Here is a 72,089-nt window from a genome sequence, read left to right on the forward strand (position 1 = left end):
CGGCGTATGGGCGTTTCTAGAAGCCTTCGGCTGCCTCAAGACATATGGCACAGCACATCACAATATCGAAACCTCAAGGAACAACCTGCTAGGTCAGCAGGAGCCCGCAAAACAATTAGCGGAATGGACGGCTGCCCGGTATTTGTTTCGTGTGTGACGGCCGTCGCAAAAGTGCGTACTTTGAACGAGTTCATTGCACAACCGGCCTGGTCGTGGTCCATAGTAGCGCTTTTCGCCTAGCAACGCGTTATATTTCGCTTTTTTTTAAGCAACAGCTTTTTATTTGGGCTACATGCCTTGTCAAATGTACTACCTCGGGGTAGAAATTTGGGCAAGAATGCAAGACGACAAAAGGAGGTTACTTTTTTTTTAAGTGGTACAAACCTTGTAAAGGGTTCGTTGTTTTAATAAATGTAGTGTAGGTATTCGCCACCGTGACCTTATACCAGATTTTATATTCCCATTGAGATGCTCCAAGAAATAAATTAAAATAAATGCTGCATTAAGTCAGTCTCTCAATGTTTCTAGTTTTAGCTTTCTTTAATATAGTGTTGGATACTCACATGTCCTAAAGCTAAATATGCAAGGTGTGTTTACATATAAGCATCATATCATTAGGAATGTGATACGTGCACAACTGTATTTGAAAACACCATAAAAAAAACTATTTAAGAAGGTATTGCATATATGCGTCGAATACAAGTGCTGCACAGTTTCCACTTAAAAAGCAAGCTGGCGATTATTCTGTCCTCCGTAGTGGAGTATGGCTTTGGAGCGCCGACTTGATTTCTCACTACGGTGGTTAGGTTCACACAGGTCACCTGGCCAACCAAGCCCTCTTTAGGTAACGCCGACATGAATTCACAAAGAACCTGACCACGTCACCGGCATCGCCCAAACGGCTGCCTGAAGACATATTACGTTTGTAGGTACGGTAGCCTTTCTTCAACCGAAGCTCGCGGAATGCGTCTATAACAAAAATGACGGCTTTATCAACAGCCGGAGACGCTCGAACCAATATCAACCCTTGCCACCTTGATAGCAACAGCGGGAGCGCAATACGGCATTCACGATCCCTCGCAGACGTAGAAGTGAACACGGCAGATGAAGATCGAGTGTGAGGGACAGCCAGAACGAGCAAGCATTACTGCTATCACCGAAAGAACTGATAGCGAGCAAGCTGTCAGCTGTAGTAGCGCGGAGCAATGAAGGCTCGGCTAACGAATTGGTTTATGACGGCGTTACGTTGGCTAATGAATTTCACCTGACACTTCAACTCATGGTTACCCCAAAACATCTAGTTTTCGTCAAAATTAAAGATATTTAAAATTAGTGTGGGGTCCGCAACTTCCGATCTTGGTTGTTCGTTATATTTCGTTGTCGCTGCAGACAGCACAAAAATGAAGTTTTGTCGTGTTAAATTTTTTTATTGTCACCATGATTGACGCAAACATTCTCTGTGTACCCAAAGTGACTTTGCAACCGCAATCGCAATAAAAATAACTTAAATTTCATTTGAGTTTTCGTCTAGCAGATCCCATCTTTATTGTCATTTGAAAATCTGAATATTATTTGGCGTAAATGGCATTGGGGTATTAAGCAGCGTCGAGGAATCCCAGCAGACTCCTAAAGCAACGACGTCGTGTTTGCGAGTGAGCAGAGCGTCGTTCCGCTCCGAGTGACGGTCGCTCGGGTGTTGTCGGTCGCCGAATGACGAATCGGTCGGAACGACGCAAACGGATGCGGCGGCTTTTTCGGAGCAACCGACTTATCCTCCTGGGATGACGTGGAAGTGCGTGCGGCCTCGTGGGATCCAACCTGATTAGTTCCATTCGGAGCAGTTCCCGTGTCTCGGACCCACCTGGCCGCGTGGCATTCTCGCATTGGGGAGGAAATCCAAGCGTTGAGCCCCTTGTGGCTAAGATGAGAACTAAGCCCTGGATAGAAGAACAACATGGTCCCCGTGTCGCCTTGTCCAGGCCGACAGCCACCGACAAAACTCCTCGTACCCCTTCTCTTTCCTGTGGTAAACGAAGATGTTTTTTACGTATACTTATACTAGAGCTACATGAAGTATTTGTTTGTGTTTATGACGGAGCTCGGCTACGCTGGTATACCAGCAAGCCGCGTCATCGTTAGGCTTGTGCTCGTGTTTCGAACTGGAGCTTGGATTTCCTCCCCAATACGAGGAGGAAATCAAACTCGAGTTCCCGCCGAACGTTTACGTCACACTCGCGTCATGACGTAAAAACTCCTCTCCGCAGGATTTGTGCATGGTGAATCAAAGAGCTCTTTGCAAAACAAGCTGCGCCCCCTATAGGCTGAGCTAAGGAGCTATATCAGCTTTCTTTCATAATACAGCGATCCACGCACGCCATGTGATTTCACGTGACGCGCGTAGCTTCGCCCAAAGGGAACGTCACGTGACGAGCTCCGAGCTATCGATTGGCCCGGTGGCTCGTAGTGTACGCTGCGGTACATCGTGAGGTGAAACAGAGTATAGAAGCAAACATGTGCTGTCATGTTCTCCCCGATTTGCGTGACCCATTTCCGAACAAGCTTCCCGGCACGATTCTTCTTTGCGTAGTTTCCTTTTCTCCCTCGACGGTTTTCGTCATAACGAGGGTCCGAAGCAATCGCGTGTTGAATTCACTAAGTGCACTATGTTTTTTTTTTTTGTTTTGTTCACAACGAGGTGATGTACATTTAGTTCCTCTCAAGTTCGGCCTTGCTCCGCACTTTGTCCTCCTAATCGGCGTGCGTAAAAAAAAAGCGTTGATACAAAAACACAGAAAAAAAGAAATAACGGAAGGGCGCCTGGGTTTCCTAATATGCGGAGGCAGTGAGCAAGTGCAAGAACAATCACCAGTGAATACTGAAATCCCTGGATTATAGTGTAAAATACTGCGGAGTCTCATTTAGAACGGCGGTTTTTTTAATCATAAAACGCGGACTATTCGTGCGCTTAGGATATATTGTTTACTTGTCGAAAGGAACGGTTGTACTCTTTTACATTTTACAAAAACAGTACGCAGACTGCTTCGAACCTTATATACACTATAAAAAAATGTTAAACATATTGCTATACTTACAGCGCCAGTGCTTTGTAGATGTGAATAGCAGTCGCGAAGGTCACAGATGGCGAGCGAGTTTGCGATCAACTAAGCAAGCCCAGAGATACCAAGCTTATGTATATCAAAAAACCTAAATCCGGGCCATCCATAACGATGCAGCATTCATGTATAACCGCTATGGTTAGGTTTAAACGTTATGCATAACTATTTCGTGTTATATATAGCATCACATTTGAAGGGGTGGTACAACGATATTAAGATTAAAAGAATTTACATCCCGTAATTTTTACGTTGTTTATCGTGTCCCGGTGGATAAAAAAAAATCTCCCTGAATAAAAAATATCGCGATTCCGCTGCATAATCGCAAAAGAAAAGGTCGAGCTTTTTCCACCACCTGCAGCCGCGAGTGGCAGCCGAAGGAACTATGGCGAGAAGCTTACGTGACCTCGCTCGGCTCAAAGCTGCAGCAGAACGCCCGCTAATGCCAGTAGAGAGAGGGAGAGGAAGCCTCCTCCGAGAGAGCACGCGGAAACCTACACGGCACTCGAAGTACGTAACTATACTCGGCGACAACTTTTCTTGGCAATGCAGTGGAAGGTACGTCCCGCGTCCCCTCTCCCATTTTGAGTGTACGCAGGCTCTCCTCCTCCCCCATTTCCGGGGAGAGGAGGAGAGCCTGCGTACACTCAAAATGGGAGAGGGGACGCGGGCCTGTACCTTCCACTGCATTGCCAAGAAAAGTTGTCGCCGAGTATAGGAGTGTGACCAGGTGTGGACCCTGAAAACTGGGAGTGAGCTGAAGGGTGCCGGAAACGCAAATATTTCCCTTTTTCTTTTTTTATACAACAACTAGGACACGCAAGCGAAATTGGTTTTCTGTTCCTTACTTCAGAAGTGTCAGAGGGCAACTTCTACAAAATTTTGACAGAAGTCCGACAATCGGTGCACCCTCCTTTAAATCATTGAATGCTTCTAAGGCGAACCCTGCCCCATTGATCAAAAATTCCGAGTTAATGCCAAACGAAATGCGAATGCGTGGCCCGCGCCGCTCAAATGTATTTTCAAGGACGATGATGCCCTGTCGTCTTCCTTGCGGTTGTCTTAGAAGTCGTCCTAGACATCTAGGACGACCTCACTAGTCACAGTACTTGAAACAGAAAGCGTGGTCGGCGTCGTCGGCGTTGTTCCCGAAAGACGGCCAAAAAATACACCATCAAGCGTCATCACTGTGATGTCACCAAGCGTCATCATACGTCATCAGCGTGATGTCGCCGCCGTGGAGGCGTGTGCAAAAGGTGCGCTATGGACTGCATCTGTGCTCGTTGTGTGCTTTGCGCGATGGACTGTGAGGTGACTCCATCTACATCTGCGGCAAATACGCTACAGCCTTCTTAAAGGGAAGCTAAAGCGGTTTTAGATATGGGAAAAAACTAGGGGCTTTTTTTAGTTTCTATCCAATGCTAGGGTCGCTTCGAAAAACTGGTTATCCAAGCAGGATAAGCTGGTCAATCAAACACCACACGCTGGCAAGTAGTTTAGGTAGATTTCATCACCCCTCATTGGCAGGGACGTTCTTACATAGGCTGCACTAAAAACAGAATACCGTGAAACGTTTTTCGGGGTTTCGAGTTCTGAATTTTGTGAACTGAATATTTTCTAATGTGATAAAAGTATGCTGGTACATATACAAACAATAATGAGGCAGTATGTGACTTTACTACAAAATAGAAAAAAATGCGGAGTTTTTCTTTTTTTCTAAATATGCGACAATATTTTTTTTTGTCTTTTCACCTTATTCCGTCTGCGTGGGCACTATAGTCAGTTTACTGTACTTTTATTAAACTGTGCAACGAGAATAAACAAATAGTATGTAGAGTTTTATTTTGCATTCTTGTTTTCCAACAATCTAAAAACCCACAAAAACAAGTGGTTAGATAGCCATTCACTGTTACTTATCTCGTTCCAGTGGACGCCCAGCGCAATGTTTAATGCACCATAAAAAAACGTAACACTTTCTTGTTGGAATCTCTTTTAACTTCCTGCTCCTCCAAAAAGAACAGAATAAGGAAGGAGTGGTTGTAAACGTGCATTAAGGACCCGTATTCTAGAGCCAGGTAAACAAAATCCGAAACGGTAAAAAAACAGTGAATAACTGAGGCTGCGCGTTGTAAACTAACTGAACCAGAATCGAGTTACTTCAACACCGTAGAAGGGGGCATTCTTGCGGATGTAGTGAACGTTTGTGTAGTCTCATAATTCCGTTAAATATATACGGCTCATATATTTTTATATCTCTCAGTATGCTTAGCCGCCTTTCCCGTGTTATATTTGAGTGGTCAATACTGCAACAGCAAACGAGTCTTTTTCTTGCTTATAACTGGTGCAACTTTTATTCTATGGTGAAGGAGAAGATAGCCATTCCGGTGATAACAACTCTCGAACTCCCGTAGAAAGAGTGCATATGACGCCTTGCAAAATTGCTCGAAAATTCAGAATGGGTATAGCTAATTGTTATTGGTTATTTATTTGGTTATTTAGCAGTCGAAGCTAGACGGCCCTTAAATTTGATAAAGAAAGGTTTAATAAATGGCGCTATGCTTGCGGTACACTTTTCTTATAACTTCGAGTCTTGACAGTGGCGTAGCTACCCTTTCTTTAAAGGGCGCTCCGGCAAAATATTTTATATTCACCGATTTGCCTCAGAACTAAATTAACAGAATATTAGGGACATCTAGACGACTAGCCCAAATGACAATATAGAATATTTGGTTTTCATGAAGTTATTGAGGTTTTAAATTTGTTATCAGAAGCGGCGCGTTTCTAGTGGCAACTCTAAAACCATAACGTTAGATGTTTTAATGTGGGTCAATATGGGGGCAGTATAGCTGATTTCCAGTGTTTTACAAGAAGGTCGATGATGTGAAATAAATACAAGAAAAAAAAAACACAGGCAAAATAGTGTGTTTATTAGGCTGATTTGTAAGCTATGATTGTGATATCCGTCTACTGGAGAGCGGACAGTATTTGCATGTTTGTTTGGAATCTCGTTCATTTGCCGTTTTCACAATGCCTTTTTTGAAGTCATAAATAGTAAATAGGTCGCAGGAAAAAGTAAAACGAGGGGCATTCCGAGTACGGTGTGTGCTTAGCTTGGGTAGCTTTGGCAAAACTGCCGAAGTTCCACGTGGATATGATCTAGTTGGTAAGGCGAAGGGGTGAACTGAGTCTAATAGCAAAGAAACTTCACCTTCGAGGAGTAACTTCAATATGTAACATTATTCGTATATGTCGAGGATTAAGTTCCTTTGCCAATACATGCCATCGCAATAAAAAATAAGGTAGATTTTCTTCGATACCCCTTCCACAAGGTAAATATTTCAGTAATTCCCAAGGAATTACATTATCTGATCGCACCAGCGAGCACGCACCACACCTGGCGCAGTGCGCTGCACGCGCCAGGTGTGGTGCGCGTGCATCGCAGGTAGCAGTTGGCGCGAGAGACAGGTACATGTGCCATTCACTTCTCCTTATCGCTGCAGATTTAGGTACATGTGCCGCCCTCCATTTCTTATCACGCCAATGCGCGGGCCGCCGTACAAAGCGCGCTGTAAATGTACCGCAGTCTTCGTAATTCCTAACAAGAGGAAGGCGTCGACTAGAGGAGATAGCTGAATAGAAGTGGCAGATTATAACCGCTTTCGAGCTAGCCAAGATGTGCCAGAGAAGAGTGAAGAACGTTTGAGTAGGAATATAAAAGAAAGGCGCGTTCGCTATGCTAAGACGGAAGGTTGTTTGCGGAAGCGGGAATGTGACAGCTTTTAACACGACAAAAGAAATGCATATCGACGTAGTCTGCAACGGAGCACAGCGGAAACACAGCACCGTTTTTTAGCGGTTGGCGTTCATTCTGAAACTAAGAATGCAACCGCCTCAGGAAGTTTTTATTTTTTTATGTAGCTAGAATTTGTTTTTTGTTGCTTAAGCCACTTTTTATGAAGACATTGCACTTGCAATCAACTTTTGGTTTTCAGATTTTAATGAAAGTTCAGCGTCATCGAAAGTGGTGCTTTTCAAAATATGTCTTTGTTGACGCTTACCTGCGCCTGCGCACTGTTTCTCTTAACCCAGAGGAAACTTGCTGTCTCTAAGTGCGAAAGCAGAAGCTAGCAACGCGAGCTTTTTTATTTGAAACTTGCGACTTACACTGAAACTTCCACGGAGAATCTGCGTCTTCCGATATTTTTTTCTCGCTACTTATACCGACATTTCAGCTCAAAAGACACGAACAATGATCGCTTCACTGCCTATAATGACATGTTATGTATATATATAGCTCTCTTTCCCTTTCCCTAACTTTAAAGCAATCAATTCAATAATCACCTTCTCCCCTCTTCGTTCACAATATTACTACGGCTGCACTTGTCAATCTTCGCTCATTCCCATTATATGTACGGTGCAGCCTGCCCCTATGGGGAGGTGTGGTTCCCTAGATGTCTTGAAAGACGTTCTCTTTCCGACATTTGCAGGCCGAGATGACGTGCCACGGCACTGCCGCATGTCGGAAATAGCGCGGCCCTCAAATCAGCAACGGTTGTCGTCTACCAAGTTAACCGAATTTGAAACTAAACAATACAAAGAGAGCTGGTCAGAAATTGAGTCCGCCGAAACCAGGTGGCCGGGATGGTCTAATCGGTTAAGGCGTCGCCCCGGACAGACGAAGGTTGCGGGTTCGATCCCCGCACCTGACTCAATATTTCGCCAGCTCACTTTCTCTTTCTCTTTCCCTAACTTTAAAGCAATGAATTAAATAATCATCTTCTCCATTCTTCGTTCACAATATTGCTACGGCTGCACTCGTCAATGTTTGCTCATTCCCATTATATATATAGGGTTTTTCAGAGAACGCAAGCCAATTCGCTCCCGCGAAAACTACGCATTGCAACAAAAAAAAAAAAAGGCCTCTGGAGTTTTGGTCCTGGGTCAGGGGCCCGTTTAAGAAAATTATCAAGTCCGGCATAATTAAGTTGTTAATTATTTTTGTGTAGTTAAATATTTAATAATGTGTTAAAGGGCATGGTTTAAATTTTTAAAAAAAATTCTCAGCATCATAAAAAAAAAGATTAAATCAACAAATTGCAGAACGATGGATAGCACGGGAACCATTTTACGGCTTTCTGAAAAAAGTGCACAAAATCGACAGGTCTTTTTAATTTTCGGTTTGCTATCAGAGAGCATCTCAGCCCCGGCGGCACCGCGCCCCGTGGAGAAATAGTGCAACCAACCTCTGCTGCGCTGTCATCGGGCGACGCAGCAGAGGCTGGTTGCACCAATAGTGACAGATGGGCCAGTTGGTACATGACTAATTTTCACAAAATGCGCCGCAAGACAAGGACAGAGTAAGTGACACAACACTATCTCTTAAATATATATATATATATATATATATATATATATATATATATATATATATATATATATATATATATATATTTATATATATATATATATATATATAGAGAGAGAGAGAGAGAGAGAGAGAGATAGAACACGGGCACTTCACACCATCGTACGCGGTCTCCGAGCGAACATGTATAAACGAATATGTGCAGATGAATGAACCGTACTTAATCCAATGAATCAAAGAATCAAAGTTTCCTAATTGATATGCACGTCAGACCAATCCATTTCATATATAAGTGACTCGTGATTTAACCGGCGGTTCTGAGCTTTTGCCTTCAGTCCATTGTTGGGCGAGGCGAAGTGCATTGCACACAAAACAATGAGGAGCACAAACAGCTGATTGCCTGGGTTTCCTCTTTTAGAGCGCAGCTCTTAGGCGCCCGTTTCCGGCTTGAGCGGCGTCGGCGTCGCCGTCACCGTCGGCGTAACCAAGGTCACCCCAAGGTCACGTGACCACAGGACAAGTGACCCCCAAGATCACGTGACCCCTCTCAAGGTCACCCAAGGTCACGTGACCCCTCCCAAGGTCACCCCAAGGTCACGTGACCCCTCCCAAGGTCACGTGACCTCCCACGTCACATGACCCCCAGGTCACGTGACCCCCCGGTCGCGTGACCTCCCAGGCTATGTGACCCCGGTCACGTGAACCCCAAGGTCACGTGAGCTCCCAGGTCACGTGGCCCCCTCCCCGAGGTCACGTGACCGCCCCTCATCCCCCCAGGTCACGTGACCCCCTCCCCCCGAGGTCAGGTGACCCCCCCGGAGCATATTAAAGAATGAGGGGAGGAGGAGGGAAAGGAGGAGGAGGAGGAGGGGTCTACCCTCCCCTCAGTACCTTTCCCGCCTCGTCGTCAAGAGCTGCGCTCCCATTCGGCGTTACAGGGAGTTTTAAACGGCTTTCACTTTTTTCTCTGAAAATTGGAGCTGTCATCGAAGCAACTGCTATGTAAAATGACATTTTGTGGAGCAGTCATTAAAGTCATTTTGGTGTTCATCGAAACCCTGTCGAGTAAAATGTAAAAAAAGCGGCAGTGTCATGATCGTGTTAAATGTGCAATGTGCGAGTGTTGCGATTTACGATATTTGTTGTCACTTCAGCTTCTCACTTGTTCAGTTGTTGTAGTTGATATATAGTTTTTATCAAATGGTCGCTTTGCCTGTTTTCGTGAAGTGGCCTGAAAGAGGGACTTCAACGTTCAGGGGTAAAGGTTTGTGTTATGGGAAATCAAACGTGGTACTGGGGCCCCGTCTTCCCGTTGTACTGTGTAGGATGTCAGTGAATCGAGTAGTGGGTAATTCTTTGTGGAGTCGGGACCACTCCTCCAGTGGTGTGAGTCTTTCCTTTCGAAGAGATTAAGTTGCTGTTTCTTCAGCAATTTCAGGCCTGTACAACCCCAGATGAAGGGGCTTAGTGTGGCTGTGATGTTCCTGGTGTAGGCATTGCACATGCATGGTGCCCTCAATGTCGACAGGTCCCTAACTCGCTTGCTTGATCGGTGTGAATGAACATAATATTCATTTATATTTTATGTTTAGAGCAAGAATAGACTCGGCTTGTGCTGTAAACTTGTTTAATTTTCAGCACGCTACCTTAAGCTTGTATAAAGGTCCAATTATTGACCCCTTCCGCAGTTTACAAGACTTCGTGTGTAACAATAGTTGTGCCTATGTGATGAGGAGTGTTATCAAGCATTCACTTGTGTTTTTATTGAATGCCTTTCGGTGCTCTGAGCTCCGTATTTCATCACTGATTTAATAAAAATGATCGCTGTACTCCTGCATTCAGCACCACTTCTGCAATTCTTCGTGGCCTGTGTGAGTGCACGCAATATAGTCTCAGTCAGCGAAAGATGATATCAGAATGAAAAAAAAAAAACAACAGCGCAAACAAAACGACGGACCAGTAGAAGAGTATGCACACAGAAAATGCACTTTATCAGTCTCTGCCTGGACCACTTGAATCTGTGTAAAGTAAGTGTAAGAATGCTGCAGTTGATTACGTCCTTACAAATGCTTTGTATCAGGTGTGGCCAGACAAAGTACTGAAGAGCTGGGGGATTTGGGGTAAAGGGTGCTGGCTAAAGATACGATGGAGATTCCCATCTTTGATGCAAACAGGTGTCTGCCGCGCACCTGGGTTCTCGACTATCGTCGGGTTAGCATATGGCTCCAGCAAACGACACATCACTCATCTGTAAGCATATCCAGGCATATCTAGGATCATGCGAGCCCGGGGGTTGCTTTTGCTGCTCAGCAATTGAGTCGCAGTTTGTGTAATCAGACGACCGGTGGACTAACGCCAGTGGCCCGTGGTCTGGTCTCCTCGCCGCACGCAAGGCTGGAGGCGCTTGCACGCGTCGGGCGTCGACTTCGGTTCAAAGGCATGAACGCTAGCGGTCATCAGAGGAACGGCCGTGGGCAGCGTACGCGCGGCTCCGAGGTCTCGCGGTGCGTCCAGCTTATGGCATGCACAAAAAACGTATGATAGAATAGTAACGAAAATGTTTACGCACAAGCCCGTGTAGCATTATCAACTTGGTGAAATCAGACGACCGATGGACATAAGCGCGGCATCATCTGATAGACAGCTCGAGGAATGCGAGTGAATATTTGTACGGACAGATTATTATTACTGCTCTTCTATCAAACATAGTGCGCCGTTCACCGTCCGTGTTTGATAGAAGAGCAGTAATAAAAGTCTGACAGTGCACAGATAGGATCGGCATGCATTCTCCAAATAGTTACTTTTTCTCTGTTGCCAACAGTAAGTAGCAATGTTCTAATTCCGCGAAATGTGTTCTCTCCACCTAAGTCGCGGCCCCACACAGATCCCAAGAAGCCTGAAGGTTTACCCGACCCCATTAGGAAAGTTCTTAACAGGCTTTCAGACATTTCAAGGCATTGTAAAGGGCACTTCAGACATTTCAGGCGAGCATCTGGCGGGGCCAGCGAATCCACCAGAAATTATCGGCGCCCCCTTCAAACAACTCAGGAATTCCTGAAGTCCCTTTCACACCCTTTAAAAACTTTTTGAAGGCCCCCTCAGGACGATTTTCAACAGGAATCTTTAGGTACGTGGATGAATTCCTGATCTTGTGCAGCATAAACAGCGAGAATTAAGAAAGCGAGTGTAGAAGCACGGCATAGGAAGTTTCCAAGAATGTTGCCCCGACTTGGTCTTCACTCACAAACTACCTGTTGACAAGTCCATCAAGTTCCTAGACCTCGCCCTTGAGTTTAAAGAAGGACATGTGTGCTGTAGGTACGAATGCGCTCGAGCAAAGGTTTTCTTCCATTTACATCTGGCTACTCGAAAACCTTCAAATGAACTGGTGCCACCACGGCTCTCGTATGTGCACTTAGCAAGTCATGCATCATCAAGCTGATGGAAGTTTTTAAGAATTGATCACACCGACTGCTGGTCTCTGGGTAGCAGTTGTACTCTTAGGAGTCGTGTCTGAAACCATGTGCAGAACATTGTCCCGAAAATCACGAAACACTGAGCGACAAAAGCAGACATAACGGAATAACATCGCGGTAGTACCTTACATCCATGGTGTCACCCCCCGACTCAGAAAGATTGCCTCGCTCAGGATGTCCAGGTCGCGTGCTTGGCACCAACAAAGCGAACACCTTGTTCTGCGAAATAAATAATGCCAAGAACAATCCGACAACTTGCGAAATCCGCGCACAGGACGCAATACGCCACGTGCCAAACTGGTGTTTTGTGCCAGATCCTAGTGTCCTGCAGGAATTAAGACATCGGGCAATCGGGCTGCTGCATTAACGACCGAGTCAGACAGCACGCACCGTCGGTGAAGGGCAAAGCGGCTTAGCATCTTTCAGCTGATTGCCGCACGTACGGGTGCAGTCCAAAATTTAAAATATTTAATTTTTTAAAAGATACAAAAATGCCTTTGTGGGCGAGATTCTAGAGGCCATGGCCATTTAGAGAAGCGCTGATAGATTTTTAAGCATGCATTCCATCATGACCATCAAATAAAAAAAAAACAGTTTTTGCGATGTCGGTCGTCCCTGTGAGGGGAAATAAAAGGGATGAGGTGTTAATGTTGTTAGGTGGGGTGGGGTAAAAGGCAAATTGTGTTATGGGCCATAACTTCATTCAATTTATTTACAATGTTTTATCCGCAGAATAAAATAAAGGAGGGAAACCAATTTTTGTTTAAGCCTATGAAGAATAAGTGTAAAGTCGCAGTTGATAGTCAGCGGTGTGCGTTTGTTTCTTCTTTCTGTGTTTCTTTCTCTGACGTTCTAGTAGACTTTTTTCTTGCATGACTGTACCAACCAGTTCAGCCTCAGCCTGATATTTTTTGTATGCTCCAATATTCCTGTGTGATAACGCACGTGATGCAGTTCGCACAACTTGAACCCAGGCGCACTTTATAGCCCCTAGATCGAGGAAGAACAAGGGCCTCGTTATGTAACTCACTGTTTGGGTTAAAAAGATTGTCTCTTTTTTTCTTTTTTTGTCGCAGCCGCAGCCAAGCTGGAAATCGGTTTAAGTTAAAACAATGCCCGGGCACTCGCAACTATCGAAACACGGAGCTACATTACGAGACTGCGTCTGTTCTCGGTTCCTAAATGCGTGGCTTAAAATAATAGCCCTTCCAAATGGGAACAGCTAATAAAACGTCTATTGGCCGATTTTTCAGAATCTCATTTTGTCAACCTCTATAAGTGCCCGTGAAAGCAAAAATACATAAACAAGGAAATTCTAGTTATCCACACATAGAAAAACAAAATGCAAACCAAAACACGCCAGGGAGAATAAACTGCACAGAGAGCAGGTTCCGAGGTCCACTTCTGATTGGCGTCACCATCCAAGCTTAATGCGGCTGCCAAGCCAACACTGGAGTAAAGACAACTTGTTTTCATTCCAGCAATACTCCACCGACCTCAGGGTCACGCGACCCAGCTCCCTACGAGAGCTAGCACGCGGAAAGCTCAGTCACGTGTTGCACGTTTAGAGGCCCGGTTGTCCGGCGAGTCAGGTAGCTTCGCGTTCACTGTCTGCATGCGTACGGGACCGAAGGCAGGGCAATCCGATCAAGAAACCAAATCACGCATCCCTCGCTCCTTTTTTTTCTCTTCTTCGGCGGTGGGAACGCGGGCAGTCCATCCTCGCGCGGCGCGTCGACCGGACTCCGCGGCACCGGAAGAATTGAGCCTCTGGGAAACACAACCGGCGGCACGGACACGGACAGACTGATGAACGAGGACGATAGCGGTCGCGCTGGGCCCGGCAATCGTAGCCAAGAGCCTCTCGCGCTTCTCGCTCTCTGTCCTTTCGGAATCCCTGGGAACGCCATCGAGTCTGGCCGTGCAGGCTCCATACGAAGGCGGGCGCGCGTAGTACGTGCCTCTCGGCAGCTGTAGACCTCACCGGCTGGTGGCGACGCCTGGAGTTTACGATGGCGACAACGGGATGCTCGAGGTTGATGGAGAATATTTGAAAGGACAAAACGGAAGGATGAGTAACCGTTCAATGGGAAGTGGATGCAAGATCGAAGTCTACAAAAACCTATTACATTATTATTTTTCCTCGATAATAATATATTATACAGTTTTAGAGGATCTATTACGCAGCTATGTTCTTTTTATTTCGCGGTTTTATCAAAGTTCGGACGACAGAATTTTAGCTTATAATATTTTGTGTTTTTATATGTTCGTCTATAAAAAAGAAAAAAAAAAACTTACGTGCGAAAATACTTGTTCAAAGGGAGGACATCTTGAGACGGGCTCGTAGACTTTACTAACAGAGCGTAGCTGTCTGCAGTTATTTAGTCATTGGTCGAACTGTGCACTAAGTACATGGCTCGTTACTTTCTCTCAAATAAATCTACCCACTTGTAAGTCATTTTTGTTGGCCTTACAATTCAAAATATTTGAACAGATGGCACATTTGACACTTTAAGTTACAGCATGAGGCACAAAAGCGGCAGAAATTGCTGAAAGCAAAGCTAAACACAAAGTTCATTTTGGTTGTCCTGATAATTTTGTGTTCGTAAAATTAAAAACAAGCTAACTATGTTCACGTGTTGAGTAACGAGAGTTGCAATACTGTCTACATTCGTGAATACCAGTCCTCGGGTGGCCTTACGCTTCATCTAAATACTGCCACAGTGTAAAAATGAATAATCGGTGAGGACAGTATTAGCGCTGAACAAGTGGCTCCAAAAAAAAAGAGACGAAATAATGCGCGTTAGTCCGTCAAAATGTAACTAAATGAAGTAACGTCTTTCGATTCTTACGAAAGATTGCAGTGAAGTAGATAATGCACATGGATATAATTACCGAGTTATAGGAAACCACGCCTTACGTATAATTGCCACTGGAGAAATTGAACGCGAGTGCTTGGCTCATAAAAAGGGGCAGGCAGCAAACCGCCTATTAAAAAAATCGATAATTGGGCTTCCTCTAATGTCACCTTGAGATGCTATCAATTATCAATAAATATGGCATTGCTATCTAGAGAGTGGAATTCCGTCGATTCTATTCGCAGCGTTTTTTCAGCAGATCTTTTTACTGTATTTTTTAATGTAGGCATTTTGGAAGTACATAAATTGAGTCAGAATGATTTCACTGCTTTTTTTATTCACAGGCCGATGTTGGGCGGGTTCATTTTCTAAAACACAGATACAGATTTTTTTTTTTAATTAGGGTATTTACTTTTTTTGGTGGTCAGGATGTGAAAAAAATATTCATTAGCTATTAAAACTGTGAGCAACTTTATTTCTCATGATTTTTTTTTCTGCGATTATAAAAAAGACAAGAAACAAATACCCAGTTTTACATTAAGTCTGACCACAGACAACTCTACCATTTCATGATGCCAATCAAATAGCGCTAAAGGTGTATCCTCATGGTGGAATTCCGTCGATCCCACAACTTTGGTCCCACAACTTTGGTCTTTTGTGTTTCATCTTTATATAGGCCTAAACATTAACCGGCTAGACAAAGAATATACAGTGAACAAGGCGTGATCATGATTGCTTCATTCTGTTCGCAAATAATTGAGCCGGTAATAGCAAAGGAACAAACACGACAACTGCGGTGACGAGTCAATTTCGGGGCTACTTGATTGACCCCAGGGGATCGTTGCTTTGACTGCGCTCGGACTTAATACGAAACATAGCATAATAAAATGAACCCTTACGAAATGCATACATAATTAAACAAGGTACTTATATTTACAGCAAGTGTTACTGCCGGATGTTTTTATCTCAATTAAGGTATGGTTTTTACCCTCAGAAAACATATATACTTTGGGAGAATACTTGAGCTGAAATATGGCGCCAGTGGCCAGTTCCTGGCGTTATTTTTTGTTTTTTTTTTTGTTTTCAAGTTCTGGAGACGGCCGAGGCGAAAGCCTGCGTTTCTCCCACTTGCGACGCCATCTTTGACCACTCGCAGTTTGTTCACTTCTCGAATTTGAGCAGTAGGGCTCTTGCGTGACACTCAAAACCAATTTCATTACGCGTTTGTAAAATTAAAGGAAAACAAACGCTTTAATTTAAAATAATAAAATAAACCAAAACGTATCCTATATATCGCAATGACATTGAGATCGCCGGGTAGCTCAAATCTGGTTATTTCAATGATTGCAAATTTAATAATATATTTGTAGATTACAATCCGCTGCATACATTTGAATGAACGAATGATTCGGAAATCTAGCGAATTCAGGATCGAAGCATTTCTTTATTCAGATGCAAGTAACGTCTCTCATTTTAGGCATATTACATTGAATTTTTATAAAAAAACTAAATTTGGGATTTTTGTTTTGTAGAGGTCATTAAAATATCTAAATTAGGTCTCACACGCACACAAAAAACAATTCTTGTAATACTTTGCCAAAAGTCGTCAATTGGACACAGTTACATTTTTTTAATTTAATTTTAAATATTTTTTTTTCATTTCTTAAGCATAATATATTTGTTTCAGAGTGTTATGAAAGAGTTCTAGCGCAGGTGGCAGGCGACAGGTGGCAGAAACTACGATGTGTCCACTTGACGTTTGACAGAGCTTGGCAAGGATTTAAGTCTGACGGACTTGAGATATCTAATGACCTGGGCATCGACGTAAAGCTGAAAATAAGCTCTTACTTTTGAATTTAAACTTAGTATTAAATGCACAAAATACAATATTGCGTACATTGGAATGAACGAATTATTCAAAACTTTAAAAAAATTCGGGAACGTTGTTCTACGAAACCCTCATTTTCATTTGCTTCGTATTTATAAATAGCAAGGTATGATTGTTGTTGGACTAGATGTTCTGAGAAAATGCAGTATTTTGTTTGAATGACCGCAGTTATAGCTTGAAACTTGGAACTTCGCTGCGACTGCTTCCTCGCATAGGGGCTATTCTGGCCAACGTTGAGGCGTGGAATGACCAATTACCTAATATTGATAATTTACTTAGAAGGTTAAAAATAGTGAAATTGTGCGTCTAGGGAGTAAACGTTATTTAATTCACCAAAAATGTTTGCCATTTAACAACGCGCATCCGACAAAATTCAATATTTAATTGCGGTCCCATAAACAAATACAATATATTATATATTTATTCCTTAAATAAAACCCTACTATACCTTGCTAATATTAAAAATAAAGAAAATAAATATGTAAATTTAGAAAATTTATTTCGAATTTGTTGGACTTTTTAAACATTCGTTTATTCAAATATATGTAACAGAAATTAATTTGTTCATGTCACATGAAATGTGTGTTTATTAAAGGGAGTTATCTTTAATCTCTCGGATAATATCAAGTTTATAATATATTTTAAATAGGTCACTCGAAGCCTGCCTTCGTCACTGACTGCGTCGATCCGATCTGCCTACAGGATATTCGGAACCTCCAAAGTGATTCGGCAAGATATGTTTATTTGTTTCCTTGCAAAACTTTGGGCTTTTGTTTAAGTTATTTAAATATAAAAATGACTCTAAACCGTTCAGCATAATGAAAATGATTTCGACTACCATGAAAATGTCCTTGCGCTTTCTTTTCAGAAGTGAGTAAATAGCGAGCGGTCAAACATGCGATCCCCGACAGGTGGAAGCAAAGATTAAGTTTTTGCCTCGGCCGCTTCAATAGCCAATACCTTGAAAACAAAAATGTTACAGGATATCTGCTTTCAACCCTTTATTTCAAGAATGCTGCCAAAAGGTAGACTATTTTTATTGGAAAAAAACTATAAATTCGGCCCCAAAACTGTGTTTAATTTCAGATGAAAACAAAGACTATATTTATTTATTTTCGTTTAAAACTCACTAAAAAAAAAAAAAAAAAAAAAAAAGCTTAACTTGAAGTTCAAAAGACCGGCTCGCACCTCATCAAAACCGAGATGACACTGTTAGCTAAAAAGGTATATCAGTAGGCTAGCATGTAGATTGTGCGGCACTGCGTAATCATTTGTTGGTCGAAAATAGGTATACAAGGAATAGTTTTACTGATAAAAATATCTCAAACAGTTTGTTTTTCGATTTGACGGACTGTATTTCTATCAGTTGTTCGTAGACGAATGAGCTTTCACGAACTTATTAAACCCACTTAAGAAATTTGTCGGTGAGCCTTTCTCCGGATTAGTCAAAGGGCTGGTTGGTGAGCTTTTCTCCGCACCCGCCTGTCTTGCGGTGACTTTTTCTCCGGTGAGCCTTTCGCCAATGAGCCTTTCGCCGGTGAGCTTTTCTGCGGTGAGGTTTTTTCCACCGTTTGCCATGAAGAGGTTTTTGAGATCGCCTAACTTTGGCGATAACTCACACTGCGGGCTCTAAGCATCCTAGAAATTTTCCTATTAAAACAGCAATCAAGGACCAAAAACACCGAGGCCATCTCAGGCGATGAGAGAAGCATTTCCCGAAACCTGGACCAGTGTCAGCCAATAGCAAGCGAAAGATCCTCTCGTCTCCGACCGGTGAACTCGCAAAACGATATCTCGAATGCGCGCGGCTCGTCGCCCGGACAGCACGGACACCCGGACGCCCGGACTTCCGCGAGTCCGGGGGGCTAAGTGACCGGCCTCTCCCCCCTCCCCCCCCCTCCTCTAAAATTTCCCGTTTTGCTGGCACCTCCTCTCCCCCTCCCTCACCGAGGACAACTTGACAAAGGCGCCCGCCTCTCCCACACCAAACCCAAAAAATAATCCTGGCTACGGCACTGGACTGGGTGCATATCGGCGGCTGTCGTTCTCGCACCAATTACAAAATTTCGATTCCGGTGTCGTAGCGGGGCCCAACAGGTTATAATCACGACTGAAAGTAAACATGTCGCCGTCCTTTAGATGCGGGGTGTATATTTGAAATTGCTAAGCCTCCTGATAAAGGGAAATTAAACAAAAACGCGAAAGCAGTGGATGTGCGTTCTCGTGTTTGCCTCTGTATTCCCAAAAATTAACAAAAAAAAACGGCCATGTCTGCGGCGTAGTAAATATGATGTCTCTTCCTTTAGCTCGTGGCCGACTGAACGAGTAAATTAATGGTTCGAATCCCAGACTAATTTCCCCAATTCTTTTTTTTTAATTCGTTCTTTTGTTTTAAAAGTTCTGCTCAAGGTGTAGCACTATTTTATTCAATTAATATTTTTTTTTTAAATATATAACATCTTTGTTAGTATTTTATAAGGAGGATTCTATGTCGTACAGGGCATGGTTATCCTAATAATTCTACCTCCTACCATTGGGTAGGAGGTAGCCATGTGGTTGCAAAAAGGTTAAAAGTCTTTGGTTGCTTTCGAAAAAGCGCGTTTTTTGGGGGGGTTTAGTTCGAGCGACACTTCTCTTATTAACTATGCCGCTTTCCCTGGCTCTGCGTAACAGTGCGTATATTATAATGTACATAGCTTGAAAAATGCAAATGTCTCCTTTTGCACTATTTCGCGTATTTATCCGTACTTAGCTGTGATTTGTTTACTGTTTTATAATCTAATTAAGGCCTTTAAATATTGGCACAGGTTTCTGCGATCAACGCTGTACCGGATTTAACCAATGTTGGACAAGTCAGGCGTCAGGAGGGTGGAACAGGCGAACCGAAATTCTAGCTTCTAATGAAGACGGCACCGTCAGATGTATCTTTGATTCACCCGCATTCACAACGCCACATTGATGGCACTATCGCAACTTCTTAGTAACCTGTATACCACATTTTACTCATTGTTACTTTAGATGCGGCCCCACAGGATTTCCCGCTATGAGCGAGTCGACTTTTTTATGAACACCAGCTTTCCTGAGTGAGATTAAATACTATCACCTTCCCAAAACTACCACCCATTTCTCCCCCTCCCCCCCAACCACCCTTTTACTGGTAGGGAGAGGTCAGTAGGGAGTTTTAGTACACCGTTTCCACAGCCCGCTACGGACCCACATAGCGCTCCTTAGTCCACCACAAGACCTTGAACTGTGACTAAAAGGTTGGCGGCTCGCATGCCCAGCTGCTTTGTTTTCTTTACGAATATCGTAGCGGAGGAGAAAAACGATCTACTAGAACTCCCTAGTATATGACAATTCAATGCCATTCTATTCTTACGACGCCCAAATGAATATCAAAAGGAATACGAATATTAACACGTTATAGGATTTTCCTGAGGACATGTCAGAATTGACTATAACCAACGTTGTCTTGGTGCGCTTGATACAGCTCACACGGAAAGAATACAAACACTGAAAATATACGAGTGACAGGCAGACACAGTTCTTTCAACGAGCAACTACAGTTAAACTATGCCAATTACACTATGATGAACCACTTTGGTCACAGAGAAAATTAAGTAAAGACGGAAATACTAAAAGATACTTGAAAAAGATAAAAGTAAAGATAGCTGAGTTTAACTTCCTGAAAAGGAAGAAGTATAAAAAAACTTGGAGGAGATGTTTTCTATGACAACTTAAGCGCTAGGAAATCCATCCCTGATGTCGATAATGACCCCGAGGGCTCGGAAACATTTTCTGTGGCAGTTTTAATCTTAAATGCTTCGATTATCTCTCGCCCATACTTGTCCTTGTGTGAGCCTAGCACGGTAGTGTTTTCATAGCTAGGAGAGCAAACTCGGCAGGTGCGGGCATGAAAACAATTATATGGTAGGAGTCGGATGACGCCTTGTTGACTTCAAGAAAGTGCTCCCTAAGGCGAACGTTGAGGCATCGTCCCGTCTGGCCGATGTATTGGCTGCCACAACTGAGCGGAATAAAATAAATTGGCTTCTCTTGGCATTTCACGTATTTGTTGATGTGTTTTGATGGTGCATTCTGGTGGACAACTTTCGTTATTTACCCTTTGGCACATTTGTTTTAGCTTCATTCGACATGTGAACATTACCTTCGTGTCGAAGCGGGCAACGAGAGTCTTCAGGCGATGGGCAGTATTATGCACGTATGGAATACAACCCGGAAGTGTGTGGCTGGGTCCTTTGTTGTTAGATGATCGACGGTTAGGGCCTGTAATGAGATGCTAAAGGGTAGTACGGAGGAGTTCCGCTGGATAGCCGGCTTACAGAAGACGGTCATGCTGACGTTGGACGCTTGCTGATGAGAGGTGGGGGCAGGATTTTGAACGAGAAGAGGCAAACAGGGTGTACCTTGAGGATGAAGATGAAGCCTGAAATCCAGATACTGTAGTCCCTCTTCTGTTGGCTCTTCACTCGTAAACCTAAGACCCGACGAGCAGGAATTGAATGCTTCACAAATGGCCCGCGAGGAGGTGAAGGTCGCATGAATAACAATCGTCTACGTATCGATACACGCGGAATTCGGGGGTGAAAATATCCAGTGGGGGCTTGACTGATCGGTCTACGTACATGAGAAACACTTCACTGAGTATTGAGGCTAGGCAGCAGCCTATATAAACACCCTACTTTTGTCTTAATATTTCTCCGTTGTATTCAACGAGAGTTGACTGAAGGTATAAGGCAAGGAGATCTGTGAACTTCTTAACGGAAATCCCTGAGGTATTTTGAAACTTACAGAGACCGTGTTTATGGCTCGCATCAGACACAGAATTCAAGAGAATCCGGGGATGTAGACTGTAGTAAAGCTCTTCTATGTGTAAAGAAAATATGGAGAGTGGCTAGGTGGTGGAGTGTAGGGAGGTACGGTGCGAGATAAGATTTGTGGAGTTTGAAATCCTACAGGGCTGGAGGAGCGGCACCGTGGAGAGATATTTTTACAAGAATAAGGCCAAAGGTTTCTGCCAGCAACCTCTTTAAGATACAATGCTTCTGAGCGGCAGGCCTTCCTTATGTGTAAAGGCAAAAAGACTGTGCACTTTGATGAACCTGCCCACTCTCAAGAAAACGCTCGGATCACCTGCAAAACAATATTTTTCCGCATTTTCCGCAGGTAAGGCAGATAAGGAAGGCGTGCCTCTCAGGATCGGTGCCGAGTGGGCGAGCGCAGACCAGCTCGGAGCACGTGAAGCGAAAGCTCGCGCTGCAGAACCCAGGAATCCTAGGTTCAATCCCCACCCCTGCTCGTTTCTATCTGGATGAGCATCGCACCGCCCAGAGCCGTATATGTAGAGAGTTTGGTCAATGGGAGGCGCGGGCAGAGCCAGGGCGTGCGGCAGACTTGGAAAGAGGGCTTGGCATGCTCTCTTGACCAACCAGAAGCCGAAAAGAATCCCCTAGCGGTGGTAGCGAGAAACAATTCTGAGCCGATCGATCATCGAAGGTCTATGTTCGTATATGGTTTAAATAAGTGCGTAAGAGTGAAGTGTAGTAACTCTTTATGGTTGGAAATAGGGTTCACGTGTTGTTTTATCATGATCATGCAGAAAGATGTAGGAAACGAATGCGCCGCTCAACTCTGTTTTGCGCGGACAGAGTGTGACCGCTCGGACGGCAGATTCCCGGCCCTCGGCGTTTGGCGTACAGATTATGTCGATCGTTCCGCTAGTCGCACTCTTCCACCATCATTTCTGATGAGCGTGATTAAAACATCACGTGTACCATATTTTCAGCCATCGAGAGTTACTCCAATGCAGTTATCAGGTTTGTTTCTCGCGACCACCGCCAGGGCATTATTTCCGGCTTCTGATTGGTCACATTCGAATTTCTGAAGACGCCCTGGAACACGCCCAGCCCGCTTTCGGCCAATGGCGCCGCTTCATTTGTCTCCTATACTTCCCAACAAATGGCCAAACTCTCTACATATACGGCTCTGGCACCGCCGTGCGGTCGTGTACCACTACTGCGTAGTGCATGTTAAGGACCTCAGGCTAGCGGTTGTACTGCACCGGCTAAATTGCTCATCTGCAGCGAGTGACTCATCGCAACTTTGAAATGGCTGGACAACTACACGCTGTACAAATATCCACACAACCCCAATTATTATTGTGCGACGTCGGAATTTTCGAGCGACGAATATTAAAGCTGTTGATGACATTTAATTTCATAAACTGATATCAGATCATCCAAAGGCCAATAACAGTTGTTCGTGTACAGCACTGCTGTTTTCTTTCTTCTGTCAAAAATGTTTATGAAAATATCCCTGTAGCTAGGTTATTAGAGTTGCAGAATTGTTTTGTTTGGGCCTCTATACAAGATAATCAGATGGGTTACAATAAGTGAAATATTGCTTGCTAATACAAGTGCAGCTACTTGTATCAGGAACCTTTACAGAAAAATAAATGGAGAAACGTAACATTCTCCTATTCATGCAGTTGCTGGTTGCTTAAATATTACTAAGCTGTGAGTGATGTTTGCATTAAAATAGTCAATGAAATTTTATGTCTTGTTACCCTCTGTAAATTACTATCTCAATCCTGTTAGCACTCAGCTCTGCTTGCGTTTCGTGCCGCCAACTTGTATGTACATAGACTTTTAACTCCATTTTTCAAATTATATTGAAGCTGTATGAGAAAGGTAGTGCTATGCAGAGGGATACTTGTCATATCTATAAATCATATTGAAAGCTTCTCCTTGGGGTAGATGTGGAAGCTGATGTTTGGGTCGGTCGCGTAACTGCGGCATTGCGGCACCAAACAGTACTTTACCATTGCTCCCTGAGCTCGACAGCTGCCGAAGCCGATCCACGGGTGTACTGATCAGGCTTCAAACACAGAAAAAATGAGAAAGTACCGAGCGAAGGGTTTTCGAATACTCCGACCAAAGCCAGGTGGAATAGCTAAGACGTAGGATGGGGGATCACGTGAACCCCCATCCTACGTCACGTTCCAGCGATAGCAGCGCTCCAATCGGTCCCGCTCGGGGCTAATACTGAATGACAGGGATTTTTTAGGGGAGCAAGCAACAAACTGGCTCGTTTTTCTTTTTCGTGGATTTGTTTTGTTTTAAGTTTTAAAACACGCGCGGTTTTCTCCGCATACGGTCACATATGTTACAACATTCCATAATTATTTCGAGTGAATGGAACTTGAACATCACAGCCGAAGGCGAAAAAATGTGGGTATTTTTTCTGGACATCAAGCTCTACACACAAAGCTGAGATTCGGTCGTTCTAACAACGGCACACTGAGGATTGATTTCATAAGCAATTGTTTTCTTCTTCAAAATAATAATCATGAGTAAATACAAGTCGGAATTATCGCAGTAAGATAGGGAAGCATGTAAAATGAGTTACATTTTTGGACAATATTGTGATTTATAAAAAAAGAACACGGCCTTATCATTTCTTGCGCATCGTATATCTGTTCGTACTAGAGTTGATTTCTAGAGAAACCTCTGCCTCGTTGAAGCAACTAAGAACAGTAAGAAACGAACTTTCATAAAAAGTGAATCGATTAACGATATCTTTTATGCATCTTCAAGCCTCCCAAAAATTGGTACGTCTCCAAACTTGTATTTAGTTTGTGAACAGGTGTAAACTGGACAGCTGACAAATACTATGAGTATCAGCAAAGAGAGCAAGAGAGGCAGAGACTGAGTGGCAAAATCAAAGTTTGCATCACGTAAAAGAGTGCAAATAGCAATATTAGCAAATTATGCCGTTTATCAAAAGACAGAAGATATTACAATATTTTTTATTCTCTCCTGTTCCTGTTTGTCCGCAGTTTGGGAAATGGAATGCCCAGACTGCCTCTGCAGCTCTTGCATAATTGTCCGAGGCTGCTTCAGAATGGGCGAAGGACAGCGACCATCACGAGAAAACCAGGAGTTAGGACCGTGTACTAGCGCAAGTTTTGAGGCTGCTTGGCAATTTTGGCGTCTGGCGTCGCCAGGCCTATGTAAAAAAGTTGTGAAACAGCGGCCAGCTCAACGTCATCACCAAGCAGGAAATCATGGCGAAATGTGTGCTTGAATCTGTTCGAGATCTGTACTCGAATCCAGCTGGCATTTCCTAGATGGGAGGCAAGTGGGAATACGAAAAAATTATTCGTCACTGCTGGTGTAGATTTTCCTATGTAACTTGAAATAAAACAAAGAGTACGGTTCTCCCTGATTCGTTGTATGGCGCCCACTTCAAACTGTCGCATGCGCCACCAAACCCAGGTTCGACAGAACTGCTGCTTGTAAACCCACTGATGTTTTTGCATGTCGTAATGCGGCTTTCTGGATGCCCGTAAAGAGTGAATGGGCTTATTTTCATATGCCTGTTTTGACATGGTGGGGCGTCTCGTGTAGCGAATTTTTGTCAAATTTGCCGATAGCAGGTACTCCGCTCAGGATTGCACGGACAAATCTTTCTCATAGAGGTGCCACCAAGAATGAGTATTGTGAGGCCGACAGATCTTTATAAATATTTCCTAATTAATCAATGAAACAAACAATCATAATGACCCAATAGATTGCCCCAACACCCAAATGCAGTGTTTGCAACGAGATACGGCTCGCGTGCTTCTTGTTTCTGGCCAGTAATATAGCCCGTGAAACATGACAAAATTCACCGCGAAGACACCCCGCCCCATTCTAAACTCAATTTAAAATGTTCCGGAATTGCTTTCCAAGCCGAAAAAAAAAAAAAAAAAAAAAAAAAAAAAAACGGAAGACGTATGCTTCATTATTTATATTTGTCAAATTAAAAATCCCACATGTTTCATACTTGGTGTCTTTTTTAAACGACTACATATTTCTCTAAGAAAAAAAAGAACAACTTAAAATTACGCACTTGCTGTATGTGCAGGTGAGTTATACCGCCAGGCTGAAACTATAACTTTGTCTCACGTTACAATGGACTGGAGGTCAAAGCTACGGGCCACAAGATCTAATAACGAGCCACTATTTTCGTTACGTGGGCACCACTATCTGCGTTTACGACTAACTGTAGTTATGAACCCCAACTGCAGTTACCGGGAATCACAGTTCGCTGTTGTTACACGCAAGGTCTGTTCTCAGTTAGCTTGAAGAAGGTGATTACGCGGTTGTCGCGCCAGAGAATATACTCACAAATTATGCGACTGAAGTTTAAAAAAAAATATCATATTACACTTCTGGTTGTTTAGGAAAGTTTTCGAACACGTTTCTTCAGCTCTATAGGTTAATTTATAATTAGACTTTCAATGATGGGAGTATAGTCGACTGGGTTAAACTGCGTAGCCGACAAAGTACCGCATAAACTGGAATATAGCTCGAACCGGACTATAGGTCAACCCCCTAATTTACAAGTTGCAAAAATCGGAAAAAAAATTTTATGGCAATAAAATGCAACCTTACCTTGGTAAGAAGGACGTGAAGGACGAGACAACGCGGCACATTTATTGAATCGCTTTGCACGCAATAAAACAGGAAGTGCCTGAGCGTTACTACTCAGATTCGAGAACCCTCGTCCAACGAAGAGTTCACTAACGCAATTGAAAGGGACGATGCCGTTATTTTGAATTGCGCCCTCAGTCCGGAGGCACGAGCGACCTCGACGGCTTTCGTACGGATGCACTCCGACATCACAGGTAGCGATCTGACGCGCAGATCCCGAATAAACTTTGTCCCCTTTGTTTCCGATTCAGGTATACACCGCAGTCCTTCCACGAAATGAAGTTTTCTTCACCTTGCTGCACACCGCCAGTTTTTGTCTCTGGCCCCGCCAGTAGCGTCTTCTACGCCCGCTGATTAACACTCCGGGACCGGCACCGGTAGAATAAACCAAGGGGCACAAGTGAAAGTGAACCGTGACCATCGCATTGGACCATCGTGACAAGTGGAAGAGTGCTAGGCGATGACAAAGAGAAACACGATGGCGCCTTCAGCCACCCAGTGTTGCGAGGTTATTTTTGTTGTTCCGACAGTGACCATCCCAAGCAGCACAGAGTTGGCCAGTCATCGGCCAATGGCTGGCCATGGTCCTTGGCCAAGTGGCCAGACAGTGGCCAGAGACTGGCCGGTGACTGGCCTTTATCTGGCCATTGGCCAATGGCCACTGGCCATCAGCCATCGGCCAAGCATTGGCCAATGAATGGCCACTCTCTGGCCACTGGCCAAAAGACCATCGCCAGACATTGGCCATTGCTTGGCCAAAATCCGCGCTGCTTGGGATTATATAAGGCGAGGGTCAACTTTTTCTGGCCCATTTTCAAAACTAAATTCGACCTATATTCCGCTTTATACTGTAGTCATTATAATCCATTGCTTCTTTATGGCTGCCTGCTTTTCTCGCTGACTGTTTCCGCGCTTGTTCCTGCTCTGCCCTTTTTGTCGAACCCTCGCGTTTCCTCGCCGCAATTTTGTCCACTAAGGAGCTGAGGGTTGTGAAGGTGTGTATCTGCAGGTTCTGAGATGCAGTTTATAATGGCTCCGGGCACTCCCAGCAATGTTGTGTTGGATGATCAGGACGACGAGTGTAATTTATGGGCCATGTTCACCGCCCATCATGCATCTATTCATCAGCGACGTATACATCAGCAGAGTATACTTGCGGACGCCGATCAACTAGTCGCAGAGCGGTAACACGCTGAAAGAACGCGCTGGAAGGCGGCGCCCTGGGTCATCAGCTCCTACCGTCGCACGCTGACGAGCCGGGCGCCGCCATTTTGTCAGTTATCGAGCCAAACTGAGATTGACAAGATCAGCTTACGCAAGCCGCGGTTAACGGATAACCGCAGTTTCATCGGCCGTGTAACTGGGTACAGTGTTGAAGACATAGCGCTCTTCGATTTGGGAACTGAGATGCACTTCACAGCTTAGCTTGGATTGTGATTGAACTGGTGGCCCGCAGCTTTGGGTCCACCGTGTGACGAGTCAAGAATGAATGCAACGAAAAACCGACTAATTAGCTGAACTTCATTAACCTTTATTATAATTAAGGCATAAATTTTATTAGAAAGTTGTTGTGCTTAACCGAAAACCACCATATCAACCATTTTTTTTAAAAGATGTAAATCGCGTATACTATTTTACGGCGCCCAGAAGATCCCTCATATTTCTGGGAGTGAAAATGGAGTTCCGATTTCATATCGCCTCCATCTCCGCACGGCACAGCCCCACGCAGCCAGAGAGATAAATCACGCGCATCGCCGTGAAACCACAGAGATCTGCGAGAAGCGCGGAGATCTGCGAGAAGCGCGGGCGCGTCCAAATTAGGAGTTTTTTTCAGGACGCCGCAAACTGCCCTTTACATCTCTTTAAAAATGAATGAAATTTACAAAATACACACTTCACTGACTACCTTTCTGAACCGAACGACAGTTATCGGTATTCTCACAACATCAAGAATCGCCCTGTATACCCATGCAAAAAAACAGCTAATTGAACTCGTTGGGAAGAGCAGGTGACAAGCTGGCTCAAAACAGCTCATCGGCTGGTTTTGTTCCTTGTGCGGGAGGTCCCCTGCTGACACGAATTAAGCTCTGAACAATCTTTTCGAATCATTCAAATTTTCACTGTACGAACCCCAAAATGGCACAAAGCGGAACAGGCAGGTTGTTAAAAAGAAGGGGAAAAAAAAAAGTCGGAAAATTATACGAAGAGGAAACGAGAGGTGATCTCTTTTTCTCACACTGTGGCGAGAAGGGAAGTGGGGGTCGGGTTCCTTCTCTGTGCTTGCGGCCCGGCCTTTAGCCTCTAGTAAACGTTACTAACACACAGGAATGAGCGTATGTGCTCCTACTTGTGTAACGTATCGTACCATGCGATTGGTTGCTGTAGCGAACATTGAGCGGAACAACGTCGTCTCGCGGAAATTGAGGATGATATTCGTATATCTGCTGCGCCGTGTTATCGAAGTAGCGGTAGTCACCATGGCGTTTTTCCCACAATTGAATTTTTTTAACGCTCACCAAACCCTGTTGGCACCATTATTCGTCCTTCATTCCATTCCAGAATTGTTGCATCTAAGATGACACTACGCTAAGACACTACAGTGTGCTAGTGGAGCATGTTCGGTGCCCACGTGGTCAGGCCTTAATGTTTCCACTGCCGTTTTCTTCTCGTACATTGGACGCATTTTCCACAGCTCATTGCGATTATCCATCACACACGCACAGCCTCGTTGGAGATAACCAAGGTCACTACCGAGGTCTCGAGCCTGGTTAACTGCACGGGAGAATAGAATGGCGGCTTGAAAAGCGCTGCGACTTGTGGCGGCTTGCGTATACTCTCATTCATCTTTCTTTGGTAACTTCTGTTTTTAGTGCATTAGTGTGCCTTGGAAATACATTTAAAAATTTTTTTTTCGATATAATTACTCGTGTGCTGGTCCCACTGCTTACAAATAGTGCAAAATAATTTCAAGACATGTTCCAAAACCAGTCACCGCAACATGCACGCTTTGTATGCCACCTGGGTTCCCTCGTGGCATAGGAACCACGGATGTAGTCGCGACTCGTTTTAGACATGTCTTGAGATTTTGTTTTGTATGATATATTAGCATTATTATCCCGGTGTCACAAGGTTCTTTGTGGTTAATAATCGACAAGATACAATGTCCCTCGTTTTTCATAAAAGCTTGTATTTACAAAAAAAAAATCAAATAGTTCATATGCTTATACAAAAAAAAAGGAAAACTTAGTTAAAGAAATGAAAGAAGGAAAACGCAACAGTCACCATGTCTTTGAGTCACCATGCGCAGCAGCGGGTGTTGTGTCTGGGGCTGTCGTTGTCGGCCGACGGTTGTGGCAGGCAGTCAGGAGCGGGTGCGGTTGGCTTCCGTCGGCGGTCCCAAGAGTCACCGCAACCAGTGCTCGCGCAGTAGGAAGCCGGGCAGCGTAGGTTTCTACGCGCTGCCCTCGCTGGAACAGGCTGCTGGTCAGCAGTAGGAGGCCGCCGATTGCCCTGGTCGATGGTGTCGTTTCACCCTCTCCCCGTTCTCTTCGGCCAGTCCTTTTCACGCTCTCCGAGCACGCCCTCCAAAATCCCTCTTCTTCGTCATCTTCCTTTCTCCCTCTCGGCCAATCCATGGGTTGACTTGCACTTCTTTTCCACATTAAGCCACATCATCACAAGAAGCCCCCCTTTAAGTTTTTTTTTTAAGTACCAAAGGATCTCACATACACACACAAAAAAAACCCAAGACCATGATGATGTGCGCAAATTCATTGCAGCCTACTAAGATAGTCCGCCCCCACATTCTCACTGCCTTTAATGTACTCCACGCGAAACGAGTACTCTTGCAGCATCAGACTCCAGCGTAACACTCGGCTGTTAAGTTGTTTCGCCTTATTTAGATATTATAGGGGATGGTGGTCCGTCTGAACAACAAAATGCGTTCCATACAAATACACATGGAACTTCTCTATTCCCCAGACCAATGCCAGACATTCTCGTTCTATCGTCGAGAATCTTGACTATCTAGGCAACAGTCGTCTGCTAGCATAACCCAAAGGGTGCAAGACTCCCTCCTGCTCTTGCATCAGCACCGCGCCAATGCAGCTCTCGGAGGCGTCAGTTCTCAAAATAAATTCCTTCGAGAGGTCCGGTACCCGAAGAATCGGTGCTGCAGTCAGGGCGTCCTTTAACTTAGTGAACACCTTTTCTCTCTCAGAAGACAACTCGACGTGGTTTTTCTCCCGTTTCCTCGTTAGTTCGATTAACGGCCCGGCTAACTCCGCGTAGTTGGGGATGAATTGGCGGTAGTATCCTGTTAAGCCAAGAAAGGCCCTAACCTGCTCCTTACTCTGGGGCCGTTTCGCGTCCTTTATCTTTTCCGACGTTTCCAAACGAGGCTTTATCTCTCTGTTACCCAGTTCATGACCCAGAAATGTTATTTTCCTCATACCGACTTCGCACTTCTTGGGTTTTACAGTAATACCAGCTTGTCGCATTCTCTCAAAAACCTGCTTTAACGTCTCCATATGTTCTTCCCATGTGTCGGTTGCTACGAGCACATCGTCGATGTAGTGTTGAACACTTGGAATGTCCGAAAGAAGCTTCCTCATTAATCGAGTAAAGACGGCTGATGCGGTCTTAATTCCGAAAGGCATAAACCTAAACTGGTACAACCCGGACTCTGTTGAGAAGGCTGTCTTCGCCTTAGAGTCGTCTGATAACGGAATTTGCCAGTAACCTTTGGCCAAGTCTAGCTTGGAAAAAAAAAACTTTCGTTCCCACCTCAGCCAGTATCCCATCAATCCGAGGAATCGGTTCGGCATCTTGTGGCAAGAGACTGTTAAGGCGACGGAAGTCGATGCACACGCGAACACTACCATCGGCTTTTCTCACCAAAACAAGAGGAGAGCTGTAGGAGGAATTAGACCTCTCAATCACTCCGAGTTTCAACGTCTCTTGAACCTCCGCCTCGATTACCTCCCTCATTGCGAAGGGAATCGGGTACTTCGGTGTTTTCACTGCAGTTGACGACACTAGATCTAAACGACATTCCAACAAGTTCGTCTTACCGGGTAGGTCAGATAACACCCCGTCGAACTCGTGGAGGAGTTTGTCTATCTCGGCGGCCTGGTCATCATTCAACAAGTCTGATCGAATAACATCTTCCGGTCCCTGGGTCCTCTTCACGCTCATGCATGGAAGTTCCTTCTCCGTAACACTGTCCTCGATTGCTACGAAAGAATTCACTTGCATTTTACTAGTTGAATCTACGACTCGTTCTTCGTACCGCTTCAGCATATTAATATGAAACAGCTTTCGAGCGTGACCCATATCGAGTACATAGTCCACTTCGTTCTTCCTTTCCAACACCGGAAAAGGACCCTTCCACTGCATTAACAATTTATTTTTGCTAGTGGGCAAAAGTATCAAGGCTCGGTCTCCAATCTTTAATTGACGGCCTCTTGCCTTCGTATTGAAATATTTTTTCTGCTTGCGTTGAGACTCCTGTAGTTTTTGGTGCGCTAACTCGGTCGTTTGTTCTAGCCGATCCCTCAATTCGAACACATATCTATATGTTGTTTTCAGATCTGAACTAATCTGGTCCCCGACCCATATTTCCTTTAACACAGAGAGCGGTCCTCTTACGTTGCGTCCATAAATCAGTTCGAAAGGGGAAAACCCCAAACTTGCCTGGGGAACTTCGCGGTACGCAAAGAGGAGCGGGGCTAAATATTTATCCCACGAGCGGGGTTTATCTGAGCACATCCTTTTAAGCATTTGCTTGAGAGTCCCATTAAAACGTTCTACAAGACCGTTGCACATGGGGTGGTAGGGCGTTGACAGCAGATGTCTAACTGATAACAGCTCTGTCACCTCCCGCATCAGGTCTGATGTGAAACTACGACCCCTGTCAGACAAAATTTCTCGTGGGAGGCCTACTCTTGAGAACATTTCGAGTAACCCTTCCGCCACTGTAAGCGAGTCGATACTCTTCAAGGGTGTAGCGTCGGGGTATCGGGTGGCAAAATCCACCATTGTCAGTACATACCGATAACCTCCCCCAGCCGTTGGAGGAAACGGACCAACTATATCAATGGCCACTCGTTCGAAAGGCGTGTCGATGATAGGCATGTTTCTCAGCGGCGCCTTTCCTACTGTTCCCTTTGGGATTGTTCGCTGGCACATGTCGCATGAACTGACATACCTCTTGATATCGGCCTGGGCACCGGGCCAATAAAAGGTTGCCAGCACCCGGTCAGTTGTCCGTTTCACACCTTGGTGTCCGGCTAAAGCAATATCGTGCGCCACTTGTAGCACCTTGCTACGCAGCATCTTCGGCACCTCCACCTGATGTATTTCTCGGCCCGTTGATAATCTGCAGCAGCGCATTATAAGCCCTTTTTTCTCGAAAAAGTTTATTCTGTTTCCTCCCTTCGTCACGTGCACCGTGCCTACTTGTTTTCTACATATCTCCAACGTTGGATCTTCCACCTGAAGTTTCTTTAGCACATCCCTGGTGATCCGTTCGCCCCCAACGTTACTAAGTTGGTCTAATCTACTCGACCTACGGCCGTCGACGGCAGCGACGACTTCACCTTCCGCGTCAGCCACCCCCTTCAGGGTTTGCTCGGTCGAGTCTTTTGCTCCATGAATATTCCCCACGATAACGTCATACAGAGGCCGGTCCATACACTTGGCGGTTACCTGTCCCGTTAGGAACGGCGACACAAGGTGAATGTTTGCCTCTGGCAACATCAGACACGTCCCGTCCACTAAGAATACGGGGCTGACTCTGCCAGTAAAATCTTCACGTGCGACCAGTTCCCGGCGCACTATCACGGTGTTACTCCCGGTGTCCCTCAACACCTTTACTGCTTTGCCGTTTAATATCCCATCTGTGATCGGCATACCTTCCGACAGAATTGGTCTCGCCTTTTCAGTCATAGCCATGGGGGACGTTCTGAAGGCGTTTGTTGAGATTTTCTTCTTTCCCCCCAAGAACGCGTTCGTCTTATCAACCGGATCATCGTCGGGTTTCGCGAAGCACGAAACTTCTGTCTTTCCGTTCTTTCCTCGCGGACATGATCTGGACTCGTGGCCTGATCTCTGACACACTTGACAGAACCCGTGTGTTTTTAGCTTTGATCGACAATCTGTTGCCTTGTGGCCCAACTTACCACACAAAAAACATTTTACCTTTAGAGCGGGTTTGCTGCCCTGCGCATCTTCCTTCAGGGAATCTAAGGTTACTTTTGCCCCCCTCCTGAAATTGGCCAGATTAGGCTGGCTCTGCGCCTCCAGGAAGTGGTCCGCCATTTCAGCCAACGCCGAGACGGTCTTACAGCTTCTTTCCTTTAAGAAGACCGCGAGCCTCGGATGACAATTCCGAAGAAATTGCTCCCCAATCATCTGGTCACGAACCCCTTCATACGTTTTTGGGCATTCGTTCATACTGACCCAGCGGTCGAAGAACCCCTCTAGTCTCGCAGCAAACTGGCTTCCTGTCTCTCCGTCCAACGGCTTTCTCTCTCTAAATTTCTCGCGGTACCCTTCTGCCGTGTACCGAAACCGCTGGAGCAAAGCCCTCTTCACCTTATCATAATTCAGAGAGTCTTCAGGTGACATCCTACCTATGACCTCCAGAGCTGGGCCAACCAGGCACATGCTTAGAGCAGTCGCCCACTTCCCTTGCGGCCAATCTTGCCCCTGCGCTACACGCTCAAATCTCCTCAAATACGAGTCGAGATCGTCCCTTTTGTCATCGAAGGGAGGCATAAGCTTGTGAGGACTAGGAGATAGCGATATAGATGCGCGACGTGACCCTTCACTGCCATCTGCTCGTCCTATCTCGTTTGCGCTAGCCTCTGCAAGACGAATCTTTAATTCGATAATGCGTTGCTTACTTTCTGCCTTGAGGCGCTGTGCTTCCCTCTCAGCAGCCCTCTCTTCTCGTTGGCGTGCTCGCTCCTCGTCCACCCAAGACCTCAACTCCGCTCCTGCCAGTCCCAACTCAGCGCCCAAAGACATTAACTCTTTAACCTCCATTCTGATTAATTATAATTACGTAGAAAAACGAAGGAACATAATATCTTGTCCTGTCGCGGACGCCAGTTAATTGTCACAAGGTTCTTTGTGGTTAATAATCGACAAGATACAATGTCCCTCGTTTTTCATAAAAGCTTGTATTTACAAAAAAAAAATCAAATAGTTCATATGCTTATACAAAAAAAAAGGAAAACTTAGTTAAAGAAATGAAAGAAGCAAAAACGCAACAGTCACCATGTCTTTGAGTCACCATGCGCAGCAGCGGGTGTTGTGTCTGGGGCTGTCGTTGTCGGCCGACGGTTGTGGCAGGCAGTCAGGAGCGGGTGCGGTTGGCTTCCGTCGGCGGTCCCAAGAGTCACCGCAACCAGTGCTCGCGCAGTAGGAAGCCGGGCAGCGTAGGTTTCTACGCGCTGCCCTCGCTGGAACAGGCTGCTGGTCAGCAGTAGGAGGCCGCCGATTGCCCTGGTCGATGGTGTCGTTTCACCCTCTCCCCGTTCTCTTCGGCCAGTCCTTTTCACGCTCTCCGAGCACGCCCTCCAAAATCCCTCTTCTTCGTCATCTTCCTTTCTCCCTCTCGGCCAATCCATGGGTTGACTTGCACTTCTTTTCCACATTAAGCCACATCATCACACCCGGCTTTTGGCTACAAAAAATAAGAGAAAAGAAAAAAAAAAGCTGCAAATTTAAGAGCCCTATTTTTATTTTTATTTATTTTTTTTTTTTTTTTGGGGGGGGGGGGGAGGGGCGGGGGGCAAAATGTAGAAAGTTTCGTGTAGTGAACTTTAGATTTGGGTTCTGGCTAAAGAATCCAATAGCCTTGCACTAACTCGCAGATAATGACCTGACTGTTACTTCTGCATGTAAGATCCCGGGTATTAGTATACACGATCGTATGAGAGCAGTACGCAGAGCCCCGCTTCTGCCAGAAAGAAGTTTGTTGATAAATTATAACTCGTTCACCTTATTTTCGAGGTTGTAGAAAACAGACAACTTGCTTTCTTAGGTCCGATTTTAAATGCAATTGGTTAGGACAATACATCATATGATGGAATTAAAGGAAGGGAGCTGCCGAAACACCCTATAGGGATGGGAATGGACTAAATATCTCCTCTTCAGTAAGTTAAATGATGTGGAAGTACCACAAATCTAAACTTCACAGAATAGTGTGTGAACAGAATGGGCAGAGCCCTAGCGCGACTCTGCATCAAGAGAACATGCCTGTTTCGCAAACACGAGAGACACAACATACTTGAAGAAATATTCCAATAACTCAATTCCACCTCCCGGATTATAACATAAAACACCGTCTACCATCTCATTTGATGGGTTAGAGTTCCCTGAAAGCGGCGCCCTTGCGCCAATTTTTAATGCCACCCACGTTTTGCGGAATTTTAATGTGAATGACCATGTTTCAATGGAAATAACTAAAGAAATACCCGGATAGCTCAATCGCTCTTAGGAATAGTACTAGATAACCTCCTTTATTATCAAAAGAAAAGGTACTCCGGGTGCAGAACCCTAGGCTTCTGTACCCGGAGCTTTTACCTTAAAAATACAGCCCAAAGGAAAAAAACAATTTCAAGAAAACTGAATGGATTCCGGATGTCATAAAATAAATTATGAACGAAAGAAAATTGTAGAGCTTTAATTACGGCGCGTGACTCCTTTTTGTTGGCGCAAATTAATCTGCTACTGTAGATTCAGGCTCAAGGGTGGGAAAATTGGGTTGTATGTATGTTTATGCAGCCTAGAACTTAGTCTGCATAAACAGGCGACTTGTCTCCCATCTGTAGATGAGCGACTTAGTCAGTGCAGTACAACCGCTAGTCTACGGTCTTTAACGTGCACCACGCAGTAGTGATACATGACCGGACGCCGGTACGATGCTCATTCAGATCGAAACAGGCACGGGTGTGGATTGAACATAGAATCCCTGGGTTCTGCAGCGCGAGCTTTCGCTCCACGTGCTCCAAGCTGGTGTGCGCTAGAGCACTCTGCACCGGCTTCCTTCAAGGCCAGATTGGGGGTTGTGGGGATATTTAGACAGGGCAGACTTCCGGCCCAAGCAGTCGCGCAGGGTCGCACAGTGAAGCGATTGGCCGCCGCTGCGTCTCGTTCGCAGCTCCATTAGATTAACCCATGAGAATGCTGACATTTTTGGCGCCATCCTTTAAAAGCTCCTAAACAAAAGTTAGCCTGGCACCAAAACTTAAACCCTGAAAAATATTTTGCGCCAACATTTGTTTTACGAGATGCACGTGCTAGACAGGCTGTGAATTTTTTTTTGCCTTTGCAGTGTGCCATGTTCGAGACACACTTTTTTTTGTAAGTTTTACGTGTTGGACTACGTCTCAATCGAGATAACTCGAGAAATATTCAGAAAATCCAATTGCTCTTTGGCTTTTAATAAACACATTCCTCATTTATCACATATGATGGTTTAGAACTTGGAGTCCTCTCAGTGTTGAACCCTTGGTTCCTGGGGTAGGAGCTTTTGCCTAAATGTTCAATCTACGCCGCTTTTCGCCCCTTTTTTCGGTAAACTTTGACATATGTGACCATGTTTAAACTGAAATAACTCGTGACATATCTCAATAATCCAATTGCTTTCATGGATTCTAATACAGGACCTCCTCTATTGTTACATATGTGGGATTAGAGTACGCTCAGAGTTGAACTATAGGTTCCTGAGAGCGGCTCTTTTGCCAATATTTTCGAGACACGCCCCATTTTTGGACGTTTTGGATGGGAGAGACCCTGTTTCCTTTAAAATAACTCACGAAATAATCCGATTCCCGAAATGCTCTCCGGGATTCTAAGAATAGACCAAGCCTGCTCTCATATGTGGCGGGTTAGAGTACGCTCAGGGTTGAAACTAGGTTCCTCAGAGCGGCGCCTTTGCCAATATTTTTGGCTGTTTTGATGGGAGAGACCCTGTTCCGATTAAAATATCTCGCGAAATAATCCGATCCTCGAAATGCTCTCCGGGATTTTAGGAGTAGACCAAGCCTGCTATCATATGTGATGGGTTAGAGTACGCTCAGGGTTGAACACTGGGTTCCTCAGAGCGGCGCCTTTGCCAATGTTTTCAAACCACGTCCCCTTTCTGACCGTTCATTCTTGCTGGGGTCGAGCGACACCATCAGCAGCTATTGTTGTGCACAAGCTAATGCATAAGACTCTTCGGGAAAAACGGTGAAAAGTGCAATTTCCTTGTAGGCTGTTCTCGATGATGAAACTTTTATCAAGTTTTCCGGGAATGAGAGTTTATATTTTGGTCTCAAGTATGAAAAGCGATACAATACCAATATATTTTAATACATGCTTTGTGGTTGAGGGCCGAGGGTTGTGATTTAATTGGGTGAAAACTGTGATGCGGTTCAATAAGACAACGGTTGCCGAGAGTCAATGTGAAGTCGCTCGTGATCTGGACATCATCAGAGTTTAGCAGGCGATAAGTTGGCCTTCACTGAAGACAGTAACGCGCCACGCGCAACTAAAGTACTGCGGCAATCATCGAGCTCGCGCTAAAGACGCCTGTCTAGGGCGAACGAAGTATATATATACGAAGTATAGTCTAGGGCGAACGAAGTATGCAATCTCGAATTTTGTTTCCAGTACTGCCAGAGAAGCTGACATTCAAAGTGACCATCTCGCGCGTGTCACTCGCGCACAGCGTATTTGCCGAAAACATAACGAAAGGCAACACCTCCCGCGGCTCCAGCGCGTTTATGTGGTCGATTTTACATGTGTAATCGCCGCCGTACCTAGAAAGCGTGACAAGCTGTCACGAGAACCGCCTCCAGAAACCGACAACGCCCATAACATATATAGCGCATTAGGTACCGCTAAGTTAAAAGTTAGAGAATGCATTGCAGAAATGCTGAATTTAACGGGCGAGGTATCGCCCGCCAAATATAGCTCGCGATGGTCACGTGACGTTATCAGCGAGTTGTGACCCCGTTACTTCATCAGCATAAGGTCGTCACGTGATACCAATTATGTGACAATGTCACGCTATACTACACAACGCACGTGACTTGAAACCATGGCGTGAAACTAAATATCACGATGTCAAGATACTATGACGCCACTCTACACTGTGTCACACGACGTGAGGTCATGGGACACCACGACGCGACACTGACATCACGTGCCCCAACCACGTGAACACGTGACTATCAGACATATTGTACTTTTGGAAACAATTTGAGCGTGAACGCGCCTCCACTTGTCGCCGCAAAGGCGCGTTCACGCTCAAATTGTTTCTTACAGTACGTATGAACGGGTTTAGAAAATCTCATAAACCAATACACAGTGCAGCTAAAAACAAGCTGCTAATTGTGTGTCTTGACTATGCGCAAAGGATTAAGATCGATTTAAATATTTATGTTTTTTTCATATATAAATAACTTGTTTAAGAACGGCAAGTCAGAATGTATTCACGTGTTCACTTCAAAAACAAATATTTATTATAACTGCGCGGCGGAAATCCCCTAGTAAGTTGTTTTTTCGTGTGCATGGTGGGGGGGGGGGGGGGGGGGGGTAGTGCTACTTGATATATTTTTTTAAGCTTAATTCGAGAAATCAGATGTAACATCGTTCCTTCCTTACGAAAAATGCTTTTAACTCGCGGAAAAATGTCCTCACTCCACCGTAAAACGAAATCGTATTTTATTTATATTTTTTTATTCAGGAATCCTAGATTCGAACGCCGGGTTTTAGTAAGTATGTGCTAAGAATGAATAATGCACATCTATCGTGTACAAATTATGATAATATAAATTATTTACTGTCATATATGCGCGAGAAACATATTTTTGCTGATCTAAACAGTCCTGAATTTACTTCGAAAGCCCTGCCCCGGCTTTTGTTTTTTAATGACCAGGGAACTTTGTAGAATTGACAGGTAGCGAAGAAATTAGTACCAAGATGTAGCTAGAGAACTGTAGATTATAGAATTGTAGAGAGCAACTCGCGATACAGAGTGGTTAGTTTCTAAATCAAGTTAGAACTCAAATATTTCTCTGTAAATCATCGTACTCCCATAACGATAATGCATTTATTTTCGATTGCCAGTTGGCTCTGTTTATCTTAGACATAGTCCTTAAATTTAGCACAATGAACAAAAAGGTTATACATTAAAAAATATCGCTGAGAGCAAAATAATGCGCCACTCAGAAATTCGTGAAATAAAATATATCTAGTTCTTCCAATTCAGTTACGCGCCGTCCTGCCACCGCTGCCGATAGATGGCGCAAGTAGTGTCGGCGCGCTCCTCTCCAGGAATCCTGGGTATGAAATAAAATTCGCCCAGTGAGTTAACAAATGTGACGTAAAAAAAGACGCTGAACAAAGGCGCAGGTGCTTTATTCGACAGCATCACATAGCTTTAAGAAATAAGCTTACCTGGAGGCACTCCATCCGTCAATTCCCGCCGACAGTTTTAGCATGAAGTTCTCCATTTTTACAGCACGGAATTTTTTCTCGTTACTGAAAAATAAAAAATAACGTCTTCGATGTTTTCTATGCCTTCATTTATATTTTTGACATTTGTTGTTTTTTATGAAAAGTATTCGATATCAAAACATGAAACATGAAAACAAAAAATACGAAAAGGTTTTCTTCGAATTTCAGTAACTTGCAAAATGAAGTTCTGATCTCTAGAGAAGAATGTAGAAAAGAAAAGTAAAAGGGGGAAAACCCGAAGATGAGGTGGAGAGAATGATAAAACGGAGCAAGAAAGAGTCTTCGATAGACGCGACGTGAATTTGGAAAGCGCAGATTTATCCCGCGTGAGACAAATCTAGCCGGCGATGCGGACACAATTTTGTTTCGATTGTGCGATTGGAAGAAGCGTTCCTCCGGCACGTCTGGCGACGTGAGACGAGTTTCATGGAGCGCTGCCTAATCACTCACTCTAGCACCCGCCCTGGGAGACTCTCAGTGAGCGTTTTCTTCGCGCGGTACCTCCGCCTACTGGAGTTTTCTCGCAACCCAAAGTAAGGATTGTACAGCTAGTACGGTTGCATCGCAGCAAAGGAAATAGATGTTTCATTGGGATCAAAGTTCGATGAAAGGATCATGGTTCAATGAAGAAAAAAAATCGACCATACTTCATACTTTTTCCTACTTTATACTTTATTGCGCTTGTTAGAAGAGAAATGAGGAAGCATCGAGGGCGTGCGGGTTTCGCGGAAAGGCGCGGGCCCTTACAGACAAATGTGCCGACAGAAGTGACCTTCCATAGCCCTAAAATAAGAAATAACTAAATAGAAGATATTTGGTTGAGTCAGGAATGGAAACAACTACACATATCTTGCCGCATCACTTTCAAGGTCCCGAATGTCCTTTAGGCAGACGGGATCGACGCACTCAGTGAGGAAGGCAAGCTTCCCCTTACTGATACTGCTCGCAGTAAGTACGACTCCCTGTGGCGGAACGTACGAGCGAGAGCAGGTTCGAGAGCACCAGACCAGGGTTGTAGGCAAATGCGAGCGGGAATGCCATAGGACAACTACATTAGGTGGCAGAACAGCCGGACGGAGGCCAGCTGTCTCCTATGACGCAGACTGCGCCGGCCCGTAGCCTGGTAGAGTGCAGCTTGAGTGGCATCCCACACCGTATAACAACTCTGCGGCATGGTCGATACGGCGGACAAATACGTAGGCGACCCGCCGTTGAAAACCTTTCAGGCCCGTTTGCAATGAGAGCCAGTGAGGATGCCGAACCGTAGAGTAGCGTTCGTGAATTGGAAGGACCAGGAGAGTTTACGACAGGCGAAAATCCGCGGGACTCATTCCCCTGGTGACACAGACAACGAATCCAAAGAAACGACGAGCGTTGACAGTGGTTAGCCTTATCCGCTCATCGAAACAGAGCTGACGATGTACAGAAAACCTTCAGAATCTGCACCTTAGGGACCCAAGAAGAGGGTCAACACCAGGGGATAGACTATGGGAGGGACGAAGCGTGGGTCGATACAAGTGAACAGTCATGGAGTAGCATTTGGATTTATTGAAGGGTAGAACGTTCTCTACAGACAAAGCTATAAAAGCGATCCATAAGCGGTTTAATAAAGCACGATTCCTATGTAATTTACCATCGTGAGAACGAGCACGAACTATCAAGCACTTTACCAAAGACCATACATGCGAGCTGGCACCTTTAGTTGGCGCTCCCATTGAGAGCTCAAATGTAAAACGTTTGTGCATCTAGACTGCGCTGTTCACGATAAAGAGAGGCCAATTCACATAATATCCTCTTGATTCTTGGTTCTCGCTAACACTCTCGCCGCGAAGGAACATACTAAAGAAAAACGTGCGCAAGCGTTCACAGGTTTCAAGACTACACAAAATAAAACAATTAAGTACAGTGGCAGTCAAGGTTTCCAGTTCAACTCAGTTGCAAGACTGCCCATAGACGCTGCTTTGACAAGAAGTATCCCCTCTCCCGAAAGGTTCGCTTTAGGGCGATCGAAGCGTCGTGGTTTGGAGACGTCTGGAATAGACAGGTTCTGAAGCACAGCGTGTTGATAGCGTTTCGCAATACGCATTGGAAAAAAATACAGTTTTGAAGCAGAGCCTCTAATAAATATAAAAAGTTAATAAACGCCTTAGTTAGTTTAAGTAAATCAAATTAAACCGGAGAACACGGACAACTAAAGGGGGGTACACAACAGGTTTCAAACGCAGCTGAATAGATTTTATTGACAGATCATGCTTTACACGCAACTCTCCCAGACAAGCTTCGCCGATTTCGCTGACGTTTCTGCGGCCACTCGGCACAATAATCCATCGCTTTATCTTTTGTGTCATTTAACACCCGAGACTGGGGTGCAGAAAAGGAAACACTTTAAGTTTCAGATGTTAAATGACATGATTAGCTACCACCAGCTCACCTGTTTACTTACGATATATGACTATCTTTCCCGTTCGTCGACTAAAGTTTAAATTATGTCTGCCACAGCCTCTAGATATTGAGCATGAAAGGACAGAAGGGGGTGTAGGGGGTTAGGAAGTGCCAAAGGTGGGTTCATTTTTCTGCTGGAGTTCCTGAAGGAATGTTCGTGGCAGCGAATATGATTTGTATCTAAGGACGCTCGATGATAATGCAATTAATGCAGAGGTGCAAGCAAGCTTGACAATAAGAAAGATTAGCTGTGTTTCGAGATTTGTGTTTGTCCTCTGCCCCCTTGTTCACCTTTTCCAGGGTTTAATATTTTTAATGGCACTCACTTCTTCCTACATGCCGATTGCGGGCGTAGGAAATCTTGTCCCGATCAAATGGCGTGTTATGCAATTCGAATTGGAACTCTCAAATATTTTTCTTTTTCAGTTGTATTGCACCTTATAATTAAGAAAAAAAGTGTTTTATGCATTTTAAAATAATTGCACATTTTATTGATATCAGTATATAAATATTTGAGTAACGTACTGTTCTTAAAGTTTCGAGGGAGTTTGGCTACAAATACTTGACGCGCGAGATAGTAGCAAAGGGGCGGCTAAATAGTGCATGCGCTGAAGGAAGAGTCATACAAGTGGTCACAAAAGGCTCTATTATACCTTGACATTGAGCGTAGCAAACCCGGCGTAGCGCAGCGCAAGTAGTTACTGATTGACCGAAGATATGCAGTTCCTGGTCGCCGGCCAATGAAAGGTGCACGTCGCGCAGTACGCTGCGTTTGCTGCGCTGGACGTGGGACTCTAACAGAGCCTGCATTCTCACAAACCTTGAACGACCTCTTTCCAGCAAAACCGTTAGGAGTGCTCGGCGAACGACGAGGCTTGTAGTACGTTTAGACAACACATGTCGGTACTGTGTATCTCGACATGGCGCTTCACCATGCTCAGTGACATGGTGCAGACTGCACTTATAGGTCTAACCATATTGTCAGTTCGTCCACGCTCTCTCCGCAGGTAGCAGGGATTTGCTCACCCCAGCGATTTGCGGAAAATTGGAGGCTCCCGATTTCTTGCAGTGGATTTTGCAGGTCCTTACTGGCATGTTGAAAGGCCGAATTGACGCGATGGTGCTCGAAAAAGGGGTTCGAAACGAAAACAAAGAAATCAGAGTTGTCTAGACTAGTATTTCAACATGGTATTAACTTAGGTTGATGCCCCGATATACGGCGAAATCTTTAACCTTTCCGGCGGGTAACATTTCCCCGGAATCTCATTTGTTCATAGCCACACGAGAACACTTAATAGCATCAACTAATATAATGTCATTCGCTACCATTTGAGTTAGGCAAACTCATTCGAAATTTCAATCGAACTGAGTAATCTCGACAGCCCATATGCAAAAAAATGGCAAACAACAACAACAAAGACAGCACGTGGTGTTGTAATAACAGAAAATGGCAAACGAAATAATGGTATATTCATTGCCGCAAATGCATTTGCATTTCTGACTCTGAAAGGTATCACGTTGCGCAAGTTTACAAAGCAACTCCTCTACCTTAGCATAAGAAGAAAAGTAATAACTATTTTTTCACGATACTTTACATTTGAAGTTTTGACCTAACAGGTGCCATTTTGCTAGAAGCTTGACTCGAACTAGCGGCCAATTCAAAAGTGAATACAGCGCTCCTGACGCTTACTAATACAGTTCACAGTAAGAACATGGGTAATATTATAATTAAATAATATTATCGTTGGCACCAAACATGTACCCACGCTTTCTGTTTTAAAAACGGTTCCCAAATAACTTGCTACAGTGATTTAGTTGCGTGTGACACGTTCTTCGAATAATTGCGTTCGTAATAAGGATGACATATGCCTAAATTGGCGGTTAGTTTTGTGCCTTAAGGTTGAGCTCATTGGAGTGCATATCTGGCGAAGAACTAACGAACTTTGCCCGGCACCACCTGGGTGATTTCAGATAAGATCGACGAAAGGGTGGCTGGTCGACATTTTTAAATCAGCTGATCTTTAATATGCCATTTTCTAGTGTCTGGTATAAACGAATCCACACTTAGTTTTGACCAGAAAAAAAAAAATTTGGAGACAGGAAAAATCGTAAGGCATGGCGAGGTGTACAGTTGCAATAACGCGTCCTGATGGAGGGTTCACGTTTGAAAGTGAATAACTAAAACAATCATATTGGGAGAATTCTATTACTTTTTAAAAACAAACTATGGGTACAAGTTGCTTGTAATAAAAAGTAATGATATTTATTTAAAATTTATTTTTCTAAAAATTGCCAAACTTGACTGCTCGAACCGAACGACAAATGGCACACTGTGGAGGTCCGTATCTCATGAAATAATTTAATCATTATTATATAATTTGTAGATAGTATTCTACTAATATACGGCTATTGTCTAAAAAATAAATAAGGTATCTGAGTGATACAATCGTCAGGATATATTTAGGAAAACATGGGAAAAATTAAACAAAGGAAAACTCCGATGCGAATAAAAAAAAAACACCTTCCATTTTGTTTTAATTTGGGTACCCTGTTATACTCTTCTTCGGCATTCATTTCTAATAAAAACATGTTGCATCATTTTATTGAGAAAGACGAAACAACTCGCCAAAGTAGAGTCCTCTTTCAAAGCCTACACTTAGCAGTGTCCTATACAAGAAGTGACTCTGAGTTCCAGTTTCATGAAACTTACAAAAATCTTTTATATATTTTTTATTCAGATGAAATTATTGATAACTAGAGCAATTGGTCACACAGTAAAAGGGAGTAGAAACTATATACAGCATTTTACATAAGCGTACAAGTGGTATCATATTAGAGTCTAATTATTGGAGAAAAGATGATGCAGTGTGAAGTTTTACCCTCCGGTATATTTTATATTTGAAATAAAAGAAATAACTTTACTTTCACACACAAAATTAAGATATAATACTAAAATTGTTTAGGTTGGCTATCTATTTCCGGTTACAAACAATTTCAGGTGAGGTATGCCATTGTGGCTGACTGTAGCAGCTTCGATGCACTCGGTGTATGAATGAATCGTGGCAAGCCGAACTATTTTATCCTGCTCGACGATAACATTTTGTGACTTCCTTATTGTGATCAGATAAAAATTATTAGCAAACACCAATTAAAACAATAGGTTAAATACCCAAGAAGAAAAATGTGATAAATAAGATATCCCTGCATTCAAAACGAACATGCCTCGGGAAATCAAATTCGGCAATTTACGCTAAAGTTTTCCTCGCTGTACCCATTTAATAAAGTTGCTTCCAAGCAGATCCGACTGTTCGTGCTACATATACGTCACAGGTTCCTCCTGTTGATGACTTGCTGAGCCGCAACGCGTGCCAAGACGGAATGCCAGGGAAGGCGCCCACCGTTAGCCACTCTTCTTTTTTTGTTCACGATATCGAACAACCTCATTTTCGTCCAGATACACAAGATGCACGCAAGATAGAACGCTCACCATTGTCCTGGCCGTCTGAATTGCGCTTATTGAACGTTCTCTCAGGTTGTTCAGCGTGGCCTGGTGCGTCAGGATTTCGCCAACTCCGTCATATGCGTTTTTTCCATGTCCAGATGCAGAAAATAACCACTGCACTTGTAGGCAATCGTCCTTTGCAAACTGGTGAAGCTGGTAGCAATTCTTGAAATGTCTGGCGGCCCCGTCACTTACATACGTCACTTACGAGTATACCGCAACGTTGTCTTCTACCCACTCCTTCACTTTTTCTAGAGCCAACCAAGCGTGAGCGGCGTCGTGACACAGGTCCTCATTGATGATGGCAAAGCTGTTTGTAGATTTTCTAGTCGTTACTACACATGTAAATATCGAAACTTTTTTCTTTCCAGTGGTATGCTTGCACTTCGTCAGGAAGCACGATGGTTCAGTTTTCAGCAAAGTCAAAATGAAAGACAATGCTCCCGCGTTGCATGCACTGTTTTTCATTATAGATCGCTTTACCTTGCGTTTGCCGGATATGGTTGTGAAATACCCAACTTCCAACCGTCACTTGGATGCCTTTTATGAAAGTCTCAGGTTTCAATCGTTTTTTTTTTTTTTGTTTTCACAAGGTCGCCGGACTTTCGTGTTGCAAGCACAATCTCTTCATCCTCCGCGATATGAAGTTGCTCTAGTGCAAGAGACTGGCCTTTTGTGCAGTGATCACAGTCTCGTTGAAGGCACAGTGCTGTTGCTGGGTCGCACAGAAACGCCGAGTTCATTTCACCAGTGTTGAATGTTGAGCCTGTAACGTTTTCCAGAGCGGCGATACAAAGGTAATAATTGGCGCAGCGCGCAGAAACGCACACTTCCTGGTGTGGAATGCATTGGACCCATCTAGGACGCAACGAATAAACTTTCGTTAGCCATGTGCCGGAATCGGGATGCTTGTCTTTGTATATACGGAAAGCCTCTCGGATTGAGCGTGTCATGAAGCGCTTTGGCACGAACCTTTTTCCTCCGTTGAGCATGACAAAGTTGACGTCCTTGTTGGGACTTTGGCGCGAACATTGTAGCTCGTCTATCGTGAAGTACTCTAGGGCAGCAGGTACGTTCTCAAGGCTCACCTTGCACCTCGCGTAAGGATCCGGCTCATACCACGCGCCATGATTTTCGTTGAGTTTTTGGGATTAACTGATGAGGTACATTGAAGGGTGTGGAATCATCTTTTGAACCTCATTCTTCGTCAGTGTTGACGGCAGGAGCGTAAGCAGTTGACAACGTTCCTAGAGAGAGGTGGCGGTTCGAAAGGCCTGCCGAAAGTTTTCCACCCACTCAGTGCATATGGAGCATGTTGGTTAGGACGACCCCGATGGTGTGTCTCTGTCGTACGCAATACGTAGCCTTGAGGGTACATTCTTGAGAGCAACCTGCTCCAGTTCTCTCTGCTTTCTTTTGGAATAGGCAGGTCTGTCCCGGCTTCTTACGGCGCTTGGTTGTCTTAGCGGCGACACTTCTGTGGGTAGTATGCTGCAATTTAGATCTTCAATTGCTTCTTCAGCTCGCAGAAACATGTCAGAACACAGCTCTGAGCTTCGGATCGAGATATCCTTAGTGATGTGCATGAAGCAATGGTAGCACAGGTAGTCCGTCGCACTCACTTTGGTGGAACAGTCAGTTGGAAGAATTTGCTTCACCGAGTTTAGGTCCAACTCGCCAACACTTCGAAAATTCCGCTGCTTTGGTATAGTCTTTTTGTGCTTAAAAAAGTCATTTTTCTCAGAACACTCGTTCGGAGCTCCAGGACGTGTTGAAAACGTGCAGATAAATAATAGAAATTAAACCCCAATTGGTGGCATATAATCGCCAAGTGGAAGAACTTCTGAAGTGGGTGCGCAAGTGGACAAGTCCGAGGCTGAGGAGCTCACTCACTGCGAACGTACGTTTGAAAAGAGATGTCACAACTGAGGCAGTCAGCAAAGCTTGATCCACGTCAAAGGAAGAAAGAGGGAAAGTTTCCAGACAGTAAATTCTTGTCAGCGGCCTTCGAAAAAGGTTTTTCGGAATTGCACTTTAGTCCCTATCGAAGCGCTGATATGAAAGCACCCTGGCTTCTCCGACGTGGTTTATGACCCAGCCTGAGCCATATCGGCGACCGGTTCGCGAGGGACTGCCGGTGGGGTTACGTTGATGGTCACTCGGATTAGCCTTTGCTGTCATGAGCTACCGAATGCAGTGCCTTATCGCCGGCTGGTGTCAGCAACGAAAACACACACACTCTGTCTACACCGAAACTACATGCGTTCACCGCACACGCGTCGCCGCCGCCTTTAAGCTTTTGCGAAATTGCTTTCTTTTGCCGCGGAGAACCGTTTCGGTACAATATCGTTGTGTTAATTACTCGGACTATTATTCCTAGAAGCATTTTCTTTGCACAATTTAATTCCGGACGTCTTGCTCCAGAACATGTAGGCTGCGAATCGTATATCCCATCATGCATATTCAGTTGTGAGAAATTTGAAACCAGAATTATTACTCATTAATCGCACTATTATAAAACGCTGCAGCTGCCTTTTATTTTGAAGGTATATGTGGAAAGGTGATTATCATAATTTTATGTTTAGACTACATGAATTTATAATTGTTGGGGTTTGTAGTTTTCAGAGCATATAAAAAATATCTGAATAGTTAGCGCCGTTTAGGACAATCGTGACTTACAAATCTTGAAATTAGTGTGTATCATTAATTGGCGAAGAGCGTGTTGATTCAAGTCAAGATTGACGAAATAATGAACATGTAAGACCAAGACGACACAACCGCATCTTTTAGGATGTAGTTGGGTCGTCTTTGCCTTACATGTTTCTTCTTTCTTCTATCTGGTAACTTCTATTGAGTGTGGACCACCTTGGTCATCATTGGCAAAGCTAGAAATAAGAGGTTATCTTCCCATTTCTGCCGTAATCGCGTTGATTTTCTTCAATGCGTATGCATGTATAGGTAAGTTAATAAGTATTTTTATTGCTTGTTATTTTCTTCTAATTACACGGCGTTTCTGTTAATTTTCTTTCTAGGCACGTGTTTGCGTTTATATAAGCATATGTTAATATAGTACTACGGCCTATCCATACACTAACTCAACTCTGTTACGTCACAGCGCGGTGGCGGTGCTTCCGGTGAGCTTCCGGTCCAGAGGGTTTGGACGGAAATCGATATTGAGGCGGGCATTCCTCTGGTGTTTTTTAAGAAACCAGGCTACAACTTGCCTTCTCCTAACGCCGTGACGGCGGATGTACCAAAAGAACCGAGAAAGAAGTGGACAATTTTCATCTGTTTTCTGCGTGCTCGGTTCGTTCAGGAACTAAGATAGTTTTGTTTAATGAAATGGGCAAGCAGATACTGTCGGACCACGTTCTCTTGTACAGGAAACACTTTGGGTTGAATTCACGGTTACTTTTGCCACAATTGTTTTTTTTTTTTTTTTGTTCCAACATGAACGCGAGAAAAGCGCTAAGTTTTCCACACGACCCACAAACCACGCTGCAGTGCGTCTTCACGTTCAAGCGGCCGTCTGATTGTTCAAACTGTCGCCTGCTTGTTCGAACCACCGGCGCCATTAGACAGAACGTTGCGTGAGAAATGAGCGGAGGCCTAAAAAGACTTTAAGCTTAAGGGTTGTTTGGGGTAAATATGCTCGGGGTGTAGAGATGTTGATCTCCGTTACCAGCGGCCGTCACCGATTTGTTATGGATGATGCACTTGGTTCGAGTCTTTTTGCGATTTTCAGTATCGACGTGGAGCATCGCAGCTGCAAGCCACGCTTTTGCGGCCCGAGCGACGTCGCAACTCAAACTTGTGAGCAGAATCTCACCATGGTGAGTAAGGCTTCCGCGTTCATTCTTTACCGTTCACGTAGAATGAGTCACCTAACGTCACATTGTTTACACAAAGTTTGCCGGTGAAACAAGCCTCGTTAATTTCGCTCAGGCTGCTAAATAGTGAGCTGTTGCTAGGAAGACGTAAAACAGAACAATTTCGACGCACAAAAAAATAACTGGCAGCCTCACCGCTATCGCGGCGCCGGTGGCGTGCCGCTAGGGCCACTCCGGTTGGTTTTAAATAGATGGTGTGTGCACTAATCTGTAAAAAGCCGCATCTCCACGTGGTGAATGACGTTGATTGGGGCGAAGCTCTGGTGGTGCTTGTCTGCGTAGACGCTGAGCCGCAGCATGCCGAGCCTTTCGTTCGCTTTCATCCATGTCACGCTGCGGTCAAATGCTCAACTGCGTATATAACCACGTTCTATACCACACATTCTCTTTCTGACATGAATGAAAACGAACGAAAGGCTCGGCATGCTGCGGCTCACCGTCTACGCAGACAGGCACCACCGGAGCTTCGCCCCCATCAACATCATTCGCCACGTGGAGATGCGGTTTTTTTTTTTTTGCCCTACACGAGCACGGGAGCACGTGCTCACGTGCTCGTGAGCACGAGCACCCGACGCCGGACATCGGACGGGGATTCGGACATGGCTAGCCCCTAAGGAGCTTGGCCCCTAATATAACCAAACGATCAGACAATTTTGTTTCTATGAGTTTATGTACTCATAGTATACTTACTACACTCTGACCTTGTTTTATGAACCAAACTCAATACTATTAACTCCAAGGGAAGGGATCGCTTTGCGCGTTAAGGGTTATTCACACGAGGGAGAAATCCCGGGGATTTGTCCCCGGCACGCCCGCATCACGAGATGAGAACGCGAGGCTTTTGCACATCGCAAAGCCTAACGTTTTCGTCGTGGGATCCGCGTGGCAGGGAGAAATCCCCGGGATTTCTCCCTCGCGTGAATACCCCTTAAACCGCCCTCAATTCGGGATAATTTCTGTCTCATTCGCACAGCAATAAACATTTGTTTTTTGTATAAAAAAGTTTAGGCATATTGTTAGTTCAGTAATAATTTAAACGTCGGAAAAGCAAAAACGAATGTGTAACAAAAAAGAGAGGGCCTTAATTATTTTTGTGATTTTAGAAAACAACAAATCGGTAGAGAGATAAATGTCTTGGTGCAAATTTGTTGTTCTACAAGTGCACACATGTAAAAGGAGAAACAAATCTGGCTTTATTATAATTTTTTGTGGGGGGCGGGGGGCTGGTTTATTTTTCCAAAGCTTCCGGGTAGTTTTAACAAACATTTTTTTTTTTTGGTATTCTTGAAACTGTCTGTGTCCCTCTAAAAGAGCAAACAAAGAACCAAAAACTCCTAGTTTTTTTTTTAGGGCTTTAAAACATTCTCCAGCTTAATCCGAGTTACATTTTTCTGAATATTGTGCTTTCTTTTTAAATCGCTCATGACGGTTCTTGTTAGGTAATGCGACTTTTGAGATCACAATTATTAAAAATATATTTTTTGAGGCAACAAAATCTCAAGAATAATGCAGTTACAACATTTTTTTGTAATTTGATTTATACCAGAATCTTTCTATATTTGTGTCTATTTTCCTTTAAAGAAAAGTCTCAGTTTACGCAGAAAAACCGTTGAAGGTTCTTTTCCGTTTATTCTAACGTAGAGCCTACAGTTATAAGACAATTTAAATAAATCTTTGAATGCTACACCGCTGTGGTCGTTTAAGGAAAGAAACTATGCAAAACTGGTTCATTACGATTGATTTACAGAGGGTTAGATTCACTTGGACGTAACGTTATTTAAAAGACGGTATTGATATTCGGCCATTAAAGTGTATGGCCTCTTGGGGATATGCAAATACTCGTAGTGAGTATTAGCGCAGCGTGTGAGCGTGGATTAGGCAGTTTCCGTTGGTCTTGAAACTGCGTTAACGTTTGAAGAGGAGGGCCTGCATAAATTTATCTTAAAGTGCGTCTGGGTAGATGTTTCGGCAAAGATATAAGTGCTCAGAGGGATTGTTGGCAGTGCGTGTGTGTATGTTAACGCACTGGCAGCTCGTAGCGCGTAGGGAGAAAGCTCCCGCTGTATAACCCAGATAATCTGAGCTCAATCCCCATTCCTGCCCGTTTCGATCTGAATGTGCATCGTACAGCGTGCGGCCGTGTCTCGCTACTGCGCGATGCACTTTCATGACCCAGTCTAGCAGTGATAGTGCACGGGATAAATTTCTCACCTACAGCGTAAACCAGTGTTTCCATGGCTTGGGGGTGTACATTTTAGCCAATGCCTCATTAGGTTCCGCCTCGACCGCTCCGTAGAAATCACACACGCAACGTCCGAAGGATTTACTGTCTGACAGTTGGACGATCTGGAGGCAGCGCCTTGACCTTTGGGCGTTCCGTTGCCGACAATTCTTTGAGCTTGCCGTCCGAGCTGTGTCCCGAGATATCCCCGCCCTATTCTTCTTTGGCTCCCACGGGGCACATGTTCGGCCACCTCGCTGCCACGATCGCCACACTTGGCCCTCTTCAAATATGGAACGGCGGGAGGATTGAGGAAGCGGATTCTTCTGCGCCCTCGAAGAGGAAGTCGGCAGGCTCGGACCGAAAGCTGCGCAGCTCAGTGGGTGGGTTTCTCCGTGCATCCAAGGCCCCAACATTGAGTTTCAGGTGGCGATAACTCTTACCGCAACTCGCCGCCTGCTCGATCCTTGCGGAATCGATATCTACCCGGGGGAGGGGTAGGCTATGATATGACAGACGACCATATCTCAGGAGTAGGGGTTTACCATTCTCTGCATCAAAACTGGAGGCTTCCCGTCTCACGGCTTTGCTTTCTGGCAACCTGGAAGTACTCGATAAACCTATCCTGTAGCTCTCTAGGAATCAGGACCCTGAGGGAAGAGGGTTATGCCTTTATCAGACGGGCACCTGAAAGGACCTGTACGCCAATGGTCTTTGGGATTTTCAAATGACATTTTAAGTTCCGCCATGCCAGACAGAGCAAGTACCGTATTTTCCGGGCTATAGTCCGCTGACTATACATGTTTAAAAGCTGAAATTTCTGGCTGTGCGGACTATCTGCGCGTGCGGACTATACAGGAATTATGTTTTTCAATATCGTTGATTATGACGAGGCGGGACGGATTTTGTGAACAAAAGAGTATGTTGTTGATAATTTATGTATATTATAGGCTTTTTTTGTGAGCTAAGAAAACATACATATGTCAAGGTGTGCCGCGTATGAGAAGAATTTCGTGTCGACTAAGCACCAGGTGCGGACCATGCACTGGGTGCGGACTATGCAGCGGGTGCGGACTATCTAAGCAAAAACTTTCATTTTTGACCCCAAATTTGCTTCTGCGGACTATACACCGGGTGCGGACTATAGTCCGGAAAATACGGTAAATGTAATTTAGACGATGTTTATAGCGATTGAAGTCTTGTAGCTCGTTCAAACACATAAATGACGTTCACGTTAAAAAGAAAAAAAAAATTTAGCGATCTAATTAATTTTGTGATATTTTTCTGTAGCAAAAACAGATTTTAAAAGGAAGACAAAATGACGATTTCAATCAATTGATTACCACAAAGTGCACTTTGAGCCCGAGCAAAGTAGCTTTTTTGTCAATTAGCGGCAACCCTGAGCGCCTTCCGCTTACTCAGTCCAAACCAGATTTGTACGTAACTAGTTACAAGTAACTGATTACTTGTAATCAATTACATTTTATTGCAACGTTTTAACGCTTCAATGACTCTTCTCTGCGGTAACGTTCGCTGTAATTCAATTACCATTTTTCTGTAATCAGTTCAAGTAATGAATTCTATGTTTCAGAAAGAGATAAAATTCTAGTGTTGAGATTTTTTACCCCTAGCAACTAAATTAATTCAAGATACTAGAAGAATTAGAATGTCAACGTACTCAGCGATGTTTTGACTGTCATGCTGTCGAGAGTGCCTGGTTTCCTGGAGGATTCGGAAGCGTTCGTCGAAGCACTGCGGAACAACGAAATAGTACGCGAAGTGTTTGTGTTCTGCAACACCGCTGTTCTTTCAAGCGCAGCCGTCGAGAGGGTCTTCAGCGTTTCGACAGATATCTTCACCAGGAACGTTGGAAGATGACTGTCGACAACCTCGAACGGCAACTGCTGCTGAAGCTTGACAAGTTGTGAATGACAAAAAAGATTACACCTTTGAACATCTGCGTTTTTGATTTCGTAATAAGAAGTTTAAAAAGTAACGTGAAAATTCATCAAGTAGTTTTTGGTAATTGTTGAATTACTTTGGTGACGCAGTAATTCATCACTGTAATCAGTCACGTTTTTCAATGAAATAATTGTAATTGTCATCGGTTACTTTCTTTCAGCAAGTAACGCGTACAAGACCCGTCCCAACGAACGTTGGTCTTAACGTTGCTCGGTGTTCCTACTGCTTTCCGTGCTTCTGCTGCTCTTCTCTCCTGTTCGGTTCGGCATCGTGCTCGCTCTTGAGTGTCATCGCACACGTTGGAGGTCCTCCAGCCGATCCTTCCAATGTCGTACCAGCGTCGAGGTCGCCTCGACTCTTCAATGGAAGCGAGACGACCCCTTTATAGTCGTGGACATTCCTCCGTGGTTCGTCATATCGCACTAAATGAGTGTGAGGTACAGAAATATGGATGTACAAAAATATATATTATACACAGTGCAGTTAGCGATACACGATTAAAGGATGATAAAATATAAAGTAGATAAATAAAAGCTAGATTACTGTGGTTGTTAGGAAATTCGAGAGAAGGAAAACCGAAATGCCGAAACGGACGATGCAAGCAGACGCGCAGCGGGACGACGAGGTCTACTAGATCGCTGGGTCCGTGAGTGCAGAAAACTATTAGTAGAGCGAGGTCTGCACAGAATATATGTGAAACACGCTCTGTTTGAATATTAATTATACACAAAACATTGATTTTAAATGTCAGTACGATCTTTTATCTCAATTCGCTGCTCTGGTGTAGACCGCTGCTGACGAGAGTACGCCTTTAGCAGCCGTAAAAGAGTTCCGGGAACTAAGGTTCACGAAAAGGATCTGTGCGCTAAATGCCATTTGAGTCGGCGTGTAGCATTGCTTAAATGTCGTTTACACTAAAGTTCCTTTGGCGTAAAGATCATTTGAAGTGCCTGTCTGACATGGGTATTACACCCAACTTTATCGATCGTTGGAATGTAGCGAAGCAACAAGCAATCTTCGCCCAGCAGATATAAATCCAAGTGCCCATTCACTTCTCCGCCAGCGTTCCCTCTGTTACCTGCAATTTCAGCAGGTTTTCCCAACGCCTGCTGGCAAAACCCATCTGGTTTCTGGGCCTCAACAAGCTCTTCCTTGCGTATCTCTTCGCCCAAGTCACGATGCTCTTTTCTCTCGTGCACCATCCTGAAACTTCTCCAATACCTGATCTTGGAGTGCGCGGTCTGTCCTGTCACGCGCAGTCGGTCTCCAAGGTGACCTCGGGTAGGGGGGGGGGGGGGGGGGGGAGTTATGCATGCATCCAGGTCCTATACGAAATCGTGGATTGATCTTGCATCAGAGAATCCGGAATGTATCAACGTCGGGACGTTCAACAGCGGTCGGGGCACAGGCGTATAGTTCGACATCCCCAACACCTGCGAAAGCGTCTCAAACAAAGCCATCATTGCGCCCATGAGCTCACCGACGTCTCTCATGCCCGCCGCTGGTGCTTGAGTCCCAGGCTCCGACAGCTTTCAGGAGGCCATCATTCCTCACACCGGAACACGCTCGGCGACGTCGGACACTAACTGAGCATCGCTCTTGGACAAAGCGTGTTTATGCGCGGTCACGCGAGACCTCGTATCGACAGGCAACTTTGGCTTTCACGATGGCGAGCGTTTAGCGAGTTAGTTGCTCTATTTTCTCGAAAAGGTCGAGAAACGCGTCAAGTGTCACGCCCAAGGGACAATGGAAAGTGAGTTACAGTTTATCGGGCCCCAAGTTCGAGCGTCAGGTAATGCGGTTGTCTACTCTAGCCAAAGCCCCATCAGGCCCCACCTCGACTGCCCTGTACGAGATAACACACACAAGGTACGACGGGTTTACTGTCTTACTGTTGGACGATCTGGAGGCAGCACCTTGACCTGTCGCCGTTTCGTTGCCGAATATTCCTGGAGCTCGCCGTCCGAGATCTGCCCCGTGCCATCCTCGTCCTCTTCTCCCCTGGCACACGCGTGCCCATGTTCGACCACCTTTCGTCCGCGATCTCTACAAACTCAAGGGCAGACAGACCATACTCCGTGTTAACACGAATGGGTACTGTATTTTGGTACGACTGCTGTCATCCAGGCCGTCTACCATGGTGCTTCTGCGCATGCATGTATGCGTGTATTTGTGACACACACACACACACACAAAAAAAAAAGACGTTACAACACTTTAAAATTGTTTCGAATTCGGAGGGATTGGAGCCTAAGCCGAGAGCTGTGTTTATAAGATGCTTAAGTCTAAGCGTTTCACCGTGTTTTTCTCTCAAACGGATTTCTGCAGGTGTCGAGATCTCAGGCCACAATAAATGTTGCTTCCTTGCCTAGCCTCGACAAGTTTTAATTGTTTTCTAAGTTGCGTGAAATCTCTTCTCCGTCATAACACTTTCTATTGGAGCGTAGAAAACTTATAATATACTTGCATTGTGTTATAGTATTTAATATAGTGTATGGTATTCGATTCTAACCGTAAACATTTAACAAATTAACGAGTTTTTTTTAAGCATAAAATGCGTTATAGTTTGTCAGTCTAAAAAAAATGTTCGTCCGTCCGTCCACGCATCTGTGCGCGCCTCTTCCGCTGAATTTAGCGGACATTTAGGTAAACGTTAAACCCAGGATATATGGGTGTATGTCAGGTGACCTAACATCACTAGATCTGCGCACCAAGGCAAAAAACTGATGTCGCATAATTTATTTTTGTGTAAAATAAAAGCTCGTGTAATTTAATGTTTATCTTAATATCCCCTTGTACCCCCCCTTTTCCCATTATTCACACACACGCACCCAAAAAATAATCTAAGAAAATCTCAAGCCGACTGAACGGTGCCAGGAACACCTGCATTGTGTTGAACTTTTTTCCCCGTTCATACTTTGGCGCGTGCACATATCCCGACTTCAAGAAACCTTTCAGAAAGCCCCGAAGGAAAAGCCTTCAGGCGTTTAAAGAGGCTTTCAACGGTAGTGCTCACAAAAAACAACATAACGCAAACGCGAAAAAAAAAAGCGAAAAAACAAACAAACAACGTTGTTTGTTCCCGCACGTATATGGATCCGCCGTGTTGGAAGACAACAGCAGCGTCGAAGTAGAAAGTACAACCATACAAATGTATAATGGCAGAAGCATTGAGACGAGGGTACATGAAGAAGGAAAGAAGAAAATTCCTTCTTTAGCACAGGTGATTTCCTAAAGGCCACCCGGAATGTGAAAGCTTCGCTTTTACTCAAACATAGGAGATATGACAGTTATCAAAAAAGTTGCCGCACTTGCGCAAAAGGAGGCTAGCGTTACTTTTTGGTTGTAAGGTACATGCACGTGCCTGCCGTTTCTAGGCTTCCACTGCTGCTACTGCTGCGGAAGCAAGAGCTGTCTCGTGGGTTGCGTCGCTTTTTGTAATGCGAACGCCCTTTGTCCCATAAGGCTGTAAAAAATATTTTTGTGTGTTTTTAACATTTCCGTCGAACACCCAAGTAGGAGCTTGCATAGCTGCCGCGAGGAGGAAGAAGCGAAACGGCTCACCATGGCAGCCGAGTGTGTACTGCCGGATCTATAGCGCGCGTTTTGTCTCTTCTGCGTCAATATTTTGTAAACTCCTGATTACTTAGGAAGCACCGCAAAGCCAATTTTCCAGCCGTTTTTAGCGCCCCCTCTCACAATGTCGAATGTTTTAGCGCTCTACGTTAGGTGGAGCGTACTACTGCTGAACTCTAAAGTAGATATATTTTTCTGGGCTGGGGGCCCTCCCAAAGTGAGGACAACTCTGCCTTCTGCTAGCCAAGCCGCCCTCTTGCCTACGATTCATGTGCATGCGTTTATGAGCTGTTCACGAAGTTTTATATGGGGCCGCCGCTTGTGTTGAGGATGCTAATATCATACAGCGGTATCTTAACCGAATTAACCAGTGGTGCCTCAAATTTCGTATGCAGTTAAATTTAGGAAAAACTGTTTTTATGTCATTCTCAAGGAAAGAGAAAAGCCCGTACGCTGCTTCTTAAATTAAAAATAACGATATTTTATCAATAGTGTTAGAATATAGGTATCTGGGGGTAAATTACACGATTGACTTAACATGGCATACCCACGTTAGTTACGTTGTAGCTAAGACTGGTAAAACGCTACGGTTTCTCCGTCGTAATGCTAGAAACTTCAATACAGACACTCGGGAATTCTTCTATAAAACATACGTCAGATCAGTTATGGAATACGCATGTGCCGTCTGGGACCCGCCAACAGCACGTGACAATATAAAACTAGAAAGACTGCAGAGCTGAGCCGCTCGGTTTGTTACCGCGAATTATACTAGAGATTTTAGAGCGACACGCACAAAACGTATCTTAAAATGGGATTTACTCGAAACTCGCGAAAGAAGGCTTCGTTTGAAGCTGTTTCACAGCATTTACCATTCAACAGTTGACATACAAAGAGACATGTATATAATGCGGCCCCACTATCGCTCGGAGCGTGTTGACTATAGTTTAAAGGTGCAAGAAATTTAGTTCTGAACAGAGGTATTTAGGATGTCCTTTTTTCCAAGAACTATCCATGAGTGGAATAGAATGTCTCCGTCTGTGATTTGTGTACTATCAATTGATGACTTTTTTTTTTCTGTTGGATTAAATCTAGCTTAAATCTATATAACCTTGCGTTCCCTCGCGTGTTTTTATGTTTTGTTTATAAGTTTTTATTTCCTTGTATGGTTTATAAGGTTCATGTGTTGTTTGAATGATTTATCTGCCGTGGAGCACAGGTATGACTGACGTTCTATCCTTTTTTTTGTATGTTCATCCCCCCCCCTCTCGCCCCAACTGTAATGCCTGATTTGGCACTGTGGGTATTGCATAAATAAATGAAATAAATACTACTTATAAATGACCCGGAGAAACCTTAAGAACATCTCATACCACGTGTTCCGTCAACTATGCTTGTGTTTTCGGCCCTGCCTCTAATGAGAATGTGAAAACATGCAAACATGACCGCATTTGCACTACTTCAATGTATTGCCGAGCCGAGGAAGCCTCTAGGTTGAAATAGTGCATCTCGACCTCGACGAGTACTTTATAATTCAACATCTTCATATGCAGAAGCCCATCAACTGGTGTCATGTATTCGCGTTGAATACATCGCGGGAGGCAAAGTTGGTGGCCGCGGACGGAACGGCGGCAGTTGCTCTCCCAAAGGATATCGCCACTGTAGGAAGGCGCAGCCAACAACCAACATGGAAGCAGTCTCCTCAACTCGTAAACTCAAAATGCTTTTTTTTTTATCGGTATACACGTGCAAATTTTTGTTCAAAACCCGCGTACGGAAGATATCTTACGCGTTTCGCGTATATTTCTCAACCGATATTAACCCCACTGAAAGTATGCAGCGTTATTTGGTAGATTCAATCGTCGACCGCATTCACTCTACGATAACGATCCTAGATAAGAATACCAGATAACACTAGGATAGAAATCGCAAACCGCAAACCCACCGGCGAAGTATCGTGTGTGGTTTTCTGGGCTTTCGGAACGATACATGAGTGGATATATTTCTCAGGCTCCACGCTGCATTCTCCTTTCCATTTTCCCCGCCATCCCCACTACCGCCAGTCGCCGGAACAACCACCGTCGTCGTCGACGACGTCGTCACGTCGTCGCGTTGTTCCCATGCCGGCTTCGACCGCCTTTCATCTCCTGCCCTGCCCTCCGCGCCGAGACCGCTTTGTCCTGGAGGACCCAAATAAGGCTGTAATCAGATTAGATGCCCATCACGATGTCTCCTTATTTCTACGGTCTTTCTCAGCCTTTTTTGTTCGTTTTGGTTTTATTCGCATTGCTCCATTTCGTCTGCCGTTTTCACCATTCATTTTTCTTTGTAGTCGTGTGTTTGCGTGTGGGTTTCGTGCTTCTCTTGTTTGCCCACTTTGCTGGGGATGACGGCGGCGGAGACGACGACACTTATGCGACGTTGTCGTCGTTCGCTTCCCGAAACTGTGGTCCGAAACCCCTTCTTCACTTAGGCTTGTACGGGTCTGTATCGGCGTCCCCTCCTACACTTGGCCGACCAGGCGGATGCGTGTAAGTGGCTCTTTGCGGGAATAGCCCGATTCCCCTCGTTCCTCCCGTCGCTCCGCTCCGCAGCTCCGCATACCATTTTCTCCGTACATTTGTTAACCACTCTCCCAGTATGTGCTTTTTTTTTTGTTCTTTTTTTTTTTTTTTTTTTTTTTTTGGGGGGGGGGGGGGGCGTTGCAATTGGCGAACAAGAAAGGGAGCGGGTGACGCTTGCTGTTGACAGCCGGGAAGTGAAACGCATTCCCGTCGGGTTCCGTTCTTTTTATCTATTTTGTTCAATTTCCGGTTTCGCTTTTACTACCTTTTCTGATCTGGGAAACTCAAGAAGCAGAAGTTTGTGCAGAACAAGCAAAATTAAACGCAAGGAATATCGACCGATTACGTTCTGCGTAAGTGAAAAAGAGAGAAGGAGAAATGGGAACAAAATAGTAGGTGCCGTGTGATTGCCGCTGTACCTCTTCTACGCCAGTGTTTAGCTTAAGAGATTGGCAGCGACCTTTAGCTCCGAAGACCTGAAAGGCATAAAATGCATCATTCAAAGAGCGATTCTTCAAATTTGTTTAGAAATAACTAAACAGTAGTTTCGTGAAGCGATGAAGAGCTTATATTTTCAAAGATCTTCCCGCTGACTGGAGTGGCGAAACTGACTTGGCACAGAGGTCAACTGACGCACTTTCCCCTGAATTTGACGAAAAAAAATATTGCATACGTCACGAGACGCTAGGTCACAGACATTAAGTTTTCCTCCAAATTTAGCGGGGTGTATCGGTTACAGGATACCAATTTTCGTGCGATATTTAGCGGGAAAACTTAATCGGTCTGCAGGTCTCGTGACGTCAGGTCACGACACTTGAATTTTCAAGCTTCGTTTAGCGGAAAATGTACGGGCGGATGGAAACTTTTAGTTAAGTGGTTCTGTTGAAAAGCCCTTCGTGCTCCAAAAGGATGTATTGTTCTGCTATGCCAATAAATATATATCGCAGTGTTTCAAGAGACGATGCACCTACCCGATGCGGGCTTAGCTGTGCATAATAGGAGGACCCGCTAATTGCATGACGCGGCCAAAAGATATTAATTCCATTAAACTGTTGCTACTGCCAGCTGAATTCCTCTCAACGCTAACGCATGCATTATAGTTAACTCGTCCAGTATTCGTCAAAACAAATAAACACGCCATCGTAATAAATTTCCTTCTGCATCGATATTTATATTCTAATTTCGTTGGTTCAATTATTCATTATATGGAATACAAAAACATACTCCAGTGAAGAACACCAAAACGTCCGTGTTAGTTCCGGCAATCTTTCAAGATGCTCGGTGCACGCGATGATCTCGTTTTAGAACTTTCTTTTTGAGTGCATTGAGTAAGCATACCGTACACTTACATCTGAAACATAATATTATTTTTAGTTGATATATTTATCACTTAAAGCGCTCTAGGGTTCAATCTTCTTAAAATATAATTATATTTTTATGTACATTCGGTGCGCAGTAGAGCTGGTGGAAGTATACCGTGATGATTTTAACCCGAGACTGGTGCCTAACAAAAAACAAACAAAAAACATTTTTTACAGTTGAAGAGAAAGTGACAAGGAGAGACAACGCTTTTTGCCTCGTTTTACGCAGACCAGCCCAAGAAGGAGCCGGAGATGTCAATGTTCTAGAGCGCAAGCAATACCCGGGACCATGAAAAGTCGCTGGAGCTCATTTCAAGTAAAGACTTTGTCTCAAATACTCTTTCTTCCTTCTCAAAACTAGACACTAGGTACCTATATGAGACGAAGATTAAGGATGGCCTCTCTAGACAGGCCTTGCTTAATGTCCTTCTCAGTCAAGTCTCAGAATCCTGATGACGCTTCACTCAAAATCCAGCTTGGTTCGAGCATCTCTGTTGTCGGAAGCTACATCAGCAGAGGGACTCTTCCACGACATCTTTCAGGGTTGGTTTACTCGCTGACGTGACGAGCTCTCTTTCGCACACCTGGAGGTAATGACAGGGGCTCCGGCACTACTCCTAGCACCTTCCACTCTACTTAGGGGACTTCGTAGCAGCCATAACCGCAGAAACCCGTGGCCGTTGCAGCTCGTCTTTAGCTTCTGCTTTTTGCGTGGTCGTTGGCCTCGTCAACGAAAACATTCAGTGTCCGCTGCTTTGGCATTGCGAACGTTTTCCAGCCCGTCTGCCTGGCTTGTAATTCTCCTTGGGTCATCTCTACGATTCACAACATTTACTCAACTTTAAAAACTATATACGTTTCTGCTCAGCCGCAATAAAATATGCGTTCCAATAGTAGTAGAGTCACGTACGTGCGGAAGTAGCACTGGGCAGCGGACAAGCATCGTATTCATTGCATGGGGAGGTGGCGCCTCTGGTTGCGATTGTTTGAAGCAGGGGGAACGGCGCCAAAGAATCTAGAAGCCAGAAATTTGGCAGGCATTGCCAGTAGAAAGATGCTATGACTCAGGAGACGAGGGGAAGGAAAGAAATATGGGGTTACAGTCCACGTTGTGAAGGCGGTTGGACTACGAAGCTGTTGTATCACCTGCAAGGATCGCCACGGCACAATAGGCAATTTTCATGGCAAGCTCCACAACGTGGTGCTCCAGCCTTCGAAGTCCAAGAGAACTTCAGTTAAAAAAAATAATTAACAAACGCCACCTTAACACCGCTGCTTGCAATGTAGATAAAACGTTTAGCCGCCGATCCTCCAGGTGAACGCCAAAAGAACGAAGGAAAGCGAGGTTTGTTAAAATGTTTCGAGTACTTTTGTAAACCAACTTGCCTACTCCAAAATGAAATACTGTACAGCCGAAGACCCTCGTTAAATCTTTGAACTTTGTTGTCCGTGTAGCATTTATGATTTCTAGCACTGGCGACATAAGCACACACGACAGGCTTGCTTGCTGTACGCAAGCGGCAGTTCATGTTTGTAAACAGCAAAAGGGGTCTATGTCAAATGATTGACGAAAGAAAATTCAATGCACTGTACCACAACTCTTTTTTATTTAAATTACTTCGTACGCTGCTGTTGCCGCAGTAGATTGCGCAACTGCAGTTTTTACCTTTTTACCACAAAACGCATGCGGAGAGCGCTACGTGCTTCGCATTGTTATCGCTCCAGACGGCTAACGACCATAAAATAGGGTGAAAAGAATCAGCAAATTTACTCCAGTAACTACCTCCTACATAGCGATAGATTATTCACACCATTCAAACTTAAACGAATAAAGACAGAAAGAATTGTACAACTAAGAACACGGTAACTTTCGTATGTCTTCCATCGAAGAATAGGTGCAAACTTTCAATCGCCATAAGAAGGGGCATATGCGGCCGAGTGGGCGCCGGAAACAAGTATCTTTCGGTGGAGAACGACGGTTGTAATAGTACCGTGTCGGCAGGGTATTTGGAAGCCGCGTTTGGCCCTGCGTCATGCTCAGAGTGACGCAACAGAACCACAGGAGTGTTTTCATGATAGCATTATTTATTTTCTTGAACTCGCCAAGGCACGTGATAGTGTTCCTGGGTTCCACGAATCGAAGTATTCTTAACAATGAGAGAAGTTTAACGCCACGACGCTAGCCAAAGCATGGTGGATCACTTTTTCTTGTTTATGTTATAGTTTCCCTTTGTGTGTGTTCGTTTGTACAAAAAAAAAAGGAAAACAAAAACGGTGGTCTAGTGGTCTAACCCGAGGGGTCTCATCTCGCAGCATGGAGCGAAAGCTTGTGCTGCAGAACCTCCTGGGTTCGATCCCCAATTCCTGCGCGTTTCGATCTGGATGTGTTTCGCACCGGCACGCGTTTGTGTAATCACTGCTGCGTGATGCACCTTAAGCACTCAAGTTTAGCTGTTGTACTGCACTGGCTGTATTTCTCATCTACAGCTGAGAGACGGGTCACGCGTTGAGGCGTATCAACTTCGAGGCTGCCTAAATATAATGGCAAGGCAATTATTTTTCGTCAGTAGCATAAACAACTTCAAACTAATATTTGAGCCACTGGACGGCACAGCATTTCTGAAAGGGCCTATTAAAGCTGTAAGCGCAAGCACGGGCTGCGTATATAAATAAACTTTCTGTTTTTTCCTTGCTGATTTTAATTTAAAACAGGAGCAACTTTCGGGTTCACGACGGTTTAGTTCCAAATTTTAGAGAACACGTGGCGTATCGGCCTTCGTACATTTTCTATGCGTAGGTTCGCGGGCCGATCACAATATTGCTCTTCTTTCCCGTCCTTCCCCTGACCGTCCTACGACGGTCTTGCGGTCCGCCGGTGCCCTCTCCTTCTCACGTCGTCCGTCTGGTTCTTCGGCCGCGTGCTGAGTGACGTGAGAAAAACGTTGAAGCGATAAAAACGAAAAAAAAAAAAAATGTCCGCTAATCGCGCACAATAGGCACTAACACCATAGAACAAAACAGAAACCACGTTAGGAAGATACCGAAAGAAAATCATTGAAAATCAATCGCTGAGGGTATTCAGTCCTAGTGCTATGTTTTGTTCGTCTTGTCCTGTCGCTGTGGATTGTCATATTGTCACTGTTCATCCTCTTACACCTTCCACTATTTTTTAGGCTGTCTTTTTGTATCGATTAGAGGTAAACACCCATCAAGAACACATGTATGCAGGCGCTTTGGTAGCTGTACCATGATATTTTTACTTTATTACAAGAAAACAAAATTTGCCTTTGAAATATTTACAGAGTAAAGGCGTCTGGAGCTAGACGGCGCAAGTGGACCCCGCCCCTCATTGCTCGGAATATAAAAAAAAGCTGTGGTACTCAGCTGTTCTTGATTTATCATCTAACTATGCTATACGCTTTTATCGCTCTATATAAGGTTGCACACCCTGACAAGGTACCATAGTTAGTTCTTAGAATTACGATACTTTTGCCTGTATTCTCAATGCGAAACCGCTATTTGACACATAAAGCGTCTTTTGTTATTTTGGTCTTCACAGTTCCACTTGGAAAAATCGCAGGCCTTATACTGCTGTTTGAGATCATACAGCTTTCGCTCTGTCTCGACCACCCTATCGCCGTCGCGCAACCCGACTAAAAAAAAGGCAAATCTTTATCTTTTTTCAAACGGTGCCTAACAAATCTAAAACGGACCCTAGACGCTCTTGAGAACGCCTCGTCCATGCGGCCGCTGCGGCATGTCTCGCGCCTCCACAAGCGCCCAAGAAGATATGGCCGACGCGCAAAAATACAATCAGCACACCACCATAGCGCTCGCCTCCTAATTAAGTCTCCCCGACGAGGGAGCCCGCACGTTGACAACGAAATAAGGGGCAAAAATTAATGACACGCTTTAATCTATCACCGGCGTACGCTGCTGCGCAGTATGCTAGCATGGCGTGATAGCCTGTCTTCACCATCGGCTGGGTTCTGTGAGCCCTTCCGCTCCGTCGCGACCGCCGCTACCGCGAGGAATAGAAGCAAGACACGTCATGTAGCCGGTTGCTCTGCTTTCATCACTGGCGGTATCAGCTGCTCGACCTCGACACGTCTTTCATATGAAAAACGTTTGTAAGCTATGAAGAACACAGCAATGCACTTGGTTTTAATTAGAAGTTTCATTTTTTTTTGTGGAATAGGTAGTAGGAATTCGTAGTTGTGTTCATCCATTGTTTGCCATATAGTCTATGGGAAATTTATGATTTGTTCATTGCTATATCACTTTTTTATTGTAACAATTTATCACCAGTCAATGTTATCAATCGTCAATAATCGAACGTTAATTCGTTACTAAGTTTCTGAAGACGCAATAGCTTGTCTTGAATTATTCAAGTTAAATACCTTTTCCAAAAGGGCGCAGCAATCTTGGATGGCGTCATTTCTGGTATGCGTTAAAAATTGTTTCGATATCTCCATGACGCTAGATGGTGTGCAAAACAAATGCGTGAATTCACACATCCTTGTTTTACCTCACCTACATTTTTTTCGCATATTTCGTGTGGAAACGTCTTATTATTTTTTCGTGCCGCATACTCGACACAGAACCCACGTGACTGAGAAGGAAAGGAAAGTAAACGAAAAACGTATATATATATATATATATATATATATATATATATATATATATATTTATATATGTGTGTGTGTATTTCCTTTTGCATCAAATTTAGATGCAAAGGGGTTATCCAGGATTTCCTTATCTTCATATTTACAGTTCCTCTTTTGAACGGAAAATGTAAACAGCTTTGTAAATGTTTAAGAATTCGTTATAAGGTTCACGCGCATCCATCTTAGAGTAAGTAAGGGCCAAACCACAGTTTAAGAACGTGTCTCTAATTGCTAGTAGGCAATCCACACGTCAAGAGACAATGACTGGAGGCTTGTATTAGACTGTGGCTTCTGCATGATGGGACGCTAGAAAGCCGTTTCATTGTCGCGTAACTTTCGAGCGTTGCAGTCTGTTTTAGACGGAAGCGAGATAGCAGGACGCAAACGATGACGGACGCGGGAACGCCGCTTTCATCACAATGTGTTGCGCGCGTACCAGGGAATACACACTGAAAAGTAGAAAACAATATTTTTTTGCAAACTTGTTTGGGACACTTTTTTTTTTTTTTCTTTCTAAACGTTTTGCACGAGAAAATTTTTTTTTCGCGCAATATTTACGCTGTAAGACGGAATTTAATGGGAGGACGCGGTTCGACCTAAGCCCAGCCTACGATTCCCGGAGAAAAACTCACCGGAGAAAAGCTCACCGGAGAAAAGCTCACCGGAGAAAAGCTCACCGGAGATATGCTCATCGGAGAAAAGCTCACCGCAAAACGGGCAGATGCGGAGAAAAGCTCACCGGCCATTGAGCGTATGCGGAGGAAAGCTCACCGATGTTTTTTTCTTCTTTTTACATGGAGGCTGTTGGATCATGCGTAACATATATCAATTTATTATCATTAAAATTCGTCAGCTTTGTAAAAAATAAAATATGCGTTTTCGTAATATGTGTGAAGCTTATTGCGTATATTGCTCCCAAAATAATATTTGCGGGCGAGTGTTTTCTGTGGCTCAATCTGTGGGCAACGGAAGCCTAACTGAAAAATGCATGAACTTGAAGAACAGAAAAATGGTCGAAAACTTAATAATGTTTGCCTAAAGCCTAAAAAATCAAAACTGTAAATGCCAGAAATCCCAAAGTGCATGCGCAACAACGCGGTACCTGAAATTCTCTTTGAAGCTTTTGTTAACTTTTGAAAACAAGATAAAACAGCAAGTAGGATATCGAAGATTCTTACTTCCCCGGACATGCACGTTTTCTAGCCGTTCGTGCTGCTGTTTCCACGCGTTCCCTTTGTATGATAGTGTATTTCTATGGCGAGCCACCCATGACCTTCAGAGCTGCACACTTGCACCGTTGTTACTTGTGACCTATATAAGAAGTAGTCTTCTGTAAGGTAGCGAATTGGGCGAGTTGGTAAACGTTAGACATGATGAAATCCGCTCAAACGACGACGACGGAGTGAAGGCAACAAACACGACAGGACGAAGCTGTTCTCCCCGAAACAGGCCCACTTGTCACAGCCAACTTGTCATAGGAAATCTGGTCATAGGTGAACTGGTCAAACAGGGTATATTGTCCTGGGTGAACCGGTAGTAGGGAAAGTGGTCGCACCGATCTTCTCGTTCTTGGAAAGTTCGTCACAGACCTTCTTATAAGGGGGGGGTGGGGGGGGGGGGGGGGAGGGGGGCTTCATCCTGAAAAATGGTCGCATCGAACGGAAGTTACTGCGCAACGACAAAACAGGGCTCACCCTTTGGTGTGCCGACCTTCACACCAGGATGCTAGAAAGTTTTCCGTTTGTGCCTGTTTCACAAAATCTACTACCACAATCATACTTTGCGTGACAAGTTATTAGCATCACGTTTTTACATATCACAGCGTCTTGATCACCGAAACAAGATGGGCGTACCTTCATGTAACACTACTACTTTTCACAATTCATTCATACCCCGAACTACAGTGTTGTGGAACCACCTTCCAGCGTCTGTGGTATCAATATCTGACAGCCTTGCTTTCAAAAATTGCCTTAACAATGCTCACATTTCAGCGTTTCACTAATATGTGCATATTGTTTTGCATTCACAGGTTGTTATTTATTGTATGTGTTTGAATTCTATTGGATGTCACCCGCTCCCCTCTGTAATGCCTTCGGGCCCTGAGGGAACTTTTAAATAAACAAATAAATAAGTGTAGCAGTTAGGTTTCGCCTTTGGGGGTGAAACCATGCACCCCCCCCCCCCCCCCCCCCCCCCCCGCCCCGAAATCTTCCATTTTGCTGGGGCCACCTCTCCCCCTCCCTCTCTACAGTATTTTTTGATGGGTGGCTAACCCCCCCCCCCCCCCCCCCCCCCCCCCCCGAATCAAAATTCTGGCTACGCGCCTAGCCCCTATATATATGGGGGCGAAATGTTCCGACCTTTAGAGAGCACGACCGCGTTTCGTAAGATGGAGCTAACTAAAACCCAGCGTGGCACTCCATGCTTCTGTAGATACAGGGACCTTATCTATATGAAGGGTATTAGTATACGCGTAGCCGACAAGACCATGATGCTCTGTACAGGGTCTGTAGAGATGGAAAGCGTTACAAGGCCAAAATCACCACCCTCAGATGCCCTGTGACGAGTAGGCTTGTGATGAGTTCTTCTAGTTTCAATATTTTCATATTTCAGAGTGTTTGTCTATAGTCGGTCATGGGCTAATGAGTTTGCTTCCATTGATAGCACGAGCCTGCATGCCCAACCAAAGCAGGGCGGAAGCTAACGCGCACGTTCTTTACTTGTCGCCGACAATACACCATTCTCAGGTACGGTCCAGCGTGCAATATTTATTTAAAGATCAGCACTTGCGTGTTTTTCACTTCGGAAAGCAAGGAAAGCACGCGCCATACGCACAAAGTCTCAAGCTGCCAACTTAATTATTATTTGTCATCAGTTATCGAAGCCGAATTGCAAACGTGACGAGGTGGACAAGTGTTCAGTTGCCATCTGTTACGAGATGCCCTATGACGACGTGACCTATGTTACAAGTTTACCTATGACGAGTTGACTGCGACAAGTTGGCTTGTGTCGAGTTCTCCTAGACCCCTTCTCGCAACTAAAAGTTTGTTAGTGAAATTAACAGAAAGGAAAGAGCGTAGCCGACACTGATTACATCGACAAATATCTACTTATTTATTAGGCATTACACAATATTTGCAGCTGAAACGGCTCACACACCGCTTTTCATATTAGCTCGCAAAAAACAAACCTCTTTATCTGATAGACCTACCGGTCTATCAGATAAAGAGGTTTGTAAAGAGCTGAGAGTGTCGATAATTTATCGACACTCTCAGCTGTCGATAAATTGTCTTTTTTAATGGTGTACAATGTTGGGATTTTCTATTTGCGGCTTCATTAATATACGAAATTGTTGATTACAAATTTCTGAGGAAGCTGTAAATGTGCACAATAAACTTCAAGCATATTGCAAAAAAAAAAAAAAAAAAAAAAAAAAGAGGACATGTTTTAAATGAGTGGCGGATGCGAATTGTGTTAAATTGCCACGTTTAACACAAAATCCACTAAATTAAAAAAAAAATCGGTGAGCTTTTTTTCGCATTCGCTCGAAGGCCGGTGAGCTTTTCTCCGCATCTGCCAGTTTCGCGGTGAGCTTATCTCCGGTGAGCTTTTCATCAGTGAGTTTTTCTCCGGTGAGCTTCTCTCCGCCGCCCCCAGACTACAGAACACGGCCTTGCCTATAAATAGCTGAATGTTTCCAGAGTACCGAATTACATTCACTCCATTTACCGGAAGTCAATGCCACGGAATCCAGTTCTGATTGGCTGGTTTCGCCCGTGGCAAAAGCTTTCAGTCAGCCATTTTGTGGATCGACTCAAAACAATATAAAGCGTAAATAAAATGATTCCGTGTTACCATGGCTACTGTGGGTACGCACAAATAGGACCTCTTGACATCGATGAGCTAGGACCGAACGAAAGGGGCTTTGATTTTTTCTAGTTTCTCCATATCAAGCAGCCGCTAATCTGGTTTGCTAAAGAAGACTGCCGGCTCGTCTGCTCGCTCGATGCGGTTACGCTGGTGCTGCTTTTCAAACTCTACATGTCAGGCGTTAAATAAAATGGTGTTGTGTGCATGTTTATTGTAGCCTAGAACTTGGTTAGCGTTAAGACTAACACTCGACTTTGATTTGTTTCGGGGCGAAAGGGAAAGGCGAGACAGCGAGCAGCAAGTTACGCACCGCTTGGAACGAAGGAAGTAACCTAAATAAAACAAACCAGTGTCGCCACAGGCCAGGAACGCGGATTGAAGGGCTCCCACGAGAACAAACGCTACACTGTACGCGCTTCGCTTCGATCGCACAGGGCAGCGCCTATTAACGATCGCGATTGCTGCGCCGTGTCTCGGTTTTCAAACGAAGTTGGGAGTTTTAGGATGGTGGCCTAGAACGCGTCTCCGTCTGGTGTGTTTTCCGACTCCAAAAAAGACGATTCCCGCCTGGTGACGTCATAGAAGTGACCTACGGTCGCTGGTCGCGATCGTGGCGCTGTCCCAGTAGCGGTGGTAAATGCTGCAGACGCCTGTTCTGCTGCAGGTAGCTCTCCACTGTGACAGTCCACGGAAGCTTCGGAAGCCAGAAGTTGGGACGCCGTGACGACAACGACACTCGTGTTCGCTTGAGCTTTTCGCCATAATTTCAACGACCAACTACCAGGATCACGACATCCAACAGCATCACACCTGAGCTTCTGCGACGTCATCTGTTGCCACTTCCGGACCACTTTTGATGTATGGGCAGCATAGGACGCTAAACACACCAGTCGAAGGCTCGCTCCAGGCACCATAGTTTTGAGTACTCTGGGAACATTCAGTGACTTTAGCACAGCTCATTACTACTGGATTCATGTTTAGGGGTTAAAAGCGCTAAAAACGATGGACGAGTGGGGGAGACACACACCACAGAGCGCTATTTGGAACTGGTTTAATGCTGGAAAAACACGTACCGCGAGACCAACAAGACACATATCGGATTCAGTTCCAACCGCCGCTTATCGCATTTCATACTCGTACACCGTGTATGATTATAAAAACGATAACTCCGATCCAAACAGGGTTATCGATGGAGCGCTTACACATGTACCTTCGTCACACTCGAAAATAAAAAAAACCGCTTCCGTTATCTCCCTTGTCTTTCTATTTTTGTTTCGTGCCAATATCACGGTATTGTCTAAATAGGGTAAACACTCACACTCAGATCTTGGCACGAAACAAAAATAGAAAGACAAGGGAGATAACGAAAGCGTTCTTTTATTTCCGTGTGTGTGTGTGTGTGGGAGGGGGGGGGGACGAAGGTACATGTGTAAGAGCCCCATCGATCACCCTGTTTGAATTCGAGTTATCGTTTTTGCGATCATGCACGGTGTAAGAGTACGAAATGTGATAATCGGCGGTTGGAACTGATTCGGATATGTGTCTTGTTGGTTTCGCAGTGCGTGTGTTTTTTCCAACACTAAACCAGTTGCAAGTCGCGCTCTGTGGTGTGTGTCTCTCCTACTCCTCCGTCGTTTTTAGCGCTTTATACCCCTAAACATGTTCAACCAAAAAGCCCAAATCCAAACCCTTCTACTGGATTTACTTGGCTGCTCGGACGAACACGCTCGGAAGTCTAGTTTCTCCCTTTCGCGACATTCGGTGCTTCTAGTCTGGTGTCTGACACCGCCTACTACTCGTGCGAGCACACGCGCCGCAGCCTCCGGCACCGTCCGCTATCTCACCATCGTCTATCGTCGTCTCCAATGCCCGTAGGGCGCGGTCAAAAAATCTGCGCGTCGGGGTTCGTTACCGGCTTCGTGCGTCTGTTATTCCGCCCCCGTCAGAAAGTCCTGCAACATTTGCAAACGTGACCATTGAAGCGCCGATCGAGCGTTTCAGCATGCACTAACCACGGCGCTGTACATGCGTCTGTAAGCGTCTGTCGAGGGGGGTAATGATCGACCGAGAAGGGTGTAAAAAAGCGACTAAATAAATATACAGTCCTTCCAACTTTACCGCTCTTGTTATTTCTTTCCGCATGTGATACGCGAGCAAGTAGGTGAGCGTAATGGCGCACAATTAGAACGTGACGTAAACATATTCGCTTTGGTAGGAAAGGTGCACTGCAAAACTTGAAAGGCGAAGCGAAGTGAGGGGACCAAAGACAAACTTGATGCGAGCCGAACGCCCGATCGCCTCCGTCCAAATGGCTCACAAATT

The sequence above is a fragment of the Ixodes scapularis genome, unplaced genomic scaffold (genome assembly GCF_016920785.2).
Source record: "Ixodes scapularis isolate PalLabHiFi unplaced genomic scaffold, ASM1692078v2 PGA_scaffold0__279_contigs__length_252992795, whole genome shotgun sequence".
Classification (NCBI taxonomy): Eukaryota; Metazoa; Arthropoda; class Arachnida; order Ixodida; family Ixodidae; genus Ixodes; species Ixodes scapularis.